General features: G+C 37.2%; 1 protein-coding gene and 1 pseudogene across 1 annotated transcript; one reads left to right on the forward strand and one right to left on the reverse strand.

Annotated features, from left to right (window-relative positions):
• Positions 1-9767: 9767 nt before the first annotated feature.
• LOC147822234 (COP9 signalosome complex subunit 2 pseudogene) lies at positions 9768-11260 on the reverse strand (annotated as a pseudogene).
• A 19027-nt stretch (positions 11261-30287) lies between these two features.
• Positions 30288-56306, forward strand: Tpte (transmembrane phosphatase with tensin homology; the record flags this gene model as incomplete). The annotated part of the gene is given in 12 exon segments (XM_087197477.1): positions 30288-30435; positions 31685-31804; positions 32923-33022; positions 33148-33211; positions 33907-33971; positions 36456-36516; positions 37284-37365; positions 37469-37557; positions 40539-40542; positions 50144-50201; positions 52289-52366; positions 56205-56306. Coding segments are annotated over 12 exon segments (852 nt in total), but the record flags the coding sequence as incomplete, so codon positions are not given.
• Between the last annotated feature and the right edge of the window lie 5532 nt (positions 56307-61838).

A 61838-nucleotide genomic window follows, 5' to 3' on the forward strand; every position in this document is an offset into this window, starting at 1 on the left:
GTGAAACCCTAAAAATCATGATGTTGGATTTTGTCAACGACTTTTTCTTTGTCTATTGTGATTTTTGCAATTTTTGTTCTTGCTTCTGTTTCAGTGACACATTACATTTATTAAGTATGTTGAACCATTCTCGCATGCCTGGAGTGAAGCCAACTTTGTCATGCTACATGATTTTAGTAGTGATTTGTTGCAATGTTTGCCAATGCCTAGCTGAGAATATTTGCATCCATGCTCATTAAGAACCTGTAGTTCATTAAGGCCTGTAGTTTTCTTTTTTGTTTTCCTTTGGTTTTGGAATCAAAACAATTCTAGCTCCCAGGAATGAATTTGGTAGTATTCCTTCCCTTTTGATTTCATTACAATGAAATCAAACTCTTCAGAGTTTGAAAACTATCACCAGTAGACCTTCTCTGAAGTTCTGACAGAATTCTGTGGTAGATCCATTGGGTCCTGGGCTTTTTTTTTTTTTGTAGCACTTTTATTATTGCCTGTATTTTGTTGTCTTTTATTAGACTAGTTTTTATGTCTTTTTGGTTCAATTTTGATAATTTATATGTATCTGGGAGCTTCACTCTAGTTTCTCAAATTTATTGAAATATAAGCTTTTAAAATTTTTTCCTATAATCTGTATTTTGGTGGTGCTGGTTGTATTATCTTCTTTTTAATTTCTATTTGAATTGATGCAGTTTTTTTCTTTCCCTTTTTTGGGATACTTTTGGCTGGGATTTACCAATACAAAGAAGCAACTCCTTGATTCATTGATCCTTTGTATATTGTTAGTCTCAATTTTATTAATTTACACTGTGATCTTTATATCTCTGTTAATTTTGGATTGTCCTTTTTTTGTACTCTGAGATGCATCATTATTTGTGAATGCTCAATTCTTTTAATATGTGCATTCAGAGATATAAACTTCCCTCTTAGAACTGCTTTCATTGTGTCCTATAGGTTTTGGCATTTATGCATTCATTGTCATTTGATTCTAGGAATTTTAAAATGTCTTTCCTGATTTCTCCTGTGATGAATTGATTATTCATTAATGTATTGCTTAATCTGCATCTATTTGTGTAGTTTCTGTGGTTTCTTTTGCATTTGATTTCTAGTTTCACATTGCCTATGATCTGAAAGGATACTGGAGATTATTTCCATTCTTTTGTATTTAGTTAAGCATGGTTTATGCCTCAAGATATGATTTAGCAAAAGGTTCCATGTGCTGCTGAGAAAAATGTGTGTTCCACTGTGGAATAAATCACTCTCTAGATATCTGTTAAGTTCCTTTTTTCAGCATTGTGGTTTAACTCTATTTCTTTGTTAAATTTTTGTCTGATTGATTTCATTGTGTAAGTGGGTTGTTGACATCCCCTACTATGATTGTATTGGCATCTGTCTGTCCTTTTATGTCCAGTAGTTTTTATTTTATGAAGTCGTGTGCACGAACATTCCCAGAATAGATATTTAGAATTGTTAACTCTTCCGGTTGAAATGTTCACTTTACCTATATGTAGTGACTTTGTCTCTCTTGAACAGTTTTGGCTTAATGTTTGCTGTAGCTACACTAGTTATTTGCTTCCTTTTGGATGAAGTGTGTCTTTTTTAGGCAATATATGGTTTCTTTTTGGTTTGTCTCAATTGGAGAGTTAAGAGCCCTGACATTGAGAGCTATTATTTTAAAGTGCTTACTTATTCCTGTCTTTGCATTATTTTTCCAGTGCTGATTCTGATTTTTTTCCTTTTATCTAGCTACTCTCTAGTTAGATGTATAATTTTCTTTGTGCTTTTTGGTGCTGGTGTGTCTCTAGGATTCTCTTGAGTGTTTTTTGCAATACTGGTGCAGGGTCATGTATTCCTTTAGGGTTTGTCATGGAAATTTTTTCTTTATTGACTTTTTTGAGACAGGGTCTTGCTATGTAGTTCAGACTAAACTTGAACTTACTATGAAGCTCAGGCTGGACGCAAACTCATGGAGATCCACCTCCCTCAACCTCCCAAGGGCTGATATTACTGGTGTGAACCACTTTACCTGGCTCTTTATTGATTTTGAAGGGTAATTTTGCACAATATACACATCTGAGCTAATTGTTTTAGCGTTTGAAAAATTTTGTTCCAAGTTCTGCTAACTTTTAAGGTTTGTCTTGGAAAAGCCATGTAATTCTGACAGGCTTGCCTTTATAAGTAACTTGCTGTTTTTCTCTAGCAGCTTTTTGTAGTCTCACCTTTTGTTGAATTTCTGGGATTTTGATTATGATGTTTCATGGAGAAGTTCTTTTTTGGTCATAGCTATTTGAGATTCTATATATCTCTTATAATTTTATATGGAATTCTTTCCCTAGATTGGGAAAGTTTTTTTTTTTAACTATGGTTTCAGTTAATAAGTTTTGTATTTGTTTTAGTTATCTTCTAATTTTTTTTAATTTTAGAATGCTGAGGTTATTTTTTTCTTTTTCTGAGTCATCTAACAGCTGTCAGATCTAGCTTGCATAGTGTCCTGTTTTTAGTTTTTCTACTGAAGCCACTCTGTCCTATTGGTCAAATCAGCTATCTATACTTTCAATTGAATTTTTCATATCCTTTATTTCTGCTTTTGTTTTCATACTTTCTAATTTTTAATCAAACTTTATATTTTGTATTATCTTATTTCACTCAGTTAAATTTTTCTTTAATTTCATTAAACACTTTATTAGCAAAATACGTCATCTGTTTAATAAAATTGTCTTGAATCTTGATAAACATCTGTTGAATTTGCTTGATTCTTCCTTGATCTCTTCAAACATTTTGACAATTTGGTTTTTCAGTTCTCTGTAACTTCCTCCAGTTCAGTGTCCATAAGAGCAGCTTTTGCTAAGATAAGGGTTTTTGGAGGCATCTTGTGCCTTGCTTTCTCATATTTCTATTGTTTTGGGGCTGCAGGTTGAAGATAGGATAAAAGGAGTCCAAAAAAATTCCGCTTTTTGAGTGGTTTCTTTCCAGGGCCTGTAGCATTGAAATCTACCAGCTATATGTCTAGTGAGTCACAACTAGGGCTGATTTTATTCCCACACCCACTTTTTTGTATCTAAAAGCTGAGTCCTGCCCACTTTTCCTACGGGGCTTGGTCAAGTAGTGTTATGTTGCCTGACAGGGCTATACTTGCTCCAGAACTATTAGTGTTTGTGTCCCTCTGTTTTCCTAAGTCCCTGCTATGTCCACCTAGCTTTATAGTCTATTGGCTTATAAGGTGCTTCCTTGCTTCAGAGGCCCTACTGTCCATACATCCTGGGATGTGGCAACTATGTTAAGGCAAGTAGTATTCCTGGTCACATAGGGACACAGGGAAAAGCAAATAGACCACTAAGCTCTGTGCTTGAAGTAGACAGTGGAGAGTCAAGCATTCCACTTGACTTAATGCCACCTCTTTCAGATTTGCCCTATCAGAAAACCACAATGACAAGCCTAGCTTCTCACCATAGAGGGGACGACCACCGTATCCTTTGTGATCTGAGTTCACTTGTCCTCAAACTTCTCAGGGGATCTATGACTAGTCATTCTCCTCTCTGTGACTGGGCTTTGCGCTACTCTCCCAGCCAATCACTGTGGTAGGGTGACCCCTGAAACTCTGAAGTGTAGATATTTTGTGACTTCTGTTTCTGGGAGTAATGACTCAAACAATAAACCACTTCCCAAAATAACTTCTGCTTATAGCACTGCCAAATAGGGCAGGTACTGCAACAGATTTCTTCTCCAAAGCTGACTTGCCATGTGGAAGGAGTCATTTTCAGAGTAAAATCCCACACCGTGCTTACAGATTACAGTAACTGTGGGCTAAATGGTACACAAAATGGCGAAGAAGAGAGGAAATCACGAATGTCGTGCTTATCTTCCCTTCTTTCTTTTTTCAGTGGCTGTGTACTCAAACACACACACGCACACACACACACTCTAAAGGTTATTTTGAGGACTTTGTGCTGTTCTCCCAAACTTTCCTTAGTTCCATCATAAATCCTTGTGATTATAGTTTTTTTTTAATGAATTTTATTGGCATATTTTAGGTATACAGTATAATGACATTCATCATTGGAAATTTGCACCTTTACATAATCTCTCTTGGTTCCTATTTTTCCCTTTTCACTAAGTGAAATAAATAGAACACACATGTGTAAATACCAAATAGTTTCTCCAGTATGAGAAACTGAAAGTGTAAATAAGAACTAAAAGGTATAATAATTTGAAATAGGAAGAAAAGGGGCAAAGGAGAAGGGGAAGTGGGAGGGGTAGGGGATAGGAAAGAAGGGAATGGAATTAATATGAGAAATGAAAAAAGGGAAACAAAGTCTTTGTAAATAGAGAGGGATGGAGGGATTGAAGGGAGGGCAGGGGAAGGGAGAAAAAATAAGAACCAAGAAAGATTATGTAAAGGTGCATATCTCCAATGATGAATGTCCTTATATTGTACACCTAAAATGTATCAATAAAAGGATATACAAAAAAAGAGTATCACCATTTAGCTGTAAATGCCTCTAATTTCTCATTTTTTAAAGGATGAGTGGTACTTCATTTTATAAAAAGCCCACATTTTCTTTATCCAGTCTCCAGTTGATGGGCAATTAGGCTGTTTCCAAGTTTTGGCTATTACAAATTGTGCTTCTATGAACATGAATATATATCACTGTGGTATGGGGTTTTCTTTAATTCTTTGAGGGAAGATACCCGGGAGGGGAATAGCTAGGTCAAATGAAACTTCCAGTCCTAGTTCTTTGAGGTATCTCCATACTGATTTCCACAGTGCTTGCACCAGTCTACACTCCCACTAGCAATGGAGCATAATTCCTCTTTCCCCACAGCCCCACCAGCATTTGTTATTGGTTGATTTCATGATAGCAGCCATGCTTACTAAAGTGGAATCTCAGTGTTGTTTTCATTTGCATCTCTTGAATGACCAGTGATGGTGAATGTTTTTTCATGTTTCTTTGCTATTTCTATTTCTTTGAGAAATGTCTGTTCATTTCAGATTTCCATTTTTGGATTAGGTCTTTAAATTTGGGAGATCTGATTTTTTTAAAGCTCTTTATAGATTCTAGATAGTAGAGCTTTGAGGAACTACTGGTGAAAATTCTTTCCCACATTGTGGGTTGTCTTTTCACACTGTTGGTGGTTTCTCTTGCTGTGCAGAAGCTTTTTAATAAGAAGACATCCCACTTGTTGATTGTGCTAGTTCATGGGCAACTGAGGTTTTGTTCATAAAATCTTTTCCTATACCAATGTCGTCAAGAGTTCTACCTAACCTCTGTTCCAGCCAGTTCAGGATTTCTGTTTTACTTTTTTCATTTTTTTTTTTTTTTTTTACAGGCACAGAGTCTTGTCATTTTTTTATTGGGTAACAAAAGATCTCCAAATTGAAAAATAAATCCTAATTACTATCATTCTTGTAAAAAAAATTAGCACACTTTTCAGAAATGTAAGAGGAGAAAATACACATAAATTTTATAATATCTTGAACTTTTTATTCTCTACCACAGACATTAATTTTGTCTTTTGTTGTCTTTCAGTTGTCTACAACTTCCAACTTATACTTGTATTTAATACTGCTTAAATCTGCTAAAGACATTAACTGATTGGTTTCCTAAATCTAAGGATTATATAGTTTTAATATAAATATATATCATATTTTTGTAAAATTTTGACAGAATCGAATAAGCATGCTTTGTTTTAAATCCATGCTCCTTACACTGTTTATAAAACCTGATTTAATAATCAAAAATTCTTGATTGTCGCTCTTCAGGTGCAACAGTCTTCCTTCTGAACTGCCACTGACTTTTTGCATAACAAGCAATAAAAAAGCCAAAGAAAATTATGCTAACCTTAGTTTTTGCCTTTGACACTGTAAAATACTGCAAACTTGTTTCAAAATGAAATACATCTGAAACTCAGTACATTCAGAGGAGCTGAGCCCCTGAGAGGCAGACATCTCGGAAGGTGTTCATGCTCAGCTGCTCCACCACTGCACACATCGCCTTTCAGACTCTTGCCGGGCTGCCTTCAAAGCCAGACGCACACTTTCAGCATTGCCTCAACATTAATTTTTGGAAATCTGGCTCCAAATAGCAATTAAAAACAAATGTGGCCATGCTGTTTTTAGAAAATGAGCTATAATCAAAGAGTTACAAGTATGTTTTTCTTAAATTAATTTTGAATGCAATTCTACAAGAGCAAACCCAGGAGGTTTTGGGCAATGGTAGATTGCTGGCCCTGATACAACCTTCCAGCACGATCGCTATGCAGGGTAACATTCATTTAGCTATGTTCTGGCATATTTGTTTAAAGTGACATTCTGAGATTGAAACTATACTTTTTAGCCTGTCGTCGTTGTCGCCGCTGCTACTGGGGCTGGTGGCGGTCTGAGAATAGGGCGGCGGCGGGAGCGCAGGAGCAGGACGAAGGAGGAGAGCGAGGAGCGAGCGGAGCGCGCTCTTTCTCCCTCCTGAGGTGCCGGAGCAGCCTAGGCCCCGCAGTCGCCTCCGCCAGCCCGCCGGCCTGCCGGACAAAGCGAGAGACCGCGCTGGAGCCATAGCTTTGTCCGCCGGCAGCCGCCACCAGCCCAGCCAGAGCTGCGCCATCCCTACCCGCACCGTGCCCATCAGCAACACCGCGCAGGAGCAGCTACCTCATGACTATTGCACCACACCCGGGGGAACGCTTTTCAGGCCAGGAGGAGCTCGAATCATTTATGATAGCAAGTTTCTGTTGGATCGTCCCAATTCTCCCATGGCTCAGACCCCACCTTGCTATCTGCCCAATACCCTGGGAGTTACTAGCCCTGGAACCGTAATCGAAGACTCCAAAGTAAAAGTAAACAATTTGAACAACTTGAATTATGACAGGAATCATGCAGTTACAGGGGATGATTTTCAGTTTGAGATTGATATCTGACCACCTGCAAGAATGGGAGAAAAGCAGCAATGCAGATACTCGTGTGGACCTAATGTGGCCAACAGGACCGGCAGTGGAAAGGCAGAAGCAGAACCAGCAATCCCCAGTGCCATGCCCACCTCCCATCTTCCTCGGGTGCCAAATGCTAGGAAGATGAACTGTATCTGGCTTTTTTCTTCTGTTTCCTGTCCTCTGCCCAGCTGGACAGATTAGCTTGAAGGCACTGGGGGTGTTTCTATAAGCTAAGCTGTCTGTTAAGGAAAACAGTTAAACTGGCTTCTCTGGTCCTGTCTCTATTGAGAATCGCCCTGTCCCCCTTCAAATGTATCTCAAATCTAAATCACTACCAGCCGCTGCCTGCCTGGAATGTCTGGGGAAGGGATACAGAGGTTTGGCAGGTTCATCATTCATATTCTTGTCTCTCCTCCTTCTATACCACCCATCATTCAGTGCTGGGTTCAGGGTCTTTAAAAGCAGCAGGGGAAAATGATAAACACGAAGGTGCTTTCCCCTTTACTTTGAGGTGTTTGTCCTTGGGGACAGAGCAGTATAATTAATGCGACTGTGGTAGCATTGCTCTGTGACACTGTTTGGAAACCTGTATCCGCTCTTTCCCTTGGGAGGAATGTCTTCTGTCTTTGGTATTGTAGTTTCTCATCCCATTCCTTTACTCTGTATATTTGTGCAGATATTTTTAAACTGCAACAGGAGGGAGCCTTCCATAACCACCTGTTCTTTTTTCTTTTGCCTTCCTCTCTGCCTGCAGCTTGTTGCTGCAGAGTCCTCTCCTTCTGGGAGCTACCCAGGTGATTTTTGTCTGCTTTCAGTGTGTGTCCATATGAAGTAACAGAGGTACTTTGCCTTCCATTTGCTGGGTAAAGCCTGGTCCTAGGTTCTGTCAGATAACACCTAAAAGACTGTCGAGCAACTTGAGGACCCAGTTCCAGTCAATTTTAAAATCCGTTGAACATTGGGATATTTGTTGTCTTGGCTTGTAGTTTCTTACATTTTGAATTTAAAATTAACTTCTAGAAATGTTCTTAGAAAAGAACTATTTTTTGGGTCTGCTTCGTTTGGCTACTGGGATAGATAAGCATGGATTTAAAACTTGTGCTCCTCCCAGCTTTCTTGCCATGCCCATTGTACTCTGAAATCTCCCTTTCCTTTCTTCCCTCCCCCTCCCTTCTTTGCCTTCCCTTTCCTCTGCCAGCCCATTTTTCAGATCTACAGCAAAGATACCTCAAGTGTTGGTATCTGATATCTGTCACTTATCTGGAGTGACATTTTATTTTTAAGATGACTACAGACCTATGTTTAGATATGTTTTCGATACTGTTTTGAACAGGAACTTTTTAACTTAACATCTTCCAGCGTTAGGAAGGTAAGAAATTTCCATGACCAAGTCCGCCGTTTAATGTCATTGCCCTTTGTGTCCCTCCCCAATTTCTTCTCAGCTCTTTTCCTTCCCTGAAAGTTTTGAGTGTGTGTTTTTAGAGTTTGTAGTGGGTAGTTTGTAAAACTGGACCATTCTACCTTGCTGTGGGTTGTTCAGGAAAGCCTCATTCTTATCCTTTTGTTCCTCCTTTTCCTTATCACCACCCCACTCTCCTGGTACTGCTGACTGGCACTCCAGGAGTGGCTCCCCTACAGGAAGAAAGACACCGTCCCCTGGGGGAAGACAAGTGGAGTAACCACTGGTGTCCTGGGAATTTCTGGTTGGATTCCTAAGAGATCCAGGGTGAGAGTAACAGGCCCATTGGCTAAATAAAGCAAGCTGTTTTTCTTTGGAGTTATCAGAAGACCATATTTGCAAAGATATTTTAGAAAGAGGGGTGTATGCAGAAATTTTTTCTGTCTTTCGATACAAAACGTGAATAATTCAGAGTGAAAACTTCTTGTGACGGTTGATGTCAAGAATAAGCTGGATATCCAGTGTTTTAGGGGTGCTTTGAGTCTCACAATCAGTAATCAGAAAATATTTTAATGTATTCCTCTTATTTTAAACTTCAATTTTTGCTTTACATAGTCTTGGAATAAAAGAGAAACTATTTTCAAAAGGAATGCCATTCTTAAAAAAGAACTTTATTCCTCTAATGCATCACTGTCAAAGTGTTTTATTAGAAAGCAGTTCTCCTTATCAAGACTACTTTAAAAATCCTGAAAACAACTTTTTTGCTTACGTTTTTAATCATTAACTGAAGATAAAGTAATTTGAAATTTCTAAGATACTAAAATACAAAACAAAGCCCATGTAATAAAAACACATCATGAACCAAACTACAATTTCTGAGGTGCACTGTTTATTTTGCTGCTTGGAACCTAAATGACAGTATGCCACTATAGTTTCTGGGTTTCAGCTAAACCTTTATTACACTGCAGGTACAGAAATATATGGACACATTTCTGGAGAATTGACATTTTGCAAAATGCAGCAAAAATTTTCATTTATACATACGAAAAGGAAGTGTTCAAAACGGTATGTATTTCAAGTTATTGCAGATTATTTGTGAGAGGACTTTTGCAGGTAAAAGATGTTCAAATTTAACAATGGTATGTCAGTATATTTAAAATCACTACAAATTCTCTCTGGTCATGTTGCCCATGACAAATCACTATGATGTTGTATGTTTAGGGCAAGATGTCAATACAGCATAAATCCCGTGGTATTTTTGTTTTCTTCTGGAGATTAAAGCTGTTTTTCTCTGGATAAATGCGGCAGCAAAACACAAACCAGTTGATCAAAGAGCACTTCTGCCATAACTCCAGTTATTTTCAGGACACATCAACCGGCAGTAGTTTTGCCACCCCAGTTCTCTAAGGGTTGCGTCTCTGCAAGTAAGCAGGTCTGCAGGAGCTTGCTCCCCTCAGGCCAGCATGCTGACAACGGCCTGGTTGAGAGAGTTCAGCTGGTGGGTCCACTTATCTAGTGCAGAATACGGTGAACTGCCCCTCTTCTGATGGTCCAGTTCCACGAGCTGGTTGACTTGATCAATTGGGCCGTGGATAGTGTTATCCAATGTGCACTGCACCAACAAGCTTTCCACATGAGCTACATCTATATTTAACACAGAAATAAAAGAAATATGTATTCTTGTGTAAGGCTTAACTTTATGAGCACTTATATTCTGATGTTTCGTAAATTTTCTATGTGTTCTCTTATGAAAGGATCACCCATGATGTTGCTGTGATTTGTTTCCACAATCTTCGAAATCAGTGTTGTCATTATTCTTACAGGCACTTACTAAATTTGTCATTGCTAGAATTTCTGGATTTTTGTATGGGTTAGCCTCCTGTGAGCAAAATGGATTTATCCCCGATTTCATTAGCATGTTTGCTAAGACCATTTTAAACAAGTACTTCGTCTTGAACTTCCTGATTCATCATAATTCTTGAAGCCTTCAAAAAAATACGTGTGCCTTTTCATATTCACCTTCTCTCAAGTGCATCATCTTACAACCACATTCTCTGATGATGCCCATGATCAGCTAGTGTGGGATGGTGTGGACTTGATGTGAAACAACTTCTCATAGAGTGCTTTCATTTTTTTTTCTGTGCTGTGCACATTTGACTTTCCAAGGTCTATATTTCTAATAACTGTGTACCTTTTTCCAGGTCATCTTCTCCATCAGCCAGACTGATGTAACTGGGGTAAAATTTTTTGAAGCTTTACATATTCCTTTCGTTCTAAATATAATTTTCCAAGCTTTGTGCTTGTCTTAAACCACGACCTGTCATTCGTAGAATGTTTCAAAGCTTCCATTGTTGTTTCATAATATTGCTGCAGTAAATCCATCTGTTTAGAAGTGGAGATATAATCAAGAATAGAATTAATGCATTTTTCAGAATAATTTCTCATGAAGGCACTCCGAATATAGATTAAATGTTGTTTATATATATTCACCATTTCTGGAGGGTTTGTCAACTTGAAATTAATTTTTATCATTTGTTTCAGTGCTTTAAATCTCCATTCTCCTTTTTCACCTTCAAGTTCCAAAACCTTTTGGAAGCTGCTTAAAGCCTCTTTCGGATCGTCTTCTTTTAGCACTTTGGAATTATAGTACTGATTTTCCAAATCCACATTTGTCTCAGAGTTACTGTCTTCAGAGTATTCCAGGTCGTAGTCCTTATCATTGCACAAGAAATCATTCTCCATGTCAGATATCTTGGTGGGAGGTGGAGGAGGACTCTGTTTTAATATTTAGGTCTTTAATTCATTTTGATTCTAGTTTAGGGCATGGTGAGAGATATAGGTCTAGTTTTAATCTTTGGCAAGTTGAAACACAATTTTTCCAGCACCATTTAAAAAGGGTATCTTTCCCCTAGTGAGGGTGTTTGGCTCCTTTGTTGAAGATGAGGTGGCTGTGTCTGCAGTTGTTTCTGCATCATCTAATCTTTTCCACTGGTCCTAAGGTCTGTTTCTTTGCCAATACCATGCTTTTTATCACTGTAGTTTTGTAGTATACTTTCAGGTTGGAGGTTTGATACCCCCTGCCATGCCTCTGTTGCCTAGAATTGCTTTTGCTATTTTAGGTCTCTTTTTGTTCCAAATGAACTTTCGTTTGTTTTTTTTTATTTGTTTGGTACTGAGGTTCAAACTCAGGACCTTTAGCTTTCGAGGCAGGTGTGGTGACACTGAGCTAAATCCCTGGCCCACCAAATGAATTTTTGGATTGTTTCCTCAAGGTCTGCTAAGTATGCTGCTGGAATTTTATTTGGGATTGCAGTGATAGTCTATATAGCAGTTTTGGAAGTATGGCCATTTTCACCATGTTGATACTTCCTACCCAGGAGCAGGGGATGTCTTTCCATTTTCTGATATCATCTTCAGTCTCTCTTTTCAGAGTGCTATAGTTTTCAGAGAAGAGGTCATTGATTTCTTTCCTTAGGTTGATTCCTAGGTGTTTTCGTCTTTTGGATGCTATTGTGTTTCAAGTTGGGGGGGTTGATACCCCCTCCCATGTCTCTGTTGCCTAGAATTGCTTTTGCTTCTACAGGTCTCTTATTTCAAATGAATTTCTGGACTGTTTTCTCAAGGTCCATGAAATATGCTAGTGGGATTTCGATTGGAATTGCATTGAATCTATATAGCAGTTTTGGAAGTATGGTCATTTTCCCTATGTTGACTCTTCCAACCCAGGTGCAAGAGATGTCTGTCCATTTTCTGATATCGTCTTTGATCTCTCTTTTCAGACTGGTATAGTTTTCAGAGAAGAGGTCATTGATTTCTTTCGTTAGAATGATTCCTAGGTGTTTCAATATTTTGGATGCTATTGTGAAAGGAATTATTTGCCCTATTTCTCTCTCAGTGAGTCTGTCATTCGTGTAGAGGAAAGCTATTGATTGTTTTGTGTTGACTTTGTATCCAGCTACTCTACTGAATTTGGTTATTAAGTCTAGAAGACTTTTGGTGGAGTTCTTGGAGTCTTCTATATAGAGTATCTTATTGTCTGCAAATATTGACAATTTGACTTCATTTCCTATCTTTATTCTTTTTATTTCTTTCTCTTCTCTAATTGCTGTGGCTGTTTCCAAAACTATGTTGAACAGGAGTGGTGATAGTGGACATCCTGGTCTTGTTCCTGATTTTAGTATGAAGGATTTCAGTTTTTGACCATTTAGTATATTAGCTGTTGGTTTTTCATAGATGGCTTTTATCAGTGTTCCTTATTTTAGTGTGAAGGACTTCAGTTTTAGACCATTAGTATCACATTGGCTGTTGCTTTTTCATGAGGCTTTTATCAGATCAAAATAGAGATCATCTATTCCAATTTTTTTGTAGAGTTATCATAAATGGGTGTTGGATTTTGTCAAATGCTTTTTCTCCATCTCTTGAGATGATCATACGGCTTTTATCCCCGGCTATATTGATATAGTGTGTTACATTTATTGATTTGTGTATGTTGACCCAACCCTGCATCCCTGAGATGAATCTCACTTGGCCAGGGTACACGATCTTCTTGATGATCTTCTGCATTCTATTTGCCAATATCTTAAGGATTTTTGCTTCTATGTGCATTAGTGAGATTGGCCTATATTTCTCTTTTTCGATTGGGTCTTTCTCTGCTTTGGGGTCAAGGTGATGCTTTCTTCTAGGAATGAACTCTGGAGTATTGCTTCCCTTTCAATTTCATTGAAGAGTTTCAACAGTAGTGGCAGCAATTCCTGTCTAAATGTCTTGTAGAATTCAGCAGTGAAGCCATCAGGACCGGGCTTTTTTTTTTCTTCCTTGGTAAGTTTTTAATTACATTTTCAATTTCATTGATATAGGGTTGTTTAGAAATGTTAGGTCTTCGTTCAACTTTGGTAATTCATATGTATCTAGGAATCTGTCCATTTCTTCTGTGATTTCCAACTTTTTGGTGTATGAGTTCTCCAAGTAGGTATTGATGATCCTCTGGATTTCTGCTGGGTCCACTGTAATTTCATCCTTTTCATTCTTAATTGCATGGATTTGGGCCTTTTCTTTCCTTTTTCTGATAAGGTTGGCTAACGGTTTGTCCATTTGTTTTTTTCCAACGAACCAACTCTTCGCTTCACTGATTTTTTTTGTATCATTCTTAGTCTCCATTGCATTGATTTCTGCTCTGATCTATATAGTTTCCTCCCTTGTATGAGATTTGGGATTGTCTTGCTCTTCTTTCTCTAGAATGTTGAGGTTCAGCATCAGGTTGTTTAATTGGGCTCATTCTGTTTTTCTAATATGTGTAGTCACTGCTATGAATTTCCCTTGTAAGACTACTTTTATTGTGTCCCATAGATTCTGATATGTTGTATTGTCATTGTCATTTAATTGAAGGAACTGTCTGATTTCTTCTTTAATTTCCTCTGTGACCCATTGGTTATTCAGAAGTATGTTGTTCAATTTCCACGTGTTTATGAAGTTTTTTGAGTTTCTTTTGCTGTGGATCTCCAATTTCATCTCACTATGGTCTGATAATATACAGAGGATATCTTCAATTCCTTTGCACTTACCTAAATATATTCTATGTGTGAGTATGTGGTCTATTTTGGAGAATGACCCATGTACAGCTGAAGAGAATGTGTATTCTGATTTGGTGGTTTGGAACACTCTGTGAACATCTGTTAATTTCATTTGTCCAAGAGTTTGGTGGAGTTCTAGTATTTCGTTGCTTATTTTTTGTCTACTTGATGTACCTGTGACAGTGTATTGAGGTCCCCCCACTACTATTGTATTGGTGTTTATTTGATTTTTCATGTCCATTAGTATTTATTTTATATAGTTGGGTACACTAGTGTTTGATGCATATATATATGTCATCTCTTTCTCTTGAATTCTTCCCTTTACAAGGATGTAATATCCTTATTTTTCTCTCTTAATCAGTGTTGGTTTGAAATCTACTTCATCTGCAAAGAGGATAGCTACTCCTGTTTTTTCTCAGGTCCCTGTCACATGGAGTATTGTTTTCCACCCTTTAACTTTCAATCTATGAGTTTCTTTTTGAGTTGTGTGTTTCTTGTATGCAGCATATCTTTGGATCTTGCTTCTTGATCCATTCTGCCAGTCTATTTCTTTTGATTTGTGAATTGAGACCTTTGACATTGATGGTTATAAATGATAAGTATTGACTTATCATTGTCATGACTTTCTTTTTGTTGGATTCTCTCTTTAATTTCTTGTCATCTCCAATGGATTCATTCTGCTGGGCTTTCCTGGGGTTGTGATCCTCATTGTGTTTTCCCAAGATATTGTCTAAAATTTTTTGGAGTGCTGGTTTGGCATTCATAAAGTTTTCTTTGTCATGAAAGTATCTTATTTCTCCATCCATTTTGAAAGATAGTTTTGCAGGGTACGTCAATCTGGTTTGGAGGCCGTTGTCCTTTAGGGTTTGAAATACATCACTCCACACTCTTCTTGCCTTGAGGGTTTGCATTGAAAAGTCTGCCTCAGTAATTTGTATGTCAAATTCTGCTTGGGAGGTTTTCTGTCATCACTTCTGTGAACAGTTTTTTAATTTCTGCACTCTCTCTTGTGTCTTCATTGTGATCAGTGTTATGTTTTTCTTCTTTGCATTGTGTTGCAGCTAGTGGATTGATTTCTGGTAGTCTCTTACTATTTTGAAGAAATTTTTGTTTTCCTGGTCACTAATTGCTATGTTTTCTTCTAGATCTGAAATTCTGGCCTCACATTGGCTCATTCTGCTGTGTAGACTTTCAATGGAGTTTTCATGTCCTGGAAATCTGTATTTGTTTTATTCATTCCATTTGTTTCCTATTTTGGGATTCCATCATGTTCCTCAGCTCCTCTGTTTTTATCTATGTCCTCTCCAGATTTGTTATTCATGTCTTGCACTATGGGCACAATCTCTGCTTTTATCTGAGAAATTATTTCTGATTTCATTTTTTCCAAATCTTTCATTGACAGTTCAGGTTGTCCAGGTTGTCATCACATTGTTCCATCTTGTTTCCATTTGGAGTTGCTTTAGGTGATCTGGAAGTCTACTTTTGAGTCATGTTTACATGTCTTCTCATTTCAACTGTGGGCGGTCAGGGCTGTGAGGGATATATGCTGCCCTTGCCTGCCTGACTCACCTCGTCAGTGCTGGGTGAGGTAGTATGGTGGACCAGAAGGTTTACCTCATCTGTGTTGGGGGCAGCTCTGCTTCTCGTCTCTGATGGCTGTGGTACAGCAGCTTGGAAAGTTTACCTCCTCTGTGCTGGGGGCAGCTCTATACTGTGTCTTGAAGTCATACAGAAAAAAAATCAGTTTGCCTTTCAAAACTTACTTTATGATTTATGTATGCTTTTTACTCTTTTGCAGAGTTATGGATGCTTTCAGACTCTAGGTTATCCTCTGGCAATGATAACGAGGGGTGAGTTGACTGATCTGAATTATAAAAGGTATTGTGATCATAAACAATAACAGATTTCTTTAGAGAGTATAAAGTTCTGTAAATAATTTTCTTTTTAAATCTGTTTAAAAATAACTATAGTGGAGAATTTATTATAGACCTTTAATAAGTAGCAAAACTTATAAGTACTCATAAATCTTATGGAGTATCAGAATCCTCAAGTGCATGACTTTCTGAGTAGACCAAGAGAAAGAGAATTCTATTTGGAATGAGAAAAGGTAAGAGTGGATAGGGAATAGAGATGCCCTGAGCAGAAAAGAACAGAGATGATTGAACCTGGGTGTATCTATCCCTCCTGCTCCAGATCTCTGCCATGAAGTGAGGCAGGTGCCTAAACCCAAACTAAACATCATATTGGATGGAACCCCAGTACAGGCTGCGTAAAGAGCAGGGAAGGGTGGGGGATGTAGTTTAGTGGCACTGCGCCTGCCTTGCCAGTTCAAGGTCATTTGTCCTCTGGTACTAAAACAAATAGCAGGGAAAAAGCATCAATGATGGGTGAAGGTAAGGAAGGGTTAGAGGGACTTTAGGAAGCATTAGGACATTATATGGGATTTAGAGGATGGCTTCTTACAAACTGCAAAGAGCTGTTAGATTATGGTTTTATAGTAAAAAGCTGTACTTAAATCTTGCGTCATTACTTTTTTGACAGGACTGTTTGCTACAATCATAAAAGTATTTTTTCTAGGGAATATAATGGATTCCAAATAGCTGATTTACAATGGAAGTTTTTAAGAATCAATGAGTTTATAAGTTGAAAGTTAATTGTAACAATTTGAGAACAATCTGGGAAGTCATTTCCTGTCTTTGCATCTTTTAATCATTTAGAATTATCCCATCTCAATTCAAAACAGCACACTTCAGCGGAATCATCAATGCAACATAAGATATGAATGAACAGAATGAGTGTGTCTATATACATGTAAATGCATGCATATGTACATACATATATATACAACATAGGAAGATGGAGATAAACATTTCCTTTTCATCTCACTCCAAGCAAAACAAATTGTTCTGTTTTTAAAGTGCTAAAGCTTGCTGCATATTAGAAGGCATTTTCAGGAATAAATATTGGTGCTTTAATCCAGGAGATTGGCATTGCATTTGGAGAAAGAGCTGAATTCAATACTTGTCTCCAATTTCTCATAGTCACTTGACACCCAGTAGGTCACTAAACTTCTTGAAACTTTACATTATTCAAATAATACTATCTACAAATCTACTTACTAGGTATTATGTTATGCAAATTAATAATAAAGGTAAAAGTATTACATGTGAAAATGACTTGAAAACTCTAAATCTCTATTTTTAGGTTTTCTGCTAACAATAAAAAATAGCACAACAAAAGTTCTTTATAGAACAATAGGAATTCATAATTTTCAAAGTACATGTGCTCATTTAAAATTAGGAGTTTTAGGGCTGGGGATTTAGCTTAGTGGTTTTGCCACCTGTTGGGCAAATGCAAGGACCCGTGTTCGATCCCGTGTAACAAAAATAAAAAATTAGGTTTGTGCCCTATATTGAAAAGTTCTTTATTTGATACGTCAATTCTTTTTTAGCTTTATGTACAAGTAATTTTCAATTGTCTTGCTTTTCTTTAGCACTTTATAAGCTTCATGTAGTCAAATATATCAGTACTTTTCTTTCTAAGTAGTGCCTTTTATATTACAGTTTGGAAGTTTTTCCCAATCCCGAGAGAATACATACATCTTTTATCTCTTATAGTTTGAATTTATTTTTATACTTAAAGTAGTCCTATTGTTATTGATTTCTATTATTACCTTAATCTAGTGCTCCTTTAAATATCCTTTAGGAAATACTGGTTTAATGATACATTTAATATGGCTCAAGGATGCCACAAGAATGGATGGGTCCACTTTCATCCTTATGAATGTTAATATCCAGTTTTCCCTGTATCATTTATTGAAGAATGTCCTGTCTCCGATGTGTTCTTCATTGAAAATCAGTTGACTATATATGTGTGGATTTGTTCCTGCTCCTAATACAGAGTGTCTTTGATACTATTTATAAATCTTTATAGTATTTGTAGGTATTTTTATTGTGACAAATAAAAGATAAACAGCACATATAGATTCTTGTTCTTGTTAGTGTTTGTCTCCTTTAGTAGTAGAAAATGCTTAGAAAACATATTTATTTCCTGTGTATGAGACTCTGCTAGAGCGGACAAATGGAGGAGGAGAAAATTCTAGACCAAGGAGAAGGTAGCAGCAGACAAGGAACAGTGCAGCCTTCAGCAGAAAAGAATGTAGCAAGCAGTCCTGAAAGTGTTCTCTACTCTCCAGAGCCTGGATACCATGTGAAGCTGGTTGCACAAACCAAAACAGACCCCAGCATTGGATGGAGTCACTCCCTCCAACCTGTGGATTTTTGACCCCGTGTTACTTTTGGGTTACCATAACAAAATACCTTAAATAATCAGCTTAAAGAGAGGAAACATTCATTTTGACTCAGGTTTGATGGTTGCAACCCATAGTCAGTTGGCTATATTACTTTGGGACCTGTGGGTGAAGTATGTCACGGTGCAGAGTGACTAGTAGAGCAAGCTACTCAGCTCACAGCAAACAGAAGCAAAGAGAGGAAGAGATTGGCATTTCACAATCCCTTTTGAGGGTAACCCTTCAATGACCTGACACCTCTGAGTAGGCCCCAACAGTTAAAATTTCTACCTTCCAACTAGCACCAAGTTGAGGACCAAATCTTCAATACAGGGGCCTTTGGGGACATTCCATATGCAAACTATAGCACCCTGTGTAGGAACAGAGAAGACATTTATGATAGAGAAAATAAAGAATCAATAGTTTGGAATTAGGAAATTAGATGAAATAAAAGGGATTTATACCTAGGGACAGCAGTTGAATTTCAAATAAGCCATGAAAGCTTTCATGTTGTGCTTAGATTCAACAGTAATGAACCAATCTTAAATCTTGAGTCATTAAATTTTTTCGCAGTCCTAAGATTGAGCCATACATACATATAGAAAAAGGTAGATGGGGCCGGGGATTTAGCTGAGTGGTTCCGCAAGTAGAAGGATCCGAGTTCGATCCTCTGTACCAAAAAAAAAAAAAAGGTAGAGATTGAGATTTGGGATGTTCATACTCAAGAAGAGTCACGGTAGTACGGAGTATCTTTGATACTTTCTCTAAATCTCCTTGTAGCATCCACAGGCAACTTTCTTTCTTTAGATTATATTGTACAAAAGATAAATTACACTGGGATGCCCTTACCTCAGGTTTGTAGTTTCTTGACCCTATGCAAGAGCAGAGAAGATACCTATAAGTGATGAAAGTAAGGAGCAGATGGAGGGTCCTGAGAATCAAGAAATTACATGAGTTATAAGTAGATTTGTACCTAGAAACTGCAGTTGAATTGGAAATAAATCAAGCCACAAAATGCTGACACTGTCTTTAGGTTTAATTGTGAAAAACTGAACATAAAGATTTAGACATTAAACTTTTCCACAGGTCACATACGCATGAAAAACATTTAAAGATTTATTTCTATAAAAATATACATAAAAACTTTAGCACTGACCCATATAAATTTGTATCAATCTACATTATGCTGGAACTACTTGTGAAATATACATATAACAGTGACTTACAAATAGATATAGGTATCATATATACATGTACATATATATGCATACAAACACAAGCATACAAGAATTCATACACTGACACACATGCACAAAAAGAAAGAGAAAAATTGGGATTTGGGAAATTCACAGCATGACCTACAGAGTATCTGACATTTTAAGTGGTCAGTAAGATGGGATAAGAGGAATGTGTTCCAACAAACTAAAGTTTAATTTAAAATAGATTATACCACAAAAAGTTATATATTAATTCAGATTCATGTGTAAACAACTGTACTTAAAGCTTTATTCATTACATTTTGACAGGACTAAAACACAATAAAGCATAATTTCTAGAGAATATGACCTATTAGATTCTAAATAACTGACTTATATGTGAAGTTTTTAAAGATAGTTTATATATTGAAGTAGCTAACTTGAAGTAAAAAGTCATGTGGTATGTTACCTTTTGATCCTTTAGTGAAGGATCTGAAATCAAAGCAGCAGCCTCACTTGAATTCATGAATGAAAAGTAAGATATAAATAAACACTTGTATAAATATGCGTATATACACGCACACACACAACATATAGAAAGATTGAGATATGTGATAGTCTCTGTAGAAGCATCCATGAGAATATAGAGTTCCAGTGTCCTCTCATGGTAAGATCTGTGTGGAATACTCTGCCTTTTGGTATGAGGTAGAAAAGAGCTAAGACATAGAGGGGATCTTCTTAATCCTAGAATTTATTACAGTTAGTTATAACATATGAAATTCTGTTGGCCAAAAGAGTAGAGAATTCCATTTGGAGCAAGGAGGAGACAACAATGGAGAGGGAGCAGAAGAGGCTTCAGTGGAAAACAATGAAGCTAGGAGTCCTAAAAGTGTTCCTCACCCTCCAGAAATCTGCCACCATAGGAAGAGGCTCATGGGCTGGGGATTTAGCTCAGTGCTTCCGCAGTCTGCCCCGCAAGCGCAAGGGCCTGAGTTTGAGCACCAATACCAAAAAAGAAAAAAGGCTCATGCCCCAAACCTATACCCATCATCAGATAGGATGGAGCTCCTGCTTCATCCTGGAGTTTCTCTATTTGAGAGCAGAGACCTAACTTTGAAACTAAAATTAAGAAGTGGATACTGATTTAAAAATCAGGAATTTAAATGAGGTAAAATTACAATTGAAGCAGAAACTGCTATTTAGAAAACTAAATGCCTAGAAACTGCAGTTGAATCAGAAATTAATTCACTGAATGCATTCCCATTGTGTTTAGGATGAATAGTAAGGAACTGAACTTAACTCTTGGGTCATTAAAGTTTTTATAGATCAATATTCATTATAAACATATAAAGACTCATTTTTATCAACAAATGATGAGTTTACAAATAACTGGTTTATATGTGAAAAAGTATTCCTTATAGAATATTAGCTAATTTGAATCAGAAAATTAAATAAAAGAAATCGTGTGTTTGACACTATGTATTTTTAAATCCTTAAGCACTACCCCATATGAATTCAAATCAGAACCCTGTAATGGAGTTACTAGTAAACTGTAAGATATATATATATATATATATATATATATATAGAGAGAGAGAGAGAGAGAGAGAGAGAGAGAAAATCGAATACATGTTGATAAGTGGAAATGGGGCTGTATATATGCAAATATATATATATATATATATATATATATAGAAAAAGAGGTTGAGATTTGGAAGTTCATAGGCAATACAGAGTATCACTGATATTATTTCAAAATGGTAGCTCTCTAGCATATGTAGGTACCTATCTTTGGGGATCAATTTGGATAAAAGGAACTAGAAAGGTGGGTTCCTGGGCAGTGAAGTTCAATTGCACCAGAGAAATTGCTACATGTTGATTCAGGTTCATTATTAAACAACTGTACTTAAATTTGTGTAATTTCATTTTTTATAGAACTAAAAATTTTTTTTTCCGGTATGAGTGATTGAACTCAGGTCCTTGCCCTTGTGAGGCAGGAGACAGAACCACTGAGCTAAATCCCCGGCCTAGAACTAAAATATGTGTTACAACCCTAGGTAGCATCTCCAGAAAAAATGGTTTATTTGATTCCGGATAACAGATTTAAACAAGAGATTTTTAAAGGTCATCCACTTTATAAGTTGAAGAGTAATTGTAACTTGTTATTTTAACTAAAATTAGTCAGTAAGTACTTTTTAAATTCTTTAGCACCCTCCCATCTAATCAAAAACAAGACGAGTCAATTCACCAATACAATGTAAGATGTAAATTTATATATATATGTGTGTGTGTGTATGCATACATACACAAACATATGTACATACATGCATACACACAAATTTATAGAGACTGATATTTGGGATGTTCACTGTCAGAGTATCTATGAGAATATAACGTTCCTTTCAACTTCCAATGTCTTCTTGGGTAAGCTTCTATATATAATATCTCAGCCTTTTGGACAGAAGTGACAAAAGAAAGAATAAGCCATACATGCAATATTTTTACCACTAGTGTTTGTCACCCTTAGTTGCTACATATGACAGTCTACAGAGTGGAGTAAGGGAGGAGAGCAACTGATCTGGACCAAGGAGGAAGTAGCAGTTGAGGCATGAGTGAAAAGAATATAGCTAACGTCCCTAGAAGTGTCCCTCTCATCCTCAAGTGCTCCACTACCAAGGGAGGCAGGTGCCAAAATCCAATTCTTTCATCCCTTTATGTGGAGCACTGCCTCAGGTCTACTGTTTCTTGACCCTATGTGAGGAAAGAGAAGACATCTGTGATGGTGAAAATAAGGGACCAATAAGGAGACATGAGACTCAGAAATTTAGATGGAGTAAAATATTTATTCCTAGAAGTTGTAGTTGAATATGAAATAATGAAACAAAATTCTTTTCACATTGTAGTTAAATTTAATAGTAAGGAACTGAACTTGAGTCACAGATTAAGCTTTTTCAGTCTAAATATCTTCATTAAAACATACATTCAGTTCTATGGAGAAAGGATACAAGTTTTCAAATAACTAATTACTTGTAACTTAAATGTCAATCGTTTAATTTTACTTAATTTGAACCAAAATGTTGTCAGTCACATGGTGTCTTACTGTGTTCCTTTTTGATCCTTTAGAACTGTCCTGCGTGAGTTGAAATCAGTATCCAATGATGAGCTCACCAGTGCAATGTAAGATATAAATGAATATGTACTATAAAAGCACCATGCATATACACACACAACCTACAGTGAGATTTAGATTTAGATATTCACTCTCAAGAACAACCATGGGAATAAAATTTCTCTGAAGCAGTTTCTGAATTCCTACCATGTCAAGCTTCTCCAAGGAACTTTTTTTGTTTTTGGAATTGAAGTAGAAAAAGGGAGAACAAGTCATAGAGGGCGCCTTCTTACTGCTGGTGTTTATCAACTTTGGTGTCTATGTATGAGACTCTACTAGAGTTGGCCAAGTGAGGTCAGAATCCTATTTGGGACCAAGAAGAGTTAGCAGAAGGCAGGGAGCAGAGCGGCTTTCTGCAGAAAAGAATAAAATCAATAGATCCTAGAACTGTGCTTCCCCCTCCAGAGCACTGGCTCCATGTGAGGCTAGTATCCCAAACCCATAACTGTTTTCATTTGGAGTGAAGGTCCTGTCTCCCGCTTGCATCTTCTTAACCCTATGTGAGAGAAGAATAGAATAGGAAGAGGAGTAGGTGGATATTATCAATACATGCTTCTATGCATATATTTGAAATATCACAATGAACCCCATTAAGATGTACAATTCTATGTGATACTAAAAACAGATATAAAATGTTTAATATTGAAATAAATTTGACTATAAAATACTAAAATAGTGTTATTTATTTGGTTTAGGTTCAGGAGTAAAAGAAAACTATACTTAATGTGTCAGTGATTTTTGACATGTTAAAACTTTTAACTTTTCAAGTTGACTTTTCAAAGATCAAAACATTTATGTTAAAGAATAGTTGCAGCTAATCTGAACCAAAAATCAAATCTAGGAAATCATGTGGTGTCTAACTATATATATATGTGTGTGTGTGTGTGTGTGTGTGTGTGTGTGTGTGTATGTGTATATGTGTGTGTTTATGTATTTTAAATCCTTTAGCACTGTCTCATCTGAATTGACAACAGAAACAGGAAGAAGTCCTCATTGAAACGTGAGATCTATATAAATACACACATATGCACACATGCCTACATATGTAAACGTAAATATAGCCAGAGATATGGTTGACAAAGCATGTACAACAGGAAAAAAAGAGATTGAGATGTGACAAGTTCACTCTCAAGAGCATCAGTGACAATACGGACTGACAGTTTCTAGTCTCCTTGCTCTAGTATCTATGGGTATTTTCTACAGGAAAAGATCATAAAAAGAATGCTTCTTATTCCTAATCTGCTGGCCGCCCTTGGTTAGAACAGCCAAAAACCTTAGGAAAGTATGAGGATATCTGTATGACTGGTAAAAGAGAGAATCCTATTTGCAGCAAGGAGGTAGCAGAGGGCAAAGAGAAGTGGAGTCCTCAGCAGAAAAGAATTCAGTTAATATACTCTGAATCTCTTCCTCACCCTCCACAGCTCTGCATCCACTTCAGATACAAATCTCCTATTACCTTTAATGGAGTCCTTTTCTCAGATCTGCAGTTATTTGAACCCTATCTAAAAGGGAGAAAAAGACACCCATGATATCTTTCATGATGAAAATATGGGGTAGTCAAGGGACTTAAGAATCAGAAAATTAGAAAGAGCTAAATTTATGAGTATCTACACAAATTGATTTTTGAAATAGAATAAATTTAATCCAAAGTGCTGGTACCTGTGTTGGTTAGATGCAGTGATAAAGAACTGCACTTTAGGGCAGGGAATTTAGCTCAGTGGTTCCACTGCCTGTCTTACAAGTGCAAGGACCGGAGTTGGATCAGTGGTACCCTCCCCCCAAAAAAGAACTGCACTGCACTTTAATTTTGATTGATCAGGCAGTTTTGTAAAGCACAAGATTATCTCTACATCATATAAAGCTTAATTACATGTGAAAATGATATACCAGGTAATTGATACGTTTTTAGAGTTTGACCAATTTATAAATCATAAACCAATTATATAGACTTCAACCAAAATAAGCAATTATCTGAAGTTACTTGGCTCTTATATGAATATTTAACACTCATTTGAGTAAAATTAGTAGTCTTTGACTTCTTTGATAGACCTTTGATATATCTCATTTTGTAATGCTAATATATGTGTATATTTACATACACATGATATATGAAAGACTGTATATCTGTAAGACTATGAAGAGGCAGAGACAAAGATGAGAGTCAGAGTGAGATAGAGAGCCCAACAGAGAAGAAAAATTTTGAAAAATTTAGTCTGGGAAGTATTCACGGATTCTAAAATTCTTGCTAAAATGTTATATCCTTTATATTCAAAGCATTCATGTATAAATAATTTTTACATCAATGTTCCATATAGCAAAGCTCCAATGATGTTTTTTTGCATTTTTGATAGTTAAAATATATTAGGACAACTCTCCAGTCTTGGTGGTGATGATGAATCTATTGATTTTGAAAAACAATTTGAAATTTGACGGGATGAAGGGAAACACTGACAGAACACTTAGCTTTGGGAAAAGAGAGCTTCCCAAAAGGAAACAAAAAGAAAACTATGGAATGATATAAAAATGTATAGGAGGGAGATACACAATGATTCTAAATTGAATTTACAAGCAAGTATTGTGTTTGAAAAAAATTTCCATCTACTCACAAATAAATGCTTCTGCAGTTTGAAAATTGACAATATCCTTCATAAATAGAAATTTTATTACAAAGTATTTTCACAGAGAAGTACAAGATGCTACTTTTTCCTCAATAGTGGTCCTTTCTCACTTTTCTTCTGATTCCCAGTTTGTAGATTTTTGTCTTTGAACAAATAGGAATGGTAGGAAAAGAAAATATGTTTTGCTGATTAAAAACCCCTTCACACTCATTGGAATTTTATTACTTTTGTTTCTGAGCAATCTTACCGGGCATACTTTCCATTACATGATCCGTCTGAATTTTACATGTACTCACTGTAAAGCCACAATAAATTCTTAAATTCACTTGTACCTGAACTGCAGAACTGAAGAAATATTCAGGAGACTTTTCTGCAGGTCCACTCTTCCATAGTTTGCATCAGTGTTGAAGAGAAATTATCTCCTGCCAAAAAGGAAATTAATGTCACATTGAAATTTTTTGGCATCTAGACAAAAGTTACACGGAAAACAGGCAACTAGCAAATAAAAGCAATTCTTCCAATTACCTTAATGTTTATTTCATCATGTGGCATTAATGAAAAAGTTCACGCTACCATTTTATCAAATTATGTCTGCAAATTAGCTGTTCATTTTTTGTAATGGGATTATCCAAAACTACAGCAAAATTTGGGTAGATTGAGCAATTGCAAGCATTTTCTTCTTTTCATCCTACTCCAAAGAAAATAAAGTATTTTTTAAAGTACAAAAGCTCATTGCAGAGCTATAAGAGGCATCTACAGTATTCCTGGGAAAAACATTGGGTTTTAATTGGAATTGGAGAGACAACCTTAATTCTTGTGTTTTGTTTCTCATATTCACTAGACATCAAACAAGTCACTAAACCTCGTTAGGTTATTCAAACATAAAAATTCAAAATAGAAGTAAAATATATATGTGCAAGGAGCTTTGAAAACTCTAACATTCTATGTTATAGGTTTTCTGTTAAAGGCCAAAAATACAATTTCACTATAGGAAAATAGAAATTCACCATTTTAAAAATACATTTGCTCATTTAAGATTTAGGATACTTATGTCTGTCATTGGATTGGAAAGTTTTTTATTCATTATATTCCTTTTTATTCTTCTGTAGGACCAGTGATTTTATCTTCCATCAGATTATTTCTGTTTTAATATTTAGATGTTTGATCCATTTTGATTTTAGTTTAGAACATGGTGAGAGATCTAAGTCTAGATTCAATCTTCTGCACATGGATAGCAGGTTTTGCCAGTACCGTTTGCTAAAGAGGCTATCTTTCCTCCAGTATATATTTTTGGCTCTTTTGTAAAAAATATCAGATGATTTACTATGCCTGTGGTTGTTTCTGCATCCTTCATCCTGCTCTATTGACCTATATATCTGTGTGTGTGTGTGTGTGTGTGTGTGTGTGTGTTTTAATCACTGTAGCTTTGTGAAATAGCTTGAAATATGAGATTGTGATGCCATCTGGTTTGCTCTTGTTGCCCAGGGTTGCTCTTGCTATTCTGAAAACATTTTTTGGTTCCATGTGAATTTTAGGCTTTTTTCCTCTAGATCTATGAGGAATGTTATTGGCATTTTGATTGGGATTATATTAAATTTATATATCATTTTTGGAAGTATGGCTATTTTGATAATATTGCTTCTGCCTATCCAGGAACAAAGAATATCTCCACATTCTGATATCTTTTTTAATCTCCTTTTACAGAGTATTGTAGTTTTCATTATAGAGGTCTTTCACTTCCTTGGTTAGGTTATTTCCTAAGTGTTTAATTTTCTTGATGCTCTTATGAATGATATTATTTTCCTAATTTTTTTCTTGGTATGTTCACTACTGGCGTACAGGAATGCTATTGATTTTCATGTGATTTTATATATGGCTATGATACTGAATTTGGTTATTAATTCTAGGACTCTTTTGGTGGTTTTTTTCTGTAAAGAATCATACCACCTGCAAATAATAATTTGACTTCTTCCTTTTCCATTTATATTCCTTTTATTTTTCGTAGTTTTATAGGAGTCTTGCTGAGATTTAGAAGTAGATTTGCAAGAGATGTGAGGTGCTAAATTCTCCTTTGTGCCTGAATGATTCTGACAGGCATGGTTTCATATGATCACTTAATCAGGCATGTTCAGTTTTATTCTAATAGATTCTTGCTGCTCAGAGATCCAGTAGACTATGTGGGATCAGGAGGGTTTTGTATGAAGAGAATGACAGCCCCCAAGAATTATTTACTTGTTTTACCATTTAGCCTTCCATGGACATCACTCAGCACTCCAAGCCTGGCAAAAGCGGAAGGTACAGGTAAAGAAGGGAAGATTAGAAGAATTGAAGATACTGCGTGTCTTGGGTTACAATAACAGCATTCATCTGAGACCAATTTTGTCGGTGCCTTGGTTCTGCTCAGTATCTATCCTTTCATTTCTACAGTCTTGGGTTCAGCCTATGAGTAGTTTTTGGACCTATCTACTAAGGGTAGAAATTTGGTCCTATATTGGAGAGTTCAACAGGCAAGAAATTACTCCCCAGTGACTATCTTCTCACCAGTTTTAGGCTCTCCCATCTTTAGCTAATGGAAAGGATCCATTCTTTACAGTATTTTTACTTTCAAATATATATCTTAGCTACTTATTGCTGAGACAAAATATTGGACACCCAAAGTGAAAGAAGGAATTTTATTTTGCTCACAGTCTGTAGGGGTTTCAGTCCATAATCGGCTGGCTCCAAGGCAGGTTGGCATGACAGAGGGGCATTGCAGAGGAGAAGCAGTTCATGGTGGGCAGAAGATAACAAAGCAAGCAAGAGAGATTAGCAGCATCTTTTTGCCCCTTTTATATTCTATCTAGAGTATTGGGTTTAGGGTGGGTGCCAAAGCAATCAGTGGACTGATTTATTAATAAACCACTCAATCCTAGCATTTCATCATGAGTCAGTCACACACTCTACATACAGCAACCTCTGAAAATACCACCTATGACCATAGGAGGCTTTGGGGGGACATCTAAACACAAGCCATAACAATAATTTACTAAAATTATTTATCCCCAAAGCATTTTCAATCCCAAATGAAACTCTCAATGTTTATCTGTTCCTTCGGTATCTAGTTTCAAGAGGTGAATATTAAAAGGTAAGAAAATAATTTACTCCCTAAGCCCATTCCTGAAATCCCTTAGTTCATTACAGTGGAAACAGATCTAGCCAATATTTGATGATTTGCTTCCAGATCCCACAGTTTCTTAGTGGAAGAACTGCAGCTGGAATATAGTACAGTTCTCTTCTATCACCCTCTTCTGTCTCCATGTTATATTGCTTTAGTTGATGACCCCAAGCTTAATATTTTCCCCCAAGGCTAATGTTACTTTAAAGTTAATATTGGAGTTTTATCCAGTTTTATGTTTTATTTACATATTTCTAGATAAGAAAGTAATAAAACTCATGAAGCAGAAACAAAATTTTAGTTATTAGTAAAAGGTAATTTGTTATATAACTTCTGAAAAGTTTCCTTTTCAATTCTTATTTATAAAAACTTTTGCTTTTGTTAAATTAATAGTATATGTTAGAGAAAATAGATTAATTTCATTTTTATTAATTTTTGCAGCACCAAGATTAAGAAAATTGTGGAATTGTATCTTCAGTTGTATTCAAGTATGTGAGGGTCTAGAAAAGGAAGTAATTAAATATCTGTGATATTTAATATGAATATTTTTAATAGAAAAGAATTAGTATAAAGAAAACTAGAAAAATAAAAAGCATTCCTATTATAAACATGTTGCTAAATAACGTACTCACATTAAATGTAATCTAATTTATGTTGAAATTTTGGTTTAAGATGAACATTAAGACTTGCAAAGAAATGACATTTGTTTAAGTCTAAGCAGTGGCACGTTAGTATATTTTTTTCTACCTATAAAAGTAAAAATAATGAAGCATACATTTTAAGATTCTGTAATTACAGAATTAAATGCCTTACATATCTAGAATTACTCCTTGATTCTGGAAACATTTTGCTTAGGCTCTGCTCTACATTAGAGTAAGATTTTGTACTGTGATTTAAATTTACATAGTGAAATTTCTTCCTTTTAAATTAATTGTATTTTGAGTTGCAATTATAAAAATACTTTGAAGCCAAATCTGGAGGATGATGGAAATCATGACCCGAGAGGTGCTGACAAATGACTTGAAGGAAGTGGAAAATTATTTGATTCCAGACAGGATTGGGAAAGACATAGAAAAGGCTTGCCAGTCTATCCTCTTCATGATGTCTTTGTCAGAAAAGTAAACATCCTGAAGAAGCCCAAGTTTGAGTTGGGAAAACTCATGGTGCCTCATGGAGAAGGTAGCTCTGGAAAAGCTACTGGAGATGAGACTGGAGCTAAAGATGAATGAGCTGATGGATACGAACCACCAGTCCAAGAGTCTGTTTAAAATCCAGATTTTCAATAGTGATAAATCCTATTTTTAAATACTTTGAAGTCTAATGAGCTCATCTTCATAGATTATGCAATGTAACCTAATTTATGGGGAATGTGCTGAGAATATGTAAGAGAAAGTCTTAGCACTTACCAGCACTCCTTTCAATCATATAAATATTTATAGAATTGAATTCTTTCTTTTATGCCTGTCACTATGCTAGAAGTACCCATGAATATGTGATCTTGTTCTTGTTGAAAAACTCACTGATTAAAAAAAGTCTTACGGTCAAATTAATCTTTTAAGAACTTATGGTAGTCATGCCTTCACTTGGTTTTTATCACTAAATTCTCAAAAATTATTTGTATTATTAAGATTTATTGTAAGAAAATGGTAGAAACTCTCTAAATGAGAACGTCTAAAAATTTAAAGAGTTTACACATAAAAGCTAGTAATTTTAACTTAGTTTGCTTCCTCTATATTGGAGTTATTCTGATGTGTCTACTGTAGGACAGCATGATAAAATATTTTGCAGGGAATTTTATTCACTGGAACTACTATTGGGAGAAAACAGTAATTTGTTTGAGATTCTAAGGCAACACAATTCTTTTTATCACTGGACGGTTTAATCCCAAATAATTTTGGTATCTCATTATCTACCTTAATATTGTCTAACTATGGGGGCAAACCCCCATTATCTTTATTATCTTTATTTTAGCATATTTGGAATTTTGCTGATCTTTGCGGACTTGTCTCTCTTCATTACAGAACTATTTGTCACTAAAATCAAAGATTATAGTCCTTTGGAATATCATTCAATTTCTTTAGTTATTTATTTTTTCTCATGGATGTTCTTCGGGTATATGTAGAAAGGTAAGCTTTACTTTTTGGCATAAAGCTATTTTATACTGTCATAAAAAGCATCCCAAAATGATTTGCAGATCAACCCAATGAAAAGTATCCCTCTTTATCAAAATAAAACTCCTTACAAGCATTGTCCACTGAGAAACAACGCAAATTCAGCTTTTCATAAATTGGGCTTTAATAGTGTTACTGCTGCAACTGGTATTTCATTGTTCAAGAATGTATTTTAGATGGTGCTTTCAGTAAACTTTGAAGGGATTTTTAGAAAAAGAGATCAGGCACCTGATGTGTCTGTAAGTACATTAATTAATAAGATAAATATGTATGTAAGATACAAAAATTCTTTGAGTTGAAATTTCCCAAAAAAGTTGAATCACAAGTAATATTTGATAGAATATTAAATGTATCATGAATAATCCCTGTATCAGTTAAAATAAAAACTTTTGTTATGATGGGGAGGAGATCTGAGCTAACAACCCATCAGTGAGACTTGGTAGTAGAATAGCAGTTTTTTCTCTGCTTCCTGGCTTTCTGAGAAGGTGAGTGGCTGAACTGAACCTTGACACTGGATTGCTGTGGGAGGGACTAAGTTCCCTAGCCTCACTGTTCCAGAACATTTCAAAAGGCAGTTTATCTGCATTCCTGATGACTTTTTATCTTCCTTTGAGCTAAGGACAGTTGCCCCCAAACAGATTACGAAGACCCTGTAAGAGTCTGTCTCCAGAAGCTTTCTCTGGAGCTCCAGTGCGCATGTCTAAGAGTAAGTGAAAGAAAGCAGAGGTGAATGGAAGCCTGCCCTTGCTCTGGGGAGGGCACAGCAGCCCATTGGGATTCCAGAATGGTTGCACAGCCAGACTATGAGTTCAAAATAGTGGGCCTCTTTCCTTCTCATAATCTCTTGTACATGCCTCACAGTCCCAGTTGCTCCAGGGCAGTGACATATTCAGATTCCATTGCCCATTGTACCACCCAACATCCCACTTATCCCATGAAAGAAGCAATATTTGCCTCTTGTTCAGTGGTTTGCTTTTATCTCTTACTAAGCTTAAATTGTCATAATGATGCTTCTTAACATATATACACATAATGTAAATTTATTGCTTGAAAACATTCCATTAATACTATATTTTCTCTTGTTCTAGTCTATTTAAAATTATCTGTTAAAATATAATTTTTAATGAATATAAATCAACTTGTACCCTTAAAATACTATTTCTTTTTTTGTGAGGATAAACATATTTTTAATTTTATATTACAGGAAACAGCATTATTTTTCTGATTTACTCAACATCTTAAATGCAATCATTACTGGGGTAATTCTGCTGGTTAACATCATTTACTTTTTTCATGACTCGATGTTTATTGGTGCTATCCCCAGGTATGAAAAGTTCTTCCTTTCTTTCAATTTTTTTTGCATTTTCCATGGCTTTAGTTTTTTGTTTTTATGGTACTGGGGATCAAACTCGGGACCTTGCGCTTGTGAGGCAGACGGCGGAACCACTGAGCTAAAATCTCAGCCATCCATGGCTTTAATTTTGTATAATCATTTAAACTATTCTGTGATGTGTTTCAAACCAGAAATGTTTAAGTAAATTTCCATATACTTTGAAACAAAAAGATAGTGACAGGTGAACACTGTAGACTCTAAGTATCTTTAGTTGAATAAAAAACATGGAGCACCCAAAGAAGAAATCGGAGACTTGGCTTCTTGTACTAAATTTAATGCCATTACATTCTGAAATTCTTCCTAAATTCCCACTTGCGCTTCAGCCACAAATTCCTTTCAATGTTCTATCTGAAGGTTTCCTATATCTAACAGAGTATTGATGTATGCAAAATTTGAGTGACTCCAATCACAATTCTTGAAAAAAATAGCAAATGGAACAGAAAACCAAGAAGTGACACGAACAGTTAGAAGAAGAGTAGTTGTGTGTAGTTGTGATGAAAATGAAGACAGCTGAGGCAAAGTTTGAACTGTTAAGGATTAGGAAAGCAAACCACCAGTGAGTGATCTCTCCCCTCCCCTCGCCTTCCCTCTTCTCTCCTGTAGCAACAAGGAAAAGAACAATGAATTTGCATTCATATGTAGAGGGAGTGGGGGGCACTTTCTAGGCTTATTCATTGGTCAAATAACTAGGTTTTAAAGTAACTACCCAAGGCTTCAAGTCAGGACCCCACTAAATGTGGGTGGCAGGATGGAGGTGATACAAAATTGCCTCTGGCTAAGAACCACTGCTCTAAACTTGACCCGGGGCTGCAGATACAACTCAGGAGTCCAATGTTTAGCATACACGAAACCCTGGGCTCAGGCCTCTAGGACTGTTGGGTGCAGGGAGGGAGAGGGGGAGCGAGAGAGGGAGGGAAGGAGAGAGGGGAGAGAGAGAGAGAAGGTGAGAGGGAAGGAGAAGGAGAGGGAGAGAACAAGATCTGTTAAACAATCCATATTGACACAATCTTCTGTTTCTGAAGCAAAATGGGCCTCTTAAATTTATTTAGATTGACAGTTTTATTTCGACTTTTACGACTTCTCATTCTGATGAGAGTTTTTCATCTGGCTTATCAAAAAAGACAGCTTGAAAAGCTGACTAGAAGGCTGGTAAGTGGCAAAACATATTTGCTTTTTGTTTTGGGAAATACTGTAAGGATAGTCTTGTAATATCGTGGTCCTTATCCACATGTTGATATATGTTTTACAAATCAATGATTGTTTTAAATCCCCAGGTTTCAGAAAACAAAAGATGATACCTAAAGGATGGATTTGACCTAGACCTCACTTATGTTACTGGTTTGTGAAACATAACTGTTAATTTGCCTATGTTCATTTCACTTGTGAATAATTTCACTTTACTAGTGAATAATATTTTCTTTTGGTTTTTCCTTGGCTAGGCCATCTTATTTCAAAGTATCCATAAAGATATCTGCCACTGTGGGTGTGTGACATATTTGTAGTTTAGATCTGGCATTGAAAAATCTCATATCATTTCAAATCAAAGCTACTTGATTGCACTCAAGAAATGGGATTGATTTTCAGCTGACTCCATTATAATTTGATTTAGAATTTATTGTGTTCTGGTAGTTATCCTGGGTCCCAAGCATCCTAGAGAGGCTTCTTTTCCTAAAACCCCAATGAGGTTACTGCTCTGTAGATCTAAAGTTTTTGGAGTCAGAAGAGCTAGGAAGGGCTCTGGGAATACCCATCGATCACTGGAGCAGATTTCTTAGCTTTTCTTTGGTAGTCAAGGTATTGAATAAAATTTAACTAATGAGAAGCTCTAAACTAAGACCAACACAAATTTGTGGTATATGACTAGAACCAATTGAATCTTAGAAGTATACCAGTTTAATGGTCACTATATTGGATGATTTAATATATTAGCTTGATTATCCTGAGAATTAACTTGTTTCTGCCAACCTCTATCTTGAAAGTTCTTTTCTATGAAAAAAGAGTCTGGTTAAAAAAACGATAACTTTGACTTCTAGATCGTATTATTGCCATGTCATTTCCATCTTCTGGGAGGCGGTCTTTGTACAGGAATCCAATTAAGGTAAGGATATTCAAGTCAGATGTGGTGGCACATGCCTGTCATCCCAGCACTTGGGAAGCTGAGGCAGGAGGATCGCTGTGAGTTCAAGGCCAGTCTGGACTATATAGTGCGACTCTGTCTCAAAGAACAACAACAAAAAGGTAAGGATATCCATGTAACAAATACTCCTCAGTGAATGCAGACTGTAGAATCATAAGCTTAATATTGACCCTGAGATGGCAATATTCTAATAGCTTACTCTTTCGAGGTTAAAAAAAAAAATCATGATGGATTGATGTCATTTGGCTTTTGTTATTTATAAACCACTCCAAAACTTGCTGGTTTTTAAACAAAAACCAATTTATCTCATGTTACTGTGGTTTTTGACTTTAGCCTTAACACATTGGTTTTGATGATCAGAAACAGGATTTGTTTTCTCACCTGGACTCACTCATGCATCTTATGGGTAGTTACTGGGTCATATGAAGTCCGGTTAGTCTTAAATGGCTCAAGTAAGCAGCTCTGTATAGCGTCTCTCCTCCAAGCAGACTGGTCAGCCTTGTTCACATAGTGGGCACCTGGTAAGGGTCCCGGAAACGCAAAGAAAAGAATGCAAAGCCCCTTAAATCAGGCTTCAAACTAGTAAATGTATATCTACCTCATTCTATTAGACAAAATAGATTTCAAAGCTGGTCTGGATTCAAGAAGAAGAAAATAGATTCCATCTCTCTATGGGAGGAAACATAATGCATTGTGGCCATATTTTATATCTTTGAGGGAGAAGGAAATGCTATAACTAAAATGTATTTTCTTAGATTGAGATCTAAATTATAATGGATTGATACTGCTTTAAGCTCTGTGGATAAAAAATTTCAAACATACAGTGTTTACTGTGAAATTTCAACTCAGTCATCAGTTAAGAAGTATCTATGAGCATATGTAAGTTAGTGCAATTTACAGTAGCTGTTATGTCTCAATAAAAACATAATTATATAGCCAGGCATGGAGTATTATACCTGTAATCCTAGCAAGAGGTTGGAGGTTTTCAAGCTTAAGTCCTAGTTCGGCAACTTAGCAAGGGTCTGTCCCTAAATAAAGTTAAAATATAAAAAGGTTGGGAATATAGCTCATTGTGAAGGCCCTAGGCTCAATCCCTAGTACTTTCCCCAAACAAAATGTAATTATACATCTGTAGGTATGCATACTTATATGTAAGAGCAATCATGTGTCATTTAATAATGCGCTACATTCTGTTGGGTGGGGTTTTTTTGAAAAAAAGTTGAATTTAGAGCACTTACTGTCTTTTGCATTGATCCACATATAACAAATATAACACTGTCAAAAAAACCATGTTCAATAATATTTAATTCATTTCTCAAAATTGCCAGAATTTATCTTTATGGGTAAATCACTAAGTTACTTTTCTTATTGCTGAGACTACCCAAAACCCAAAGTTAAATGTAGGAAGGTTTATTTAGTTCACCGTTTGCAGAGTCCAGAATTGGCTGGCTCCAAGGCAGGATGGCATCGCAGAGGAGAAACAGTTCATGGAAGACAGAAGGAATCAAAGCAACAAGGAACTTTAACAGCATCTTTCTGCCCCTTTAATCTTATCCAGACTACTTAGGGAAGTTAGCACTCACACCCTTAATCCTAATGCCCTTGATCCTAGCATTGCACCATGAATCAATCCTAGTGTCACATACTCTAGATCCAGTCACCTCTGAAAAAACCCCATCTATGACTGCATGAGGCTTTGGGGAGACATTTAGACAAAAGCCATAACAATCACCCCTTGCTTACTGTGTAATATTGTTTTTCAGTAGATAAAACTGATAATTATTGAGTTAATTACAGCTTACCTAAGTAGAGCCAATTTTATTTTTGTAGATTTGGTGGTGATAATAGCAATTAGTTGGCAGGTTTCCATATTGCCATCATTTATCTAAAATGTGATATAATTTATCTTTGTATATCATTGATACTATACATAATTATTTTATACATTTATTTGTATAGTACCTAGGTAGATTATAATATTCATAATTGTACAAAAGTCATTTATTCAGAACTAGATTCAAGTACTAACCATATCTTACATCTGTGAATTAATGATCTGGAAGAAATTTAGCTAGCTAACCAGCTAATTTCCTTTGCTGTTAGCTTTTTTTTTGTTACTGGGGATCGAACTAGGGACCTCGTGATTGCAAGTCAGGCGGTGGCACCACTGAGCTAAATCCCCAGCCCTCTGGTAGCTTTAAACAATGTACATTTATAGTATGGCTAGTCTGAATAGCCAAACCCACTTTGTGGTCTACTTGAAAACTATCAGTTACATATGATTTGGAACCAACATACTCGCATTCATATTTCTTGAATCCTCCCTACAAGGTGCCAGTGAAAGACAAGTGAATAAAAAGTAATAACTTTTAGGTTACTCTTAGTAACTCCTAAATTACACCTGGGTCATGTTGGATATGTAACACATATGTCTGTCCTTTTTAGGAAGTTGTCTGGTTCCTAGATACCAAGCACTCAGACCATTATCAAGTCTATAATCTGTGCAATAAGTACATAACTCATTTTTCCCCTATAGATATAGAAAACAGATTATCACAGTAATAAGATGATTCTGCTTTTACATTTCATTTAATCATAAGTACTTAGTAGTAGGGAGTTAGATCAAAAACCCACATCTTATGCTGGTTCTGTTTGGTAGGAAAAGTTAGCTCACCAGCACAAAGTTATCTATGAGCGAGGCAGGAATGGTAGGACCAAAGGGGGAAAGGGGTGGAAGTGAACCATTTAAGGAAGATGTGCTCCAATGGAATTAAGTATAGGAAATTTCTGGTTTCTGTGCAACACTGTGTTGAGGACAAGTCAACAAACGTGCTCCCTAAACTGCCAGGAGTGGGTTGTGATGACAGCAGGGCACTTGATGTAAAAAAAAACAGTGGCATCAACAAACTCTGTAGAAAACAGATTATACCCCAGTTTACCACTCTTGTCTGTTGAGTGTGTATATCAAGTAGATGTTTTCAGAGGCAATAATTTTGGCCAGCTATATTTGCCTCTGCTCCATGGTTTCTAACTATCTTATAGTGATATGAGTAGACAGCTAGAAATTTAAATGTGATGCCTATCAAACAAAATTGAGTTCAGATTACCTGACAAACCACTGTCTCCTTATGGTTTTGAGACTCATGATTGTTTTAGAGCAGATTTCAACTCAGAAAGCTTCTTTTGAAAATGGATATGGAATTTCTAACTCATTTATGATTTCATCATTTGCTATGCTTTTAGGCAGAGAGATATATCTACTATTTCTTTTAGGTGAAAGAGCTTATGATCCTAAGCACTTCCATTATAGGGTCCATCGAATTAAGATTGATGATCACAATGTCCCCACTCTAAAGTAAGTTTTATGCTACCTTGTCTATCAGAAAAGGGCTAAATACACTGGGCTTGATTTTTTGGAAATATTTTAATTCAACTAAAAATCTTATATTTGGAATCAGGGAGATGTTATTGTTCTCCAAGGAAGTAGAGGAATGGATGGGTTAAGATAAGGAAAACATTGTTGCAGTTCACTGTAAGGGAGGCAAAGGTAATAATGTTTGTTTTTTTTTCTAAGAAATTGAAAAGATAGAGCTGGGATATAACTCAGTGATACAGCACTTGCCTAACATGTGTGAAATACTGGATTCAATCCCCAGTACTGCAAGCAAAAAGAAAGGAAGAAATTGACAAAATATATTGAAGTATAAGAACAAGATACGCAGTGCTATTAATCAGTATTAATTGTTGTTAACATTGGAAAATAGCTTGGAGACTGAAGCAAGGGAAGGAAGAAAAGAAATAAAGTGAGAGAAGGAGAAAGGGAGAGAATAAGGGAGAAAAGTAGGGGAAAAAGAGCTAAGGAAGTTGAATGTATTTTCCCTTATTTACTATTTGGGTTTCTTCATTTTTATTTGCCTGTTTATATCAAAATAAAATGGCATACAATTTCAGAATGTCAGAGCACTTTTTAATTTAAGGCTATTCTTTTTTTCTTTTTCAATTAACAAGTAATTTTCCATTTTTTTGAAAACAGAATATCTGTACATTTATTTAGAGACTTAATTTGTTAGAAATTCTGGTAGTTTTCAGTGTAAAAATTTTTCAGTTTTCACCTTTTCTATTTTTTTATTAGTTATACAGAATTAGAAGTTTTATTTTGGCAGATTTGTACATGCAGATAGCATACTTCAATCATTTTCATTTTGCATTACCTCTTTTGGCCCACCATCCTCCTTAGTTTTATACTGGGAGGGTTGATGAATATATTTATTACTTATATCCATCCTCCCTATTACACAGCCCTACCCACACACCTTTATTCCTTCCCTCTAGTCTAACAGTCTCCTTTCTACCTTCTCATCTTTTTAAAATTCCACATGTCAAGGAGAATATGGGATATTTGTCTTTTAGAATTTGGCTTATTTCACTCAACATGATAGATCTTTCCAGTTTTTTGCAAATGATAGAATTTTGTTCTTGCTGTGACAGACCAATACCCCATTTTGTTTACGTACCACGTTTTCTTTTTCCACTCATCTGTTGATGGGCATATAGTCCTGTTCAATATCTTGACTATTGTGAATCATGATGCAATAAACATGGGTATACACGTCTCCCTATAGTATGCTGGCTTCAGTTGCTCTGGTTAAATATCAAGAAATAGTATCACTGGACCAAATGGTAGCTCTATGTTTAGTTTTTAAAAGAACTCCACACTGATTTCTGTAGTGACTATAGTAATTTACTTTCAAGCAAGCAGTGTAGAAGGGATTTATCATTCTTCATCCTTACCCGTCAGTACGTATTGCTTTTTTAAAAAATAATTTTATTGGTGCTGTTTAGATATACAATATAATTACATTCATCATTGGAAATCTGCACCTTTACATAACCTTTCTTGGTTCTTGTTTTTACCCCATTCCCCTGCCCTCCCTTCAACCCCTCCATCTTCCCTATTTACAAATATTTTTTCAGTTTTTCATTTACTCATATTAATTCCATTCCCTTCTTTCCTTTCCCCTACCCCTCACACTTCCCTTCCCCTTTGCACCTTTTCCGATTTCATATTATTATACCTTTTAGTCCTTATTTACACATTCAGTTTCTCACTCTAGAGAAACTACTTGGTATTTACACGTGTGTATTTATTTTACTTAGGAACATGGCCTCAATTTGCACCCATTTAGCTATAAATGTCTCTAATTTCTCATTTTTTATGGCTGAGTAGTACTTCATTTTATTTATTTGTTTGATTTTGTTACCCTGGATCAAAGTTGGGCCCTTGGGCTTGCGAGGCAGGCAGCAGAACAACTGAGCTATATCCCCAGCCCCTAGTACTCCATTTTATATTTAAAAAACCCCACATTATTTTTTTTTAATCCAGTCTCTAGTTGATGGACAATCGCGCTGCTTCCAAGTTTTAGCTATTACAAATTGTGCTGCTATGAATATGGGTGCACATATAGGACTTTGGTATGATTCTTTTAATTCTTTGGGGAAGATCCCCAGCAGTGCAATAGCGGGGTCAAATGGGACTTCCAGTCCTAGTTCTTTGGGGTATCTCCATAACGATTTCGACAGTGGTTGTACCAGTCTACAGTCTCACCAGCAGTGGAGCACGGTTCCTCTTTCCCCACAGCCCCACCAGCATTTGTTATTGGTTGTTTTCATGGTAGCAGCCATTCTTTATAGAAGTGGAATCTCAGCATTTTCAGTGGCATCACGTGAATGACCAGGGATGTTGAAAAGTTTTTCATATGTTTATTTGCTATTTCTACTTCCTTATCTGAGAAAAGTCTGTTCATTTCAGATGCCCATTTTTGGATTGCGTCTTTAAATTTGGGAAGTCTGATTTTTAAAAGTTATAGATTCTAGATAGTAGACCTTTGAGAAACAGCAGGTGAAATTTTTTTTCACAGATTGTGGGTCTTTTCACACTGTGGTTTCTCTTGCAGTACAGAAGCTTTTTAATAAGACAAGATCTCAGTTATTGTTTATGCTAGTTCACGGGCAAATGAGGTTTTTGTTCATAATATCTTTTCCTACCCCAGTGTCTTCAAGAGTTCTACCTAACCTCTGTTCCAGCTGGGTCAGTGTTTCTCTTTTAATATTTAGATCTTTAATGCATTTTGATTTTAGTTTAGTGCATGGTGGCGGATATAGGTCTAGTTTTAATCTTTGGCAAGTTGAAACACAATTTTTCCAGCACCATTTATTAAAGAGGCTATCTTTCTTCCAGTGAGAGTGTTTGGCTCCTTTGTTGAAGATGAGGTGGCTGAGTGTGTCTTGAGTTGCTTCTGTATCTTCTAATCTGTTCCACTGGTCCTCAGGTCTGTTTCTTTGCCAGTACCATGCTGTTTTTAACCACAGTAACTTTGTAGGATACTTTCAAGTTGGAGGTTTGATACCCCCTGCCATGCCTCTGCTGCCTACAATTGCTTTTGCTATTTTAGGTCTTTTTGTTCCAAATGAACTTCTTTTTTGTTTATTTGGTACTGGGGCTCAAACTCAGGACCTTTTGCTTCCGAGGCAGGTGTGATGACACTGAGCTAAATCCCTGGCCCATCAAATGAATTTTTGGATTGTTTTCTCAAGGTCTAAGTATGCTGCTGGGATTTCAATTGGGATTACATTGAATCTATAGCAGATTTGGAAGAATGACCATTTTTCACTATGTTGATACTTCCTACCCAGGAGCAGGAGATGTCTTTCCATTTTCTGATGTCATCAATCTTTCTTTTCAGAGTGCCATAGTTTTCAGAGACGAGGTCTTTGATTTCTTTCGTTAGGTTGATTCCTAGGTGTTTCAGTCTTTTGGATGCTATTGTGAAAGGAATTATTTGCCTTATTTCTCTCTCAGTGAGTCTGTTGTTCATGTAGAGGAAAGCTATTGATTTTTGTCTGTTGACCTTGTATCCAGCTACTGTACTGAATTTAAGTCCAGAAGACTTTTGGTGGAGTTCTTGGAGTCTTCTATATAGAGCATCATGTCATCTGCAAATAATAACAATTTGACTTCATTTCCTATCTTCATTCCTTTTATTTCTTTCACTTTTCTAATTGCTGTGGCTGTTTCCAAAATTATGGTGAACAGGAGTGGTGATAGTGCACATCATTGTGTTGTTCCTGATTTTCGTGTGAAGGATATTGGTTTTTGACCATTTAGTATGATATCGGCTGTTGGTTTTTCATAGATGGTTTTATCTGATTGAGGAAGACGCCGTCTGTTCCAATTTTTTGTAGGGTTTTTATCACAAATGCGTGGTGGATTGTTTAAAATGCTATTTCTTTATCTCTTGAGATGATCATATGGTTTTCGTCCTTGGCTCTATTGATATAGTGTATTACATTGATTTTTGTATGTTGAACCATCCCTGCATCCGCGGGATGAATCCCGCTTATTCAGGGTGTATGATCTTCTTGATCTTCTGCATTTTATTTGCCATTATCTTATTAAGAATTTTTGTATCTATGTTCATTAGTGAGATTGACCTATAGTTCTCTTTTTCGGTTGGGTCTTTCTCTGCCTTGGGGATCAAGGTGGTGCTTCCAGGCATGAATTCGGGAGTACTGTTTCCCTTTCAATTTCATTGAAGAGTTTAAACAGTAGTGGCAGTAGTTCCTCTCTCAATATCTTGTGGAATTCGGCAGTGAATCCATCAGGACCTGGGCTTTTCTTAGTTGGTAAGATTTTAATTACATTTTCAATTTCATTGGTTGATACTGGGTTGTTTAGAATTTTTAGCTCTTCTTCCTTCAACTTCGGTAATTAATACGTATCTATGAATTTATCCATTTCCTCTGTGCTTTCCACCTTATTGATGTATAAGTTCTGTAAGTAGGTATTGATGATCCTCTGGATTTCTTCTGGGTCCATTTTAATTTCATCCTTTTCAGTGCTAGTTGCATGGATTTGGGCCTTTTCTTTCCTTTTTCTGATAAGCTTGGCTAAGGGTTTGTTGATTTTGATTATTCTTTTGAGGAATCAACTCTTTGCTTCACTGATTTCTTTGCATCTTTCTGTTAGTCTCCATTGCATGGATTTCTGTTCTGATCTTTATAATTTCCTCCTTTGTATGAGCTTTGGCTTTGTCCTGCTCTTTTTCTAGAAACTTGAGGTTCAACATCAGATTGTTTAACTGGCCTCGTTTCTGTTTTCCTCAGTATTCACTGCTATGAATTTCCCTCATAAGACTGCTTTCATTGTGTCCAATAGATTCCAATTGTGTTGTCATTTAATTGAAGGAACTGTCTGATTTCTTCTTTAATTTCCTCTGTGACCCGTTGGCTATTCACAAGTGTGCTATTCAGTTTCCATTTGTTTATGTAATTCTTGTGGTTGCTTTTGCAATGGATCTCCAATTTCATAGCACTATGGTCTGATAATATACAGGGAATAACTTCGATTGCTTTGCACTTAGTTAAACATGTCCTATGAGCAAGTATGTGGTCTATTTTGGAGAACGACCCTTGTACAGCTGAAAGGAATGTGTATTCTGATTTTGTGGGGTGGAAGACTGTAAATATCTGTTAAGTTCATTTGTTCAAGAGTTCGATTGAGTTCTACTATTTCATGACTTATTTATTGTCTAGTTGATCTATGTGTGACAGTGGGGTGTTGAGGTCCCCCAGTACAATAGTATTAGTGCATGTATGACTTTTCATGTCGGTATTTGTTTTATATAGTTGGGCGCACTAGTGTTTGGTGCATAGATATTTCTGATTGTCATCTCTTCCTCTTGGATTCTTCCCTTTACAAGGATGTAGTGTCCTTCTTCATCTCTCTTCATCAGTATTGGTTTGAAATCTACTTGATCTGCAAAGAGGATAACTATTCCTGCTTTTTTTCGGGTTCCTGTTGCATGGAGTATTTTTTTTCCACCCTTTAACTTTCAGTCTATGAGATTCCTTTTGAATTAAGTGTGTTTCTTGTATGCAGCATATTGTTGGATTTTGCTTCTTGACCCATTCTGCCAGTCTATTTCTTTTGATTGGTGAATTGAGACCATTAACATTGATGGTTACAACTGAAACGTACTGACTTATCATTGCCATGACTTTTTCTTTTTGTTGGGTTCTCCCCATTTACATTTAATTTCTTGTCATGCTAGATGGGTTCATTCTGCTTTGCTTCCTGGGGTTGTGATCCTCAATGTCTGTTCCTAGCAAATTGTGTAAATTCTTTGGAATGCTGGTTTGGCATTCACGAAGTTCCTAAGGTGTTCTTTGTCATGAAAGTATTTTATTTCTCCATCCGTTTTGAAAGATAGTTTTGCAGGGTACATTAATCTGGGTTGGAGGGTGTTTTCTTTTAGGGCTTGGAATATGTCACTCCAAGCTCTTCTTGCCTTGATGGTTTGTGTTGAGAAGTCTGCTGTGATTCTGATGGGCTTTCCTTTTTATGTGATTTGTTTCTTTTCTTTAACTGCTCGTAGAACTTTGTTCTTCTGTTGTTTCTGGAATCTAAACAATTATAAGCCTATATGTAGTTTTTTTTGATCAAGGCTATTTGGAGTCCTATATGCCTCACTTATCTGTATGTCAAGCTCTTTTCCCCTGCTTGGGGAGTTTTCTGCCATTATTTCTTTGAAGAAACTTTTTATGTCATCTCCACTCTCTCCTGCTTCTTCCTTGACTCCATTCAGTCTTATGTTATTCTTCTTTGCATCATCTAGCAGCTGCTGGATTGATTTCTCATGTTCCCTTGTAATTTTGAAGCAATTTTTCTTTTCCTGGTCAGATAAATCTTATCTTCTATATCTGAAATTCTGTCCTCACATTGGCTCATTCTGCTGTGTAGACTTTCAGTGTTTTTCATGTCCTGAAAATCTATTTGCATCTGTTTTATGGATTCCATTTGTTTCCTATGTTGGGATTCCATCATGTTCCTGAGCTCCTCTCTAGATTTATTAATCATGTCTTGCACTAGGGGCACAATTTCTCCTGTTATCTGAGAAATTATTTCTGATTTCATTTTTTCCCGATCCCCTTTTGTTGCCAGTTCAGTGGGTCCAGGTGGTTATCAGAGTGTTCCATCTCATTTCCCGTTGGGGTTGCTGTAGGTGATCTGGAAGTCTGGTTTTGAGACATTTATGTGTTTTCTCATTTCGACTGGGGGGGGCTGTTGGCGCCTTCCTGGATTACCTCCTCTGAGCTGGGATAGGTGAGGCAGGGGCCGGGAGCAGCGGTAGGGGTGGTGACCCAAAAGCCCTTTCCTGTGGGCTGGGACCAGCGGGAGGGATGGCCCGGAAGCCCCTTCCTCTGGTCCAGGAACAGTGGGATGGAGTCCCAGAAGCCCCTTCCTCTGGACCAGGAGCAGTGGGATGGTGGCTCAGAAGCCCCTACCTCTGGGCTGGCAACAGAGGGACTCAGTACTGTGGTCTGGTGTTCTGGTGTCCTCTGAGTCTTTGTAGTGTGGAACCAGGTGCCTGTACAGAGGAGCGGGGGTGGGGGGGTCCGGGGGATTGTTGCCGGGGCATAGGCTGATTTGGCGAGTCGTGACTCGGGACCTCTGTAGGGCGTGCGCAGACCTGCCTGTCTGCAAGTGGCCTGATTCGGCGTGTTCCGCGCTACTCTGTGTGGAGTTTTATATGTGTCTTTTAGTTGTATGTTGAGTTCTCTGCATGTACTTGGATTTTTCTATGATTTCTGTACATTGGTCTTTTTATTCTGTGCATGAAGCCCTCTAATTTTTCTCTATAATTAGTCTATGGTTAGTCTTGTCAGCATCATCTAGTAGTGGTTGGATCAATTTTCCTTGCTCTCCTATTGTTTTTAAAGTATCTCTGAGTATATTTCCTTATGCCTGCCCTCAGTGATTTTGTTCTCATGTTGGTCACTTCTATTGTTCATGTACAGACTAGGTCACTAGATGAATTTGCTAAATGAGGAATTGTATATAGTACTGTATTTACATTACAATATTTAGAACAAAGAAATGATCAAAGGAAACTCCAACTTGATGACTTTTCTTTCATTTGTTTAACTCTTCCATGCAGTACTGTAATGTATAACAGAACATAAAGCTATTGTGCAATACAATCAGCAAAAATTAGAGTACTGTGGACCGAGGATTTAGGATTTAGCTCAGTGGTTTTGCTGCCTGCTGTGCAGGCACAAGGACCCAAGTTTGATCCCTGGTACCAAAAAAAAAAAAATTGAAAAAAAAATTAGAGTACTGTATAAACAATACCATACCCCCCCCCAAAAAAGAGGAGAACGAAGAGGCAAGGGAGGAGAGGACTATAAAACAGATTATAGAACTATACCAAAAAAAAGCAGATCATAAATCCAAGCAGAGGGTTGTAAGTCTGAACAGTGCTAGCATGAACAGTCACTAAATTGGTAGATCATTCTGGGTGTGGTGCTGCAGGCCTGTAATCCCAGCTCTTGGAAGACTGAGGCAGGAAGATCGCCCTGAGTTTGAGCCAGCCTGACCTACATAATAAGTTCAAGTCCAGCTTGGACAATGTAGAGAGACCCTGTCTCAAAATAATAATTATAATTATAATTATAATAATAACAAACAGGTCATTAAATGAGAAGTACCTGTATTCAGAAAAATTATTTTTCTCCAAGATTTATGTTTCATATCTTTTCATGGACCTGTTTCTTTGGTAAATTTGTCATTCATGTTCTGAATTCTTTTGATTAGCTCCTTTGATTTTTTTTATTTGACTCATCTTTAACCACATTGGTCAGTTTGTCAGTTCCACAATCTGGCTATGTCATCTTTGAGTTTGCCCAGCTTCTTTGCTTCCTCACTGATCATTTTGCACAGCTCAGCTATTCAGTGTTTGATTTCCTCTCCATCAATGCCTCTTGGATCTGTTTTGAAACCGTTAGGAGTCTCTGTAGGCATATTGTTGCCTTGTTTCTTTATGTTCCTATTTTTTGTATGTGTGCTAAGAGTTGGGGTCCATCAAAGTGAAGAGTCTTTGTTGTTGGTATGAAGATGTCTTTTTAGTTAGGTTCTGTTTTCCAGTGATGTGATCTTGGCTTTATTTGTCGAGAGATATTATCCACCACTTCAACCTATTTAGTTTAATTGGATTAGACCTAGTCACTGTGGTGTAAGAGAACTTTTACTGGTTATAACAGCATCCACAGATCCAACTATACATCAAAATTTGACAATGTTGTCCTTTTGTCAATGCACCTTACAGACTCTACTATACTGCTAATACTTAGCAGACAGCTAAGTTAAAAAATATTTAAGACAGTTGGGCAGGGCTGGACTCTCAGCATAGAAAACAAGACACATTTACTGAGGGTTAACATTAAAAAGAGAAAAGCTACTACACCCACATACTTCCCCCAGGGAAGCTATATGACCAGATTCTCCATCTGATCTCCATTTAATCAATATTACCTGGGTGACTGTACTTATAATCTCATTGGTTGATCATGGTTTTGGCCCAGCTCATGCCCACCTTGTGATTTTCCACTGGATCTTAGTTTTGTTCCACTTTGTACCTGCCTTACCTCGTGGCTTTGCCCCATAAAACACCTTTGAGAAGAGAAGTGGACCGGCAACCCACTCTCAATGTCTCCTCTCCCATCCCTCTCAGGCAGAAGCTGTCTTTCCCTCAGTAAATTTTCCTTAACTCTTAACCTCTATTCTTCCTAGAACTCTTAATTTTAGAGAACACAAACTGGCATTTCAGATATCTAGTAGGCTGGGAGTTATCCTTGTTTCGATTATTTTTGCTTATTTGGTTTACATGGTGCCATATATTACTAGTAGCATTCAGTCTGGCTTGTGGAGGGATGGGGGAAAGAAAGAGAAAGAGGGAAAGAAATGGGATAAATCATTAAGAGGAGAGGGAGATAAGAGAAATGTCAGTGAAAAATAAGGTGTCAGACCTGTTGGAGGTATTTTTATGGCTGAAGTAAAAGGTTAGTTTTAAGGGGTTTGATAGAAGATTTGTGGAGGCAGAAGAAAGGATGCAGAGGGAAGGAAGTATTATATGAGACTGAGAGAAGCTGTGAGGTTGTTGGAACCTGTTAATTTGTAGTTTTATTTAGATCCACTAAGCACAGTTCTGTTAAGGGTTATCTCGTGTGGCCATGAATGCTACCATTCAAGTTAAAGCACTCTAGTCTGGCTCCATTGAATACCCCACCCTCCCCTGCACACCCCTAGGTTTCCAGGGATGCAATCCACATGTCCCTACCAGCAAGCTCAGTGATGCCCACAGTTTGTAGTATTTAGCCTCTCTCTGGCTAGGGCAGAGGTGGGGGCAGCTTTTCTTTTCCATGCTGAGCAGTGGGCAGGGGGTAGGTTGCTTCAGGGACAGTGTTCCTTGGTGTTTGAGGAGGTGATGGGGTGGGGAGGCATTGCCTGTTTGGGGGCTGCTGTCCCTTTCTATGGTTGCAATTTGCAGTTTCCCTAGGCCCCTACCTGCAGTTAGCTCCCAGCTTGGGTTTCTTCTTCCAGGTGGGAAGGAGAGTTTGTAGGGGGCCTGTCTCAGAAGTCTGACATCTATAGTAGTATTGTCTTCCTTCATGCTGTTAGAGCTGCTCCAAAGATGGCATGTTCATTGGCTAGAGGTTGTGGGGGAACTGTGGACCAGTGGTGACCCTAATTCCCTTTTTCCACAGCCTAGGTATTTGAATCAAGCTGGAGAATTAGTCTTCCAGCTTAATTTTCTATATCTGGATCTGTTTATCTTCCTTGTTTCAGAATACTTGCATTATCTGGTGTCTCTTGTATGAGGGTCTCTGATGTGCGTCTCTAATTAACCATGTTGGAGTCTTGATTGAATTTTTATAATTCTTTCCTTTTTAACCGCTATCATCAGCTTCAAAAATTTATTTAGTTATTTGTATACATATTTATTGCAGTACTGGGGATGGAATGCAGGACCTTGTGCATGCTAGGCAAACACTCTACCACTGAACCACTCTCCCCTCCCCACAAATCTTTTTATAATTACTCCAAAGATATCAAACCACATTCTTGGTTTAGCTGAAGTGTTTGTTTTTTTTATGTTGACCTAATAGCCTGCATTCTTTCTAAATTCTCTCATTAGTTTTAGGAGTTACGCTATAGATTTATCTGGAATTTTTCTAGTCTGAAAATAATGAAAGTTTGTTTCTTCTATTTTAATCCCACCTCTTTTGTTTTTCTTCTTTTGTAATACTACCTACACCCTGAAGTAGAAAGTTAATGGATGCAGTGAATAGTGGGCACTTTTGTTTAATTCTTACCTTTAAAGGGAATGCTATTGACATCATGGCATTAAAATGGTGTACCTGGTAGGTACATATTCTTTTTGTTAAGTTAATGAACTTTCCTACTTTTCCTTAATTTTTAAAGTCAAAAAGTTAAGGGCCCAGGATTATAAAAAAAAAGTCAGGAAGTTAAATAGTTTACATTTCTTTCTTTCTTTTTTTCGGTACCGGAGATAGAACTTGGGACTTTGCGCTTGCGAGGCAGGCGGCAAAACCACTGGGCTAAATTCCCGGCCCCATGCCATTTCTAATTATGACAATTATGTCAAATATTATGTAAATCTGTAAATGTTAAAGGAGAAAGAATTTTAATTTTGTGAAGACTAAGTTGAATGTTTCAGGACTACTTAATGAAGTTGAAAGGCAACAACCAAAATCATGGCTGAACCAAATGCAAGCAGGACCACTAAAAATACTGAGAGAAAAATTGTAGTAGAAAATTCTAGAAAGAGTCTACACCTAGCTTTCTGTAAAGAATCTGTAATGAGAGATTATAGATGATATACTGGCCTTCATACAGTGAGCCTGGCTTTTCCAAGACAGAACTCATATTTAAAAAGTTAAACTCTTTGTTCAATATTAGAATTTTAATGAATTAAAGTATACTTATGTCTGAGTTACAGTAAAGTATCTAAACCATGCACCGGTATATAGCATTTTTATGACTCCTTGCTTTACTGCTTTGCTGAATGAGAGGACAGGATTCTGCTCAAGGTATAACTGTTAAAGGAAATTTCCAAGTTTCTTTCAAATGAAAAAAAATCAGTTACAGAGACCCAGAGATGTCTTCCACAATTGAAATTTTAAAAGTTGTTGTATATAAGAGGCAAGAGTCTAATACTTGGTACCCTCTTGGAACAAGAAGCTTTTATTTATTTTGGTACTGGGGATCGAAGTCGGGTCCTTGTGCAGCAGGTGGTGAAACCACTGAGCTAAATTCCTGGCCCAAGAAGCTTTTATTTTTAATCATAGCAGGAAATGGTATAAACTTCTCTTTAGAAGTACCCAGATTAGAATAGTGTTATTCAATTGTTAGTTGCAAAATCAGTTTAATGTTTCATTAAAATTTTTTAAAGAACAAAATTTAGTGTCCCAGGTTAAAAGGTAAGTTGGGAATTACATGATTAAGATCAGTGTGTTCTGCCTAGGTCAAAAGCTACAAATTGTTACATTTTTTAAAAAAGCAACATATTTTTTTCAAAGTGCAATTTTTGTAGACAGAACAAAAGTATAAATTAGAATAAAAACAAAAGACTTTGAAAATGAAGTGACATGATGCATGAAGTCAGAGATTTGCTTTAAAATCCTGTAGCAGAAAGAAAAACAGAAGGAAGAAGGCAAGGAAGGGAAAAGAGAAATTAAAGAAGTATAGTAAAATGCTGATAATAATAGAATCTGCAGAACAGGCCCATGGGGGCTCATTATACTGTTCTCTTTGTATTCATTATGTTTGGAAACTTTTCATACAATTAAAACTATTAGGTAAAATGGATGGAATAAGAGGTATTGCTCGTGATAGATGGTGTTTTGGGTTCTGATCATGTTTTGTCTTTTATAGGTATTTTATTTGTGTCAGTTACAAAAGTAGAGTGTATAATTGGTTCTTAAGAAGTAGAGCTTTAGCTTTGGAGTCCTAGAGGAGAGCTGATTACATTTTCCTTTACTGCACTGCTTATCATTAGTGATTGAGGAAAAATATGCATGAGCACATGAACCACGCCCACAGTTAGGATAATGAATTCCAGAAGAAAACACTCTGGCTAATTCTGAATTAAAAATGCATTCAGGGTGAAAGAAAATCAATATAAAATGCACTCTGAATATTTCTGAGTGTATTTTTACACAGCTCTACAGTGAACAATGGTTTCTTGAACTAACTTCTTTTCTTTTCTAAGAAGAACTGGAACTACGGTTTGTGCCTGCCTTATTACCTGTAGATTGTTTTTAACTGCAAAGGTATGCCAGATGTTACTGTATGCTCTATCTTATTGACTGAATTTGCTGTTTCCTAAATAACACTGGTAGAATATTAAGACTATTCTTTGAGGGTAAATAAGGACCAAAATGGATGACAGACATTGGGAAACAGAAAGAAAATGTTCAAATGGAAAGGCGAACAAGGGAAAGAGGATGGCGAAGGGAAGGAAAAGGAGGGAATAAGGGATTTTTAAAAACCGCGAAAGAATAGAAGGAAAACAATAAAAACAAAGTTTTGTAAAGAGGGAGGGGAAGGATTGAAGGGGAGGGAGGAAAATAGGAAAAAAAGAATTGATATATTATGTACAGGTACACATTCCCTATGATGAATTTTATCATTGTGCATGTCAAAAGTGTACCACTAAAATTAATTTTTTAAAAAGATTATTCTTCGAGTCATAATCCTTAAGTGAAATTGGAGAGGTAGATTTTAGGAAGCCTGGTTTTGATACTTCCTGTTTAACTGGAATGCCAAAAATCTCATTAACTAACATAGATAACATTTTAAACCACTAGTTTTAAAAATAAAAATTAATGCCAAAAACTCTATGATATATAGATTACCAGCATTTTAAATAAAGGCAGGACCTAGAAGAGGCAGGATTAGGGTGAGATGAGTAATACAAATGCAAAGAACCTCAATAAGATGCTTCACTCACTTCCCCAAGAAAGTAATATAATTTCTTTCTTCACAAAAATATCAAATAGCCAGGTGTGGTGGTGGATGCCTATAAGCCCAGAACTTGGGAGATTGAGACAGGAGGATCGGCATGTGTTCAAGTCCAGCCTGGGCTACATAATGAGTTCAAGGCCAGCTTGGAATATATAGTGTTACCCTGTCTTTAAGGAAAAAAAAAAAGAATATCCAGATTAATTGGATAAGTTCTCCAAAGGGCCTGGACCATCCTTAGAATTGTTAAGTCAACTCATTTTCCAGCTCAGAATGTAGTCTCTCATGTGTATAGTTATTTCTGCATAGTCCATATACAGGGGACCTGTCACCTCTAGATATTTCTTTGGAAACAAGGTAAGCTGTTTCTATCTCTTCAAGCAGGGTTCTCAGTTGTCTTACTGCCACAATCTTGCTGAGCAGTTACTATTTACAGAATATAACCCCAACAATTCTTATCTTTTGGACTGTAGTTTAGAGAAAAGAAGCTGAGGGTTCTGCACCACACCCAGCTCTCTAATCCTACCACCTTGTGCTTTTCTGATTCCTAATTTGAGATACACGGGTTTTGAAAATGGATGTTCTATCTATCCTTATTCCGCATAGCCCACCCCCATAACACAGTGTCTGTGGTCCTTCGGCTAGGTCAGTAGGGTCAATGCAGGACATGAGGGGGAGGAGAGAGGGGTGGGGCAGGGGAGAGAAAAAGAAAAAGGGAAAGGAGGTAAAAGAAAAAGTGACATTCTAGTGTAGTGGTTTTCAAAGCTTATATTATCATCAGTGAGTTATAAAATTGAATTACTGGATTGTGATTAGCATTTTTAAATAAAAAGGAAAAGAGCAAAATAGTATCAAAGGAGAAGTATTCTGTGTGTGTGTTAGTGACAGGTTTATTAATATGGATTGTTGCTTTAAAACTAAAACTTTTTTTTTGGTACTGAGGATCGAACTTGGGACCTTACGCTTGCAAGGCAGGTGCCAGAACCACTGAGCTAAATCCCCAGCTAAAACTAAAATGTTTAAAAGCCATTGATCCAGAGCTCTAGACTGATAGCAGGTACTTGAACCGCAGTACTGTGCTATTTCTAAATGGCTGCACTGTATCCATAACAGCTCGTGTGATTTCTTTTGAACTCAGTCTTCTAGTCTATAAAATGGAAGGTAGGAAGAGAGGTTGGACCAAATAATTTGTAAGGCTTTCCAGCTCTAAAATTCCATGCCTTTATGAATTTTGAACTAGGGAAATTTTTATGTGGCTTTATTTGTTATTTTGGGTAGCTTCTACCCAAATGTTGCTGGCTAAAAGAAATAATGTGCCCTATAAATTTTAACAATGCATAATGTAGGAGAGGGAAGAGTGCATTGGAACCACCGTGTATTATTCCCTTTTCCATAGGAGAGCACTTATTTTGGGGAGCGACCAACAGATAAAACCAGTAGCACTAAGTTTCAAGGAATAGAAACTCCCTCTCAGGTAAGTTTTCTTTATAAAAGAGGGAGTTTTTTTAGAGGAATGCGTAGGACTGGCACCTGTTATTTGGTTTTTTAAAAATTCTTTGGTGATCAGCAGCTGCACTAAGGCACCCTGCAGTAGGCCTTGATCCCTTACAGGGCTTAAGAATCATATCTTAAGACCTGTCTCTGCTTGAGTAGCATTGTGCTCTCCCAGAGCAGTTGACTTTCCATTTTATATTTGTATAAAATATATATTTCCATTTATATTTGTTATTGTTCAAGAGATGATTTTCAGCTGGATGTGGTAGAGGATACCTATAATCCCAGTACTTGGGTGGCTGAGGCAGGAGGGTCTCTGAGAATTCGAGGCCAGTGAGTTCAAGGACAGCCTGAGCTACATAGTGAGACCCTGTATCAAAAGACAAAAAAAAAAGTGATTTCCCTCCTGAGTAATAAGTCTAATACTTAAAGTTCCAAACTCCCCCAAAGTCACCAGCCTTTGATTTTCCTGTAAAGAGGAATTAAGTCTTTCACAAACCCTATAAAGGCAATAGCCAATTTAACCTTTGCAGAAGAATATCACAAAGACTAATTCTGCATGACTCCTCTCAAGAGGAGAAAGAGAGAGAGAGGCTATATTCTGAAAAACAATGAAAAGGGAAATGTTTTTCAAAAATCCTATTATATAGCAGACACTGTTGTACTTTTACATATATCTCATTTAATACTTGTAACACCCATGTGAAATATATGCCATTACCCTATTTCTTCCTTTTAAAAACATTTTATTATGGGAATTTTCAAACATATACAAAAGTCAAGTGAATCATATAATAAATCTCTTTATAGTCACTATGCCACTTCAGCAATATCAGCCCATAACCAACCATGTTTCTTCCATTCCCTCTCCAGGCTCCTCAGCCCCCTGATCACCACCACTTTCCACTTTTTCTTTCCCTAAACTTATTATAAAGAGATCCCAGTCATCAGATCATCTCACAAGTATCTCAGAATGGCATCTAGCATAAAGACAAAAAAATAAAACCTTATGAAACAGCTGTCACCATACAATCTGAGCACTAAGTCAAAGAATGAAATCACAGACAAAAAGGAGGATGTTAGGAGAATGTTTATTGGAAGTAAGAAGAAAAATAGCTTTCTGGTGGTCCCAGAAAATGGGGTGAGAGGATACCTACCGTCGGCTAAAAGTAATATATGAACTTACCAAAGTCCAGCTCTAATCATGCCATTTCCATGGACAAAATCCATAGTGGCTCCTTGCAGTCAATGGCAACAAACTAAATGTTTAAACCTGGTCCTCTAATATAAGGCTTTCTCCCACAATGTTCATTTACACACTCCACATTCTAATGCATTTTAGACATTTTGCTGTTTCCCTGGCCGGTCAACACTTTTCATGCCAATTGAGTGCCCTTTCCTTCCCAGCCTGAAATAGTCTCTTGCTTTGTCAGTTCTTACAGACTTTTGTGCTTCTTTAGAGACTGTCATTTCACATTGTTTTCTAGTTGTTTCAAGTAGTAATTTTTATATTCCCTTTAAAGGGAAAGCTCATAACTTACCAACCTTTCTACCATTTGCATTCAAAAATGTCTTGGTATCCACCACCCTATATCTTCTTTGCTTGTAGTGAGTGTTTCTATTGACTTCTGATACAAGTGCTTGTTTTAAGCTTCACAAGAAGGAAGTGTGACAGCAAAAGCAGCTGGAGGGCCCTAGTGGGTTACATCCTTTGGTAGAAGGTGGAGCATCTGGTAACAGAAGCCAGAAGGATGTTAAAAGGATGTTAAATATATCTACTTCAACAACTCTTCCCATGCATCTTTCCTTCCCCATTTCTTCTGCAAACATGCAATTTCCCAAACTTTAATTCAGAACTAGCATACTGTACGTTATAACCATTATCTCTTCTGATTCACTGGGGTCAGAAGCAACTCAAGGACTCGGCTGCAGGTTTAACAGTGGTGTTGGTAAGACCCCAGAACAGAGTGCCCTCTGCTGGGTGTTAATTCTTAGATACAGCCACATTCTGCCCCTACATTGTAGTTTTTTATACTGACCACATTGCGTCTATCCCTGAGTAAGACCTTGCAAGAGCCTTTTTTTTAATGGTTCTTTCTGTCACTGGCCACTTATGCTCGTACACTCAGATTCATCTGCTTGCTGCTGACCAAATCAAAGAAAGCTATATATTTGATTAAAAAGGAGAAAGGATTCATTCAAAGCTACCTCTGAGGAGATGTAGGGCCTATTTGCCTCAAATCACCATCTTGCCATTTATAGGGGTGCAAGTGATATAGGAAATGATATAGGATTTATAAATGATATAGGGGAAATATTATAACTCCCAACCTGCTAGATGTCTGACATGCTGAGTTCCTGTTCCCCAAAATAGAAGAATGAATTCTAAGGAACAACGGAAGAGTAGGAAATATTTATTGAGGGGTAAGATACAGCTCCTGAGAGGGAGAAGGGGACCCCACTTCTCAGGGGAAGTTTTCTAGAGCACAACCACATGGGTAAAATGTGGGTTACTGCTATGGTCCACCAATAAGATTATAAGTATAGTCACTTAGGTTTACATTGATCCAATGGGGAGCAAGTCATGTAGCAAGTATACATGGAGGGAACAAAGAACTTTTTAGGAAGAGATAAGTCAGAGGGTCTTGGTCACCCACTGAGGTGACTGATGTCTAGCTAGACGTCATCAGACCAGGTGTTACCACTTATTTTAGGCCTGGTCATTTTGTCTTTATCTTGAGGCCTGGCCTCCAACAGATGCCCTCCAGCCACAGTTGTAATGTGTTTTTACCTTTGTCCTGACTCTCTTGAGGGTCTAGCCTGTCTGATTGCCTATAATATTTTGCCTAACTTAGCTGTCTACAACACAAGGATCTTTTTTAGTAAAGAACAGAGAGGATGGGGAGCATGAGAGAGACAGTGCAGATCTTCACACTTGCTTCACTTCCAGCCATCTTCAGCTCATCCTCCTCTTTCTTGTGGAAATGGGGCCGGCATCTGCATATTCCATAACTTCTTTTGGGCTGAGAAGAGGGTTTGGGCTATGGACTCAGCAGGAGAAAATTTGGGGAAGTTGCTTATCTCTAAAAGAAAAAAACCCCTAACTTTTAAAGTTTCATTTTCAATGCCAGTTACATTTCTAGTGGAAAGTATGACACTTAATCGTATTAGTGCTGTCCAATTGATTCAGTATCAGAACTCTACAACTCCTTGAAGAAAAGTCCAAGGAAATCCTTGTGAGCAACTTGTCAGGGGGGAATGATGAAACTAAGAGAATTCCAGGGCTTTCTTGCAAAAGCAGAATTGGAAAGTGGAAAGTGAAAAAAACTATATCCTTCAGGAACAGAGAAGAATGACATAAAATCTACTACAGACTATGGAAGGCTTTCTCTGCAGTCTTCACATATACGCTTCTCCCATGACTGGAATGCTATTCTATAGCAAATCACAAACCTTTCTCTGACTCAGTCGCAGTGAAGTTTATACCTCATATTAATAATATTGCAGCTGTGTTTGTTCTTGGCTCTAATCAGGTGCCCTCTCAATATAGGCAGCCCTTAAGCAAAAACTGGTTCTTTTCATGTCACTTACCCACAGCATGGGGCAGCATACATTAAAATGCTGAGCTATGCAGTGGCACCCCATAAATGTATCCTTAATTTCCTACTCCCTTCTAGGAGTTATTTGCAAAAAGAAAGAAAGAAAGGGTGGGGGAGAGAGGAAGGGACAGTGGGAAGGAAAGAGAAAAGGAGGGAATGAAGAATGCTGACTTTAGACTTTTCACCCCCACTTAAATCAAGGCTTCTGTTGTTTTACAGAATAGATATGTTGAATATTTTGATAAATTGACGACTTTATACAACTGGACTCTTCCTCCAAGAAAAATACTCATAATTTAAAAATTCATTATTCAATTCATGGTAAATGTGATATTTATAAATAAAGGATTGGGCTGGAGTCCCAGTGTTCCCACTAACCGGGAGAGTTTTGCTTATGGTTAAATATACAGATCTTAATTCCAATAACTGTCTTTTTCTATTCCCTGACAGGTGGACTCCTCCCCCTGGAATTGCCCATTGGCCAGGCAATGCATGGCCATATTGTCAACTCTGTTGTTCCTCTCCTTCTCTTTTTCATTTGGGGGCTCCATCTTTTTTTCTTCTTTCCTGTTCTCATTGCTCCCCTGGCCTCGGCCCAGGGTAGACTTTTCAGGTTACAGCCTTTGACAAAGGTGAGAAAGACCCATGAGCCCTCAAGAATACTTCTTTCCCACCCACCTCTAGCTCAGGGCTCATCTTGGCAGAGGTGTCCCCATATCATTTTCTCACCTACTCCTTTCAGAGCCCCTTTTTTCTCATAACTCTGGTTTCTCCCTTTCCCCTCTCTCCTCTTGTAATCCTCTCACCTCCAGCACCTTCATCAAGATCCCTTAAATATATAATGAGCAAGTGTTTTATTTGTTGCCGCATAACTATTGAGTATGTATGCTAGTCTTCCCTTCCCTTAGGGAGTCCGTGGGTGATTACCAGAGAGAAGTAAGTATGTGGATATACATCAGATCACACTGTTAGAAGACAGGGGAAGGAGTAAGAAAAGCTTCCTAAGAGGCAGCACTTGGGTCCTCCCCCAACCTGAATCTCCATGAAAATGTAAAGGGTTGGGAGAAAGCAGGTCTTGGTGGGAGTCTCTTTACCAAGTATTTAGAAGTAGTAAAATCCTTACCAACTTCCAAAGAGCTGACAATTTGACTGCTTCCAAAATGTAAGGAAAGAGAAGAAGCTTTGACTGAAAATCACCCAGGAAAGCAGATAATTGGTCAGATTGTCTTTCACTGAGATTTGAGAAAAAGAAGCAGGGAGAGGAACCAACCTACAGCCCCATGTCTGTTTCTCCATCACCCACTGCGCTTCTGCTGCACAGAAGGGGAGGTGGGAAAACAGGGATGTCGTAGCTGGAAGGGATGGGGACTCATACACGATGGGGAGGTATTGAGCACTAGACATCATAGGCACCATGGTGCCAAAGTGTTAGTATCTGCCCAGATAGCCTAGGATGTCTGGCCTACTGAGGAGTCACACAAAATAAGATCTAGACATATTTTCTTTGATGATTCCAAATTTTTAAAGCCTGTAAATTACTTGGAAATTTTAAAAAGACAATTCATTGAAAAGTAAAATGCTTTTTTCAAATTATTGATATAGGTTAATTTCTCCTAGGAATTTTATGGAAATTACAAAGGTTTCTGGCTTCTGAAAACAAATTTCAACCCATTGTTTCTGGGGGAATTTTGGCCTACATTTCTGAACAAGCATCATGAAGTCTTGAAACCCAGCCTGGTCTAGCAGGAGACTGCTTGGATATATAAGTGAGCAATTGTCTCTGAAAAGGCTCTGTAGACTGCAAATTATGGCTGCATCACGGGACCCATGTAAATTATGAGAGACAGAGTCTTGTGGTTGACCTGACTCAGGACCTCACCTGAGGCAGACCTCTCAATGGAGAGATGCTAGCCTTGTCTGAAGATGTTAGGAGTCTGGAAACAGCATTGCCTTGCTCCCCTTTCTTTCCACACTTGGTGAGGCCCAGAAAAAAGAACCAGACTGCAGTGTGAGAGTTAGTACATTCTGCTGTTGGAGCACTTTCTTCTGCCTCAATTTCTTTACCAATGGAATTAACAACATCAGTACAAATCTATGTGAATGCAAGCATTTAGTCTGTGTTAGCTTTTTGTTACTGTAACAAATACTTGAGCTACATCAATTTATAGAGAGTAAAGCCTTATTTTGGCTCACAGTTTTTGGAGGTTTCAACCATAGTTGGACCTGTTGCTTTGGGCCTATGAAAAGTGGGTGAGTTCATAGTGTATCAAACTATTCACCTTCTGACCAGGGCACAAGAGAAAGAGGCCTGGCCTCTTCAAGGGCGTGGCCCCCACTCCCCTAAAACTTTCCAGTAGGCCCCAACTCTTAAAGGTTTCCACCACCTCCCAACAGTGCTACACTTACATGATTTAAAATGTTTAAATGTGTGAGAATTTAAATCAAACTGTTTCCTTGACATGTGGTACTTAGATCTTTGATTTTCATTTAGTCCTACATTTTACTGATTTCTGGTATACATCAGTGGAAGGAAGGTCTGCTACTGGAATAGGAGAGAGGGAACTGAGGCAAGAAACAATGATTTCTAATGACACATTGAAAACAGAGTGCTAATGAAATAAAATTAAATGAAAAACAGGATAGGAAATGATCAAGAATGTATAACTTTATTAGAATACTTGTTAAGGTGAAATATGCAGGTTGAAAGGAAAGGGAGGCTTTAGAAACCAGGTCTCTGGGGAAAACGAAAAAGAACATGGGCTTATTTGAGGAAAGAAAAAGGAGAATGAAACCAATTATCTGTAAATATACACTAAAACACCGCAAGAATTTTGAGATATAGCTATCCTATATTTTCACAGAGATTGCTTTAGAAACTAGATTGAAAGTAGGGGCAAGAGAATTTAGATTATCTATTATTTTAAAATACATCATTAGAAGTCTGAAAAAAGAGACATATTAGGGTTGCAAGTCACCTTCCTTAATTTTTTTCTGGAGAGGTGAAAAGTTGAGATTCTCCAAGCTGAACTACATGGGTTTTTTTGTTTTCTTTCTGTCTAGCCTAAAAATATTCTACTTTGGATTCAGAATTGTCTTTGAAGTCCCTCTTTCTCAAGGACAGATCCATAGAAGACCAAATGATTAAATACCATCAATTGGTTAACTGGATCATTTTTCTCTTTTAAATTAACAATGTTAATTGGCAAGATGGTTTTGATCTTTGTTTTAACCAGCAATATTTTTAAAAATTGTATTTGGGAGTTGGTAAAGGCAATGGGAGTGATCTAAAGGTGCAGATAGTAATGCACCAAGAGACTGTCTTTTTCCTGTTCTTCCCACAAACTATAGGGTAAGAGAAACCAAAATTTGGTATTAGTTTGAAATATCAATGCTAAATTAGCATGCAACCCTCCCCAAACCACCATTCACCCCAAAGAGATGCATGTTGGTTTCAGGTTTGCCGTCCACCTTGGTGATGTTGAGTTTGGAAGCAAACTAGAGTTCTCTTTACCTCATTGTTCAAAATAGTTTTTTTAAAGGCCATTTTCCAGAATATACTTCAGTTCAGAGTGTTGCTGTGCCTTTCATTTTTCCACAAATGCTGAGCACATTTCCAGGAACCTATCAAGGTTTCAAAGTCATTTATCTGGACAGTTTTTGCCATATTACATTCTTGGTCATTTATTTTTTACTATATCACACTGATTCTATAATTTTAGTGTCCCTGAAAATTACTTAGGAGCTTATAAAGATGCACATTCCGAAACTGCAACTCCCATATGTTTATTTAGGAAGTCTGAATGGGGCGCAGTCATCTGTCGGTTGAACAATGTCCTCAGTGACTCTAACTCGGATGTTCTGTGGGATGCACCTGAGAAGCCGTGCAGGAGTAAGGGTATGGGGAGAAACCTCTGTACCTACTGTAATGGGCTTGGAGGCCACGCTTACCTAAAATGTTGAGGAAGTGCTTAATACTGTAGACCCTTTCTAAAACAGTAAGAAAATTTCTTTCATTATTTGATTTCCATCTCCTGTTTCAAGTTATCAACATTATTCTCCCCACACCCTTTTGTTTTGCTTTGGTCTCCCCTATCTGAGGGCATTCTTGCAGGCCTAATCTTTAGCTTTCTATTCTTATCTTCAAAAATAAGACTTTTGTCTATGCTTATCACCCCCCTGCCCTCTCCTGCCTTTTTTTTTTTTTTGAGACAGGTCTCGCTATGTAATTCAGGCTGGCCTTGAACTCCCGATGTAGCCCTACCTGGCCTTGAATTCACAATAATCCCCCTGCCTCAGCCTCCCGAGTGCTAGGATTACAGCCGTGCAGCACCACACCCGGCCCATTGCCCTTCTTTAAACTATCATTTGTTCTTACAATCACTGCATATCTTTTCCTATTCTTGCACAAACTGTTGGTTAAAAGAATCGTATGAACCAAAAATTCTGTGTTTGTTTTAAAGATACTTATGAGTACTATGTGGCAGATGCAGGAGCTACAACACGGGCAGTTTCTACCCCAACAATTCAAACACCTTAGTCATCCCTGATTTAGCAAATGAGCTTTTCTTCTGCTCTGCAACTGCACCCACATTCGCTCACTCAGACCTTAAACTTTGGTATTTTTATTCTGTCCTTGCGTGGCCCCCTAAAATTCAACTAATCACTAATTCCTGTTGATTATACATTTGAAATTTCTCTTTATTCTCCCTTCCTGTTCCCACTGCTACTATACACCTAGTCTAGGACCTCATTTGTTCATAACCAAGCCTCTCCAATGGTCTCTCAACCTTATCTTCCTCCTTAAATGATATGCTATGTATAATCTTGCAGTGTGCAGCATGAAATAAATATTGCTTTCATTGTGAAACGCTTCAGGTAGAGCAAACTACACACAGCATGTCCAGAGTCAAAACAGTTAACTTCTTCAACTCAACATTTTTATTTTTTTTTTTACTCTTTTTTTTTGGTACTAGGGATCAAACTCCAGTCCTTGTGCTTGCAGAGCAGGCGGTGGAACCACTGAGCTAAATCCCTGGCCCCTTTTTGTTTTGTTTTTTTAGATGCAGTCTCCCTATGTAGTTCAGGCTGGCGAACTCACTATGTAGCCGAGGATGGCCTGGAACTCTTGGTGGTCCCTCCTGCCTCAACCTCCCAAGTACTGTGATTACAGGCATGTCCCCACTACACCCAGGTTTGGCATGCTCAACATTCTTATCTGTAAAATAAAGATGACATCTCAAATGTTAACTAAATTAGATAATATATATAAAATTACACTGTGAACTGTAGATTACTAATGTTATACGTGATAACCATTGGGCCACCTTTACACAAAAAATTCTCACTTCAGCAACTGCAATTTTATTTCCTTGGCTTTTGACCTTTCAAGATACACTAGCCCTAAGCATACCTGAACTTATTTCTACCAGACCTAAAGATTCCACTCAAGTAAAATAAGTCATCACCTCTGGCTCTTGGAACACAATTCTAATTTCTTACTTCTATTTTTTTGCTGGCCTTTCCTCCCATATCTGCGCTATTCATTTATACCAACTCCCCATGTCCAAGTCTAATTCTACTTCCTCAATGACACTTTCTTACTCCGTACTTCCTGTTGCCATTCTTAATTCCTCACTGTACAACATCACATTCAGTCTTCACTATACAGCTTGGCACTTATTCTGTATCATTCTACTGTTGTTCCTGTGCAACTCCCTGGAGGAACTGATTGAATCTGCACCTTCTTTGGTGTTTTTCACAGGATCTAGCATAGACCTTTCTCATATGATGCCATTAATATATGGTGGTAAATTGATAGCAAAGAAATATTTAGCTTAGCTTCCAAGTTGTTCC

Source organism: Heterocephalus glaber, unplaced genomic scaffold, assembly GCF_053883595.1.
Source record: "Heterocephalus glaber isolate CG9 unplaced genomic scaffold, H.glaber_assembly_v1.0 deba00001667, whole genome shotgun sequence".
NCBI classification, from domain to species: Eukaryota; Metazoa; Chordata; class Mammalia; order Rodentia; family Bathyergidae; genus Heterocephalus; species Heterocephalus glaber.